The sequence below is a fragment of the Pezoporus flaviventris genome, unplaced genomic scaffold, assembly GCF_033815535.1.
Source record: "Pezoporus flaviventris isolate CSIRO_AGI_PZ_B2104156 unplaced genomic scaffold, CSIRO_AGI_Pfla_v1 ptg000077l, whole genome shotgun sequence".
NCBI classification, from domain to species: Eukaryota; Metazoa; Chordata; class Aves; order Psittaciformes; family Psittacidae; genus Pezoporus; species Pezoporus flaviventris.
In genome coordinates this window covers 984,763-1,056,851 of record NW_026892625.1, presented here as the reverse complement: position 1 = coordinate 1,056,851, position 72,089 = coordinate 984,763, and the positions used below count along the sequence as shown (strand labels likewise).

The window sequence follows — 72,089 nt, the reverse complement described above, 5'->3', positions numbered from 1 at the left end:
TCGGCTTGATGTGATAGAGCATCTCTACGATGGCCGATTCCCTCAGAGACTGGATGCCTTTGTCTATAGTAGTCCACTTGGCCGAACGACTCGTAACATCGTCCTTGTACGGAAACCTTTCTTTCACAGCTGCCAAGAGCCTCCTACAAAGGCTGAGGGACTTTTTCTCTCTTGCAATTGCTTTGTCAATTCCCCCTTCTCTAGCAAGTGATCCCAGCTGCTTGGCTTCTGTACCTTCTAGTTCGTGACCATCGGCCCCATTGTCCCAGCATCGGAGTAACCAGGTGATGATGTGCTCCCCTGGTTGACGGGTAAAATCTTTTCGCATATTCCGCAGCTCGGTTGAGGTCCGAGGTCGAGAAGTTGCCTCTTCTTCTTCTTCTTCGTCATGTGATGATGACTCCTGATCAGATTCTGGACCGGGTGGTGAATTCATTGGTTCTTCATCTCGCTTCACCCTTTTTGCCTCCTTTTTGCTTGTTCTCTTGCGTACAGGGGCAACTGATATTGGTACGAATTGGTCCTCTGTTTTGGCTGCAGTGATTATCACTGTGGTTTGAGTAGCGACTGTACTTGTTGCTTTGGGTGGTGTAGCTACCGTGCTTGGAGCTGGGGTAACCGCGCTGTCTGTTGCAGTTGAAGTTTGAGCAGCTGCTGTACTTGCCACTGGGGTAGCTGCGCAGTTCATTGCAGCCAAAGTTTGAGTAGCGACTGTCACTTTGCCCTCAAATCCGCCGACATTCTTTTCCTTTTGAAGGTGCTGGATGGTGTTGAACAAGGCCCTGTAAGCATAGGCCAAGCCCCAGCACGTTGCCGTGATTTGTCCATCTCTGGTATGGCCAGAATGACCACACACCTCATTTAAGTGTTTTACTAATTCTTCTGGATTTTGCAGTTGTTCGGTTGTGAAATTCCAAAATACTGGAGGGGCCCACTGACCTAGATACTTGCCCATACTATCCCACACACCCTGCCACTCATGGCTGTCCAGCCTCTGGGAAAATCTCTCGGTCCTCCTACATCGTCGTTTGACCCCAGACAAGACCCAAACCTGAATCTGCTTAACTCTTGAAATCAGTAGTGGGCAAAACACACTCTGTATGCGTGTTAGCATGGTGATTCCCATCACCATCAGCAAACAAGTCTCAACAGCATTAAAAGGCCATTCAAAAAATTCAAAACTCTCAAATGTAAATGGTCTGGGGGGACGACTAGGAGGGTAAAAGGATGTCTCCTTCACAGGTTGAGCACCTGAGAAGGAGAAAAAAGATGTGTAATTGCTAAGCACCTCCATCATATACCTCCCAAAGTATAAAGGTGGTGACCACACTGGGAACATAAGCCAGATCAGTTTCATGATCAATGATTCTATTGTATTACAAGTCATTACCATAAAGTACAATGGGATAAAAACGTTAGCCCAAGCCCCACACTTGAAAAACACTAATACAGCAAATACCGGATGGACGTAAGATATGATATACTGAAACTGTGAGATCAAGAGGAAAAACCTTGAGAGCCAATAAATCAGCATTGTGACGAGTGACTATCAATCCAGTCAGATCTGTTCTTATCTCAACCCCTCGTGCCCCACGTTGGGCGCCAAAAAGAACTGTCGTGGTTTAAACCCAGTCAGGTAACTCGTTCGCTCACTTCCAGTGAGTGGTGCCGAGCTGACAACAATCGAGGTCCGTGTCCATCTCCCCCCCCCCCCCACACCGGGGCTCTCCCCTTCCCCGCTCCCGGAGGAACGGGGAGGAGGATCGAGAGAGTGCAACTCCCACGGGTTGAGACAAGAACAGTCCAGCAACAAATCACCACCGCTACTATCAGTTAAAACAATGATAAGGGAAAATAACAAGAGAAGAGAATACGATACCACCGGCCAAGAAAGCGAGTTCCACCTGGAAGCCCCTGTCCTTCCGGGTAACTCCCAGTTACCCCCCACCCCGGGCATGACGTGCTGTGGTATGGAATACCTCCCCGGCTAGCCCGGGTCAGGCGCCCCGTCTCTGCTTCCTCACAGCTTCCCCTCCTCCCTGGCAGAGCATGAGCCTCACAGAGTCCTTGGTCAGGGTAAACATCACTTAGCAACAACCGAAAACATCGGCTTCACCAACACTGTTCTCAAACTAGAAGTCAAAACACAGCACTGCACCAGTTAACACAAAGGAAAAAACATGACTGCTACTGCTGAACCCAGGACAATTCTCCAGATCCCCACTGCACTCAAGAAAGCTTGTGTTTCTTTCCTATTAGTTGGTGGAGACATTGCTGTTTTCTTGTTGATCACATCTGTGGGGATCTGGCGACATCCATCTGGGTACCATTATGGGTATTTTATTCCCATAATTGAATTTCCTGTGCAGGTCCATTGACCTTACTCTGTTTTATGGCAAAATTGGCTTTCAGCTGGATTTGGATTATTTTCCTCCCTTTCTTAAAAGCTTCTTCTTATACTGTATTGCTCCACACAATAATGTCATCAATCTATTGCAGGTGTTCTGGAGCTTGCCCCTGTTCCAGTGTAGTCTGGATCAGTCCATGGCAGATGGTAGGGCTGTGTTTCCACCCGTGGATCAATCAGTTCCAAGTGAACTGGACACCCCTCCAAGTAAAAGCAAACTGTGGCCTGCACTCCGCTGCTGAAGGAATTATAAAAAATGCATTGGCAGTATCATTTGTTGCATTCCAGTTGGCTGCCTTTGACTCTAATTCATACTGAAGTTCTAGCATGTCCGGTACAGCATCATTCAATGGTGGTGTGACTTCATCAAGCCACAACAGTCTACTCTTAGTCTCCACTCTCCATTAGACTTTCGTAATGGCCATATGGGACTATTAACGGGTGAGCAGAGCATAAGACTCACAAAGTCCTTGGTCAGAGTAAACATTACTTAGCAACAGCTAACAACATCAGTGTTATCAGTGTTGTTCTCAGGCTGAAAGTCAAAAACAGAGCACTGTACCAGTTATTAAGATGGAGAAAAATGACTGCTACTGCTGATCCCAGGACACTCTCAAATTTTAATGATTTTTGCATGTCATGAGAACACTGACTTCCACCTAGGATATTATTCCAATTGAAGAGTCTAGAAATCAATCAACATTTAAATAATGAGATTACACAAAAGCATTAAATTATAGTTTCATATTTTATCATCGTTATTATTGGGCCTTTGAATACCCTTGAAACCTGCCTGCTGCTTTTGCTGGGGATCAGCATGCTGCCACACATACAACATGTTTACACCACAGCCATACTACGCTGAGAACGCCCTCTTTTGTCTGATCTCGAAAGTTAAGCAGGGTTGGGCTCAGGTCTTGTCTAAGTTTGAACTATGATGTAAGAGGACCACCAGGAGGTCTTCCCTGAGGATGGACAGTCATGAGTTCGGGGTGTGCAGGATAGTATGGGCAAGTATCTAGACCCATGTGCTCCTCCAGTGCTTTGGAACTTCACCGCTGAAAAAGTACAAAATCCAGAAAAACAATTAAAACACTTGAATGAGGTGTACTGTTGTTCTAGCAATACCAAGGATGGACAACTTGCTACAACATTCTGGGGCTTGACCTACGCCTACAGAGCATTTCTGGAAAAAGATGTCACTGGATCTGATGGCAAAGCAACAGACAACACAGCTGCTCAACCCCCAAGCACAGCAGTTCCTCCAACCCCAACAACAGACACTGCAGACACTCCAACCCTGGTGACAGAGACTGCAGCTAAACCAGACCAATCTGTGCCAATATCAGTTGCCCCTGTAAGTAAGGGGAGAAGCTAACAAGAGCCAAAAGGAGCAAACCATACAGTGAAGATGGTCAAATGCACATACCAGAGGGGACACCATCTGAATGAGAACTATTAATACATGAATCAGAGGAAGAGGAAGAAGAGGTGACTTGTCAATCCTGGACCTCGACCGACCTGCGGAATATACAAAAAGATTTCAGCCATGTTCCAGGGGAGCACATTGGCACCTGGTTGCTCCCATGCTGGGAGAATGGGGCCGATGGCCATGAACTAGGAGGCCGGGAAGCCAAGCAGCTAGGATCACTTGCTAGGAAAGGAGGAACTGACAAAGTGATTGCGAAAGAGAAATGAGCCTTCAGCATTTGGAGGTGGCTCTTGGCAGCTGTGAAGGAAAGGTGTCCCTACAAGAACGATTTTAAGTGTCACTCAGCAAGTGGACCACAATAGAGAGAGGCATCCAGTCCCTGAGGGAATCAGCCATTCTAGAAATTATCTATTGTAGGCGGCATGACAGGAATGCACCTGTAGATCCAGATGAAGTTGAAAGGACACGCCCCACATGGCAGAAACTTAAAGGGAATGCTCCCTCATCATATGCCCACTCATTGGCATCAACGACCGGGAGTGAGGCAGCACCATCAACAGTGGATGAACTGACTCTTCAACTCCGAGAGTTTGAAAACAATCTCACTCCTTCCATCATTTCAGCTATGGAAAAACTTTCCCAGGCATTCAAACAATTGAGAAATGATTTATCCAATCTATAAAGCTCCCCATGTGTACCAACCCTATAGTAATATGGTTTTACCTGTGGGATCACTGAGAAGACATCATAAAGTGGGATGGAAAACCTACCTCAGTTCTGGAGGAACGGGTGTGTGAACTGAAGAGGATAACAAGGGTCAAGGATGATCCTCCCAAAAAAGTTGCTGCTCCAGTCCTTGGTGAGTAGCTTCCAGATGGAGTGGAAGAGATGATTTTACTCCAACTCCTGTGATAAGGAATAATAATTTTATGATTTGTATTTCTGGAGTCACAGAAGGATCCCAAGAGTTGACTGTACTGAAGGCTGAAATCAACCTGACTGGGAGGAAATGGCAAAAGCACCCCACTGTAACTGGTCCAGAGGCTCCATGCATCCTTGGCATAGACTACCTCAGGAGAGGGCATTTCAAAGACCCAAAAGGGTACCAATGGGATTTTGATATAGCTGCCTTGGAGACAAAGGAAATTAAGCAGCTGTTAACCTTACCTGGTCTCTCAGAGGATCCTTCTGTTGTGGGGTTGCTGTAGGTCGAAGAACAACAAGTGCCAATCGTGACCACAACAGCGCACCGGCTGCAATATCTCACCAACCGAGAATCACAGATTCCCATCCATCAACTGATCCATAGATGGAGAGCCAAGGAGTGATCAGTAGGACCCGCTCACCCTTTAATAGCCCCATGCGGCCATTGAGAAAGTCTAATGGAGAGTGGAGACTAAGAGTAGACTATTGTGGCCTGATGAAGTCACACCACCATTGAATGATGCTGTACCGGACATGCTAGAACTTCAGTATGAATTAGAGTCAAAGACAGCCACCTGGAATGCCACAAATGATATTGCCAATGCATTTTTTATAATTCCTTCGGCAGCGGAATGCAGGCCACAGTTTGCTTTTACTTGGAGGGGCATCCAGTACACTTGGAACTGATTGATCCAGGGGTGGAAACACAGCCCTACCATCTGCCATGGACTGATCCAGACTACACTGGAACAGGGGCAAGGTCCAGAACACCTGCAATAGATTGATGACATTATTGTGTGGAGCAATACAGCATAAGAAGCTTTTGAGAAAGGGAGGGAAATAATCCAAATCCTTCTGAAGGCTGGTTTTGCCATAAAACGGAGTAAGGTCTAGGGAGGAAAGCTCCAGGCCACTGAGGATCACCAGAGTCGGGCCACAGAGGATCACCAGAACAACCAACAAGAGGATAAAGCTGCTAAGATTGAAGTGGCTCAGATGGACTTAGATTGGCAACATAAGGGTGAATTATTTTTGGCCCAGTGGTCCCATGATGCCTCAGGACATCAAGGCAGATATGTAAGATATAGATGGGCTCGTGATCGAGGGGTGGACTTAAGAGTGGACACTATTGCCCAGGTTATTCACACTGTGAAACATGTGCTGCAATTAAGCAAGCCAGGCATTTAAAGCCTCTGGCTTTCTTCTGGCGGACAATGGCTGAAGAACAAATACGGGGAGGCCTGGCAGACTGACTATATCAGTTTTGCTAACCTGGATACTAGAACTGCAGACATACAACTCTAGTAAATCTGCATCCAACTGTATGAGTTTTCCAAATGCAGATTGGTCAGTTTTGGAATATATATTTGAGTGCTGCTACAGAGAGCGACTATATCTTTTGGAGAAATAGCTACTTTCTAAACAGTTATTCTAACTACTTTATATTTAAAAAATTAAGACTTACCTCAATGTTTTATCAAGGTGATGTGAAAAAGAATAAGAAAAAAAGAAGCAACAACAGTAAGTTACTCAAATCTTGTGCCTCTTGCTATTAATAGCAAGATATTTTGAAAAGTGGAGTGAAATCTAGTAGAAATCAGCATTATTTCTCCTCTCAAAGTCACTTAAAAGTCATATTAAAGCATTAGAAGAGAAGATGAAACACTATTTAAACTAATCTATATATTTGAATCTTTTCCCAGATCTTTTAGACTATGTAATTGAAAGCAGTATATCATGTGCATGTGCTTCAATTAAAGCACATGACAACATATTTGGCACATGCACTTTTTACATTCGATTTAGGATTTTTTAGCACATATCTTTCTGTATACCTGAATGTCTTGCAGTTGCCTCTTCTTAAGATACTAACATACTTTCATTTTTTCCTCTATCCATATTCTTCAGAAATAATGCATTTAATAAATTTTGTAAAATTTAGATAAAAATATCCTTTAAAAAATAGAAAAATATTTTCTTTGTTTTTCAGCCTCTATCAGTTTCTTCAGTAAAATTTGGAATCTCTGCTCTATAGACACAGATGAGTGAGTTCTAACTTTGTAAAAATTACTATAACAAGTTATTTCAACATTTGCTCATTTTAATAAAAGCCAGTACTATGAAGAAAGGTAAACAGTGCCGTGCTAATACACAGGAAAGAGAGGAACTCAGTTGCCCAAGAAGTGCAGACTTAGTACAACCCCCAAACCTCTCTACTTAATGGAAAAAAAGAAAGAAAATAAAAAGTCACATTCAAAGTATTTGAGTTCCCCACCACCTCCCACCCTAGAGATACATAAAATTATGTTTTCCCTAACTTCTTCTAACACTAACTAGTCCACTGTTATATAATGAACTTTTAGCTTTTAGACTTAACAGGTCACACAGTGTTTGAGCATGTTATTAATGAACAGAGTTCCAACTCCAAGGGCATTTTGCTGTTAATATACACACTACTAAATTCCATGTAGAATAGCTCATGAACAGATATACTAATATGATAAGGCTGTCCTATATTACTGTCTGACTGAAAATCTTTCTGAGACACAGTGAGAGGTTTGTCTTTTCCTTGCTGGTTCTTTCTTTTGTCTTTCCTATTCACAGACTTTGACTGAGGTGAAGTATTTTCCATGTGTTCATATTCCTGGAAGAATAAAGTCCCACTGGTATCATTTTCTTCAATATCCAAATATCCCAAAGCTATATAAAGGAAAAAAAAAATACTACAGCAGATTTTAGCCTGTACAGTAATTTGCAGGCATCCAATAGGAGCCTTATACTCTTTAAGCGAATCAGCAATTGAACATCAATGCTGTTCTTTAAAATAGTGTATTGCTCTTCATTAAGTAGAGAATTAATTATCAGCCAAACACCCTGTATAACCTAGATAAAGATTTATCCAAAATCTGATAATCTGAAAGCATAATGTAGTGTCATGGTTTAAACCCTAGCCAGACAGCTTGTTCAGTCACTCCCAGTGAGTGGTGCTGGGCTGACAACAATCGAGGCCCCCCCCCCCCCCCCCCCCGCCCCCCAGGCCTCTCCCCTTCCCCACTCCCAGAGGAACGGGAAGGAGGATCGAAAGAGTGCAACTCCCACAGGTTGAGACAAGAACAGGCCAGCAACCAATGTACAACACAAATCACCACCGCTACTACCAACAACAATGACAAGAGAAAATAACAAGGGAAGAGAATACGATAACACCAGCCAAGAAACGAGTCCCACCCGGAAGCCTGTGTCCTTCCAGGTAACTCCCAGTTACCCCCCACCCCAGGCATGACATGCTGTGGTATGGAATACCTCTTTGGCTAGCCTGGGTCAGGCACCCCGTCTCTGCTTCCTCACGGCTTCCCCTCCTCCCTGGCAGAGCATGAGCCTCACAAAGTCCTTGGGGAGGGTAAAAATCACTTAGCAACAACCGAAAACATTGGTATCACTGTCGTGCTTTAAACCCAGTCAGGTAACTTGTTCACTCACTCCCAGTGAGTGGTGCCGAGCTGACAACAATCGAGGTCCGTGTCCCGTCCCCCCCCCACCGGGGTTCTCCCCCACTCCCGGAGGAATGGGGAGGAGGATCGAAAGAGTGCAACTCCCACGGGTTGAGACAAGAACAGTCCAGCAACCAATGTACACAAATCACCACCGCAACCACCAACTACAACAATGATAAGGGAAATTAACAAGGGAAGAGAATACGATACCACCGGCCAAGAAGACGAGTTCCACCCAGAAGCCCCGTGTCCTTCCGGGTAACTCCCAGTCACCCCCCACCCCGGCCATGACGTGCTGTGGTATGGAATACCTCCCTGGCTAGCCCGAGTCAGGCGCCCCATCTCTGCTTCCTCCCGGCTTCCCCTCCTCCCTGGCAGAGCATGAGCCTCACAAAGTCCTTGGTCAGGGTAAACATCACTTAGCAACAACTGAAAACATCGACTTCACCAACACTGTTCTCAGGATGGAAGTCAAAACACAGCACAGCACCAGCTAGCACAAAGGAAAAAAAAAAAACAAACATGACTGCTACTGCTGAACCCAGGACATTATCCACCCCTTATTCCATACCATTCACGTCGTGCTCAGATCCCACATTTTCAGTACACCATCGCTCTCCCATATATATACATCCATATACATACAGACCAAGAGGAAAAGATCATTTTCTTAGTGCATGGACCAATCCCTATAATGCTGCCGAGTCCATTCGGTCCATGATGTTCAAAGTTCATTCTCTGTTGGGATGATGGCTGGAGGGAAGTCAGGGCCAGTCGCTGGTGACCTGGAGACATCTAGTTGATGGGCTATAAAAGCATTACACAGCAGGCAACGGCATACAATTGAGTTCACTGGCTGTTTTCCCCTAAAATCAAATCCCCTTGAGGTATACATCGGACTTCCCCATCTTCCTGCATTACCCACCAAGTATATCCAGGTCCCTGAGCAAAAGCAATCCCACGAGTGGGTCTGCCTTTACCTGAAGCAGGAACAACCCAGACTGACTTCCCCAGCAAATTCTTAATATGCACCACAGGAACTTTGTCCCCCTCTACAATATGTAAAAGTTCTGACTGGGCTGGGCCAGCCCTGTTGGCAGATCCTCTGGTGTTGACCAACCAGGTGGCCTTTGGTAAGTGTGTATCCCAATTCTTGAAAGTTCCCCCACCCATTGCTCTCAGTGTAGTTTTTAACAGCCCATTGTACTGTTCGATTTTCCCAGAGGCTGGTGCATGGTAGGGGATGTGATATACCCACTCAATGCCATGCTCTTTGGCCCAAATATCTATAAGGTTATTCCGGAAATGAGTCCCATTGTCTGACTCAATTCTCTCTGGGGTGCCGTGTCACCACAAAATCTGTTTCTCAAGGCCCAGGATGGTGTTCCGGGCAGTGGCATGGGGCACAGCGTATGTTTCCAGCCACCCGGTGGTTGCTTCCACCATGGTAAGCACCTGGCGCTTGCCTTGGCGGGTTGGTGGCAGTGTGATATAGTCAATCTGCCAGGCCTCCCCATATTTATACTTCAACCATCGTCCTCCATACCAAAGAGGCTTTAACCGCTTGGCTTGTTTAATTGCAGCACATGTTTCACACTCATGAATAACCTGGGCAATAGTGTCCTTTCTTTAAGTCCACCCCTCGGTCACGGGCCCATCTATATGTTGCATCTCTGCCCTGATGGCCTGAAGTGTCATGGGCCCACCAGGCCAAAAATAATTCACCTTTATGTTGCCAATCTAAGTCCATCTGAGCCACTTCAATCTTAGCCGCTTTATCCACTTGTTGGTTGTTCTGGTGTTCCTCAGTGGCCCGACTCTTGGGTACATAGGCATCTACATGATGTACCTTCACCACCAGGTTCTGCACCCTGGCAGCAATATCTTTCCACAGTGCAGCAGCCCAGATGGGTTTACCTCTGCGTTGCCAGTTGCTCTGCTTCCATTGCTTCAACCACCCCCACAGGGCATTTGCCACCATCCATGAGTCAGTATAGAGGTAAAGTACTGGCCACTTTTCTCGTTCAGCAATGTCCAGGGCCAGCTGGATGTCTTTCACCTTGGCAAATTGACTCGATTCACCCTCTCCTTCAGCAGTTTCTGCAACTTGTCGTCCAGGACTCCATACAGCTGCCTTCCATCTCCGATGCTTTCCCACAATACGGCAAGAGCCATCAGCAAACAAGGCATACTGCTTTTCACTTTCTGACAGTTTATTATATGGTGGGGCCTCTTCAGCACGCACCACCTCCTCCTCTGGTGACATTCCGAAATCTTTGCCCTCTGGCCAGTCCATGATGACTTCTAGAATGCCTGGACGACTGGGATTTCCTATTCGAGTTCATTGTGTAATTAGTGGAGCCCATTTGCTCCATGTAGCATCAGTTGCATGATGTGTAGAGGAGACCCTGCCTTTGAACATCCAGCCCAGCACGGGCAGCCGGGGTGCCAGGAGGAGCTGTGCTTCAGTGCCAATCACTTCCGAAGCAGCTCGAACCCCTTCATTTGCTGCTAGTATCTCTTTCTCAGTTGGGGTATAGCTGGCCTCAGATCCTTTTTATCCCCGACTCCAAAAGCCGAGGGGTCGACCTCGAGTCTCCCCTGGAGCTTTCTGCCAGAGGCTCCAGGTAGGACCGTTCTCCCCAGCTGCAGTGTACAGCACATTTTTTACATCTGGCCCGGTCCGGACTGGTCCAAGGGCTACTGCATGAACTATCTCACGTTTAATTTGCTCAAAGGCTTGTTGCTGCTCAGGGCCCCATTTAAAATCATTCTTCTTCCGGGTCACATGATAGAGAGGGCTTACAATCGAACTGTAATTTGGGATGTGCATTCTCCAGAACCCCACTGCACCCAAGAAAGCTTGCGTTTCTTTCTTATTAGTTGGTGGAGACATTGCTGTTATCTTGTTGATCACATCTGTGGGGATCTGTCTACGTCCATCTTGCCATTTTATTCCCAAAAATTGAATCTCCTGTGCAGGTCCCTTGACCTTACTCTGTTTTATGGCAAAACCAGCTTTCAGCAGGATTTGGATTATTTTCCTCCCTTTCTCAAAGACTTCTTCCGCTGTATCGCCCCACACAATAATGTCATCAATGTATTGCAGGTGTTCTGGAGCTTGCCCCTGTTCCAGTGCAGTCTGGATCAGTCCATGGCAAATGGTAGGGCTGTGTTTCCACCCCTGGGGCAGTCGGTTCCAAGTGAACTGGACACCCCTCCAAGTAAAAGCAAACTGTGGCCTGCACTCTGCTGCCAAAGGAATTGAGAAAAATGCATTGGCAATATCAATCGTGGCATACCACTTGGCTGCCTTTGACTCTAGTTCATACTGAAGTTCAAGCATGTCCGGTACGGCAGCACTCAATGGTGGTGTGACTTCATTCAGGCCACGATAGTTTACTGTTAGTCTCCATTCTCCATTAGACTTTCGCACTGGCCATATGGGGCTATTGAAGGGTGAGCGGGTCCTGCTGATCACCCCCTGACTCTCCAGTCTACGGATCAGCTGATGGATGGGAATCAGGGAGTCTCGGTTGGTGCTATCTTGCCGTCGGTGCACTGTTGTGGTCGCAATTGGCACTTGTTTTTCTTCAACTTTCAACAACCCCACAGCAGAGGGATCTTCTGAGAGACCAGGCAAGGTGGACAGCTGCTCAATTTCCTCAGTCTCCAAAGCAGCAATACCAAAAGCCCACCGGTACCCTTTTGGGTCTTTGAAGTACTCTCTCTTGAGGTAGTCTATGCCGAGGATGCATGGAGCCTCTGGACCAGTCACAATAGGGTGCTTTTGCCACTCCCTCCCAGTCAGGCTGATTTCAGCCTCCAGCACAGTCAACTCTTGGGATCCTCCTGTTACTCCAGAAATATAGATGGGTTCCACCCCTTGACAGCTTGATGGCATCAGGGTACACTGTGCACCGGTATCTACTAGAGCCTTATACTTCTGTGGGACTGATGTGCCAGGCCATCTGATCCACACAGTCCAGTAAATCCGATTGTCCCCTACCTCCACCTGGCTGGAGGCAGGGCCCCTCTAATCGTCGTCACAGCTTTGGACACTTAAGTCGTGGTGAAAGGGATTATTCTTTGTTATCACAGGAGCTGGAGTAAAATCAGCTCTTCCATTCCATCTGGGAAACTGCTCACCAGAGACTGAAGCCGCAGCTCTCATGGGACGATCAGTCTTGGCCCTTGCTCCCCTCTTCAGTTCACTCACCCGTTCCTCCAAAGCTGAAGTAGGTTTTCCATCCCACTTTGTCATGTCTTCTCCGTGATCCAGCAGGTAAAACCATAGGGTACCCCGTGGCGTATACCTCCTGTATCTCCTCTCTCGAACAACAGGACGCCTTTTGTTAATAGCTGAGACGTGTGTTGGTACACGTGAGGAGCTGGATAAATCAGATACATCGTCCCTCAATTGTTTGAGGTCCTGGGACAGTTTTTCCACAGCTGAGATGATGGAAGGGGTGAGGTTGTCTTCGAACTCTCGGAGTTTATGAACCATTTTGTCCACTGTTAGTGGTACTATGTCATTCCAGGTTACTGTTGCCAATGAATGGGCATATGATGACGGTGCATTCCGTGTAAGTTTTCGCCACATGGGTCGTGTACATTCAACTTCATCTGGATCTATAGGTGTATCCCCGTTATTCGGCTTGATGTGATAGAGCATCTCTACGATGGCCGATTCCCTCAGAGACTGGATGCCTTTGTCTATAGTAGTCCACTTGGCCGAACGACTCGTAACATCGTCCTTGTACGGAAACCTTTCTTTCACAGCTGCCAAGAGCCGCCTCCAAAGGCTGAGGGACTTTTTCTCTCTTGCAATTGCTTTGTCAATTACCCCTTCTCTAGCAATTGATCCCAGCTGCTTGGCTTCTGTACCTTCTAGTTCGTGACCATCAGCCCCATTGTCCCAGCATCGGAGTAACCAGGTGATGATGTGCTCCCCTGGTTGACGGGTAAAATCTTTTCGCATTTTACGCAGCTCAGTTGAGGTCCGAGGTCGAGAAGTTACCTCTTCTTCTTCTTCTTCGTCATGTGATGATGACTCCTGATCAGATTCTGGACCGGGTGGTGAATTCATTGGTTCTTCATCTCGCTTCACCCTTTTTGCCTCCTTTTTGCCTGTTCTCTTGCGTACAGGGGCAACCAATATTGGTACGAATTGGTTCTCTGGTTTGGCTGCAGTGATTATCACTGTGGTTTGAGTAGCAACTGTACTTGTTGCTGGGGGTGGTGTAGCTGCTGTACTTGGAGCTGGGGTAACCGCGCTGTCTGTTGCAGTTGAAGTTTGAGCAGCTGCTGTACTTGCCACTGGGGTAGCTGCTCTGTTCATTGAGGCCAAAATTTGAGTAGCGACTGTACTTGTTGCTGGGGGTGGTGCAGCTGCCGTGCTTGGAGCTGGGGTAACCGCGCTGCCTGTTGCAGTTGAAGTTTGAGCAGCTGCTGTACTTGCCACTGGGGTAGCTGCGCAGTTCATTGCAGCCAAAGTTTGAGTAGCGACTGTCTCTTTGCCCTCAAATCCGCCGACATTCTTTTCCTTTTGAAGGTGCTGGATAGTGTTGAACAAGGCCCTGTAAGCATAGGCCAAGCCCCAGCACGTTGCCGTGATTTGTCCATCTCTGGTATGGCCAGAATGACCACACACCTCATTTAAGTGTTTTACTAATTCTTCTGGATTTTGCAGTTGTTCGGTTGTGAAATTCAAAAGTACTGGAGGGGCCCACTGACCTAGATACTTGCCCATACTATCCCACACACCCTGCCACTCATGGCTGTCCAGCCTCTGGGAAAATCTCTCGGTCCTCCTACATCGTCGTTTGACCCCAGACAAGACCCAAACCTGAATCTGCTTAACTCTTGAAATCAGTAGTGGGCAAAACACACTCTGTATGCGTGTTAGCATGGTGATTCCCATCACCATCAGCAAACAAGTCTCAACAGCATTAAAAGGCCATTCAAAAAATTCAAAACTCTCAAATGTAAATGGTCTGGGGGGACGACTAGGAGGGTAAAAGGATGTCTCCTTCACAGGTTGAGCACCTGAGAAGGAGAAAAAAGATGTGTAATTGCTAAGCACCTCCATCATATACCTCCCAAAGTATAAAGGTGGTGACCACACTGGGAACATAAGCCAGATCAGTTTCATGATCAATGATTCTATTGTATTACAAGTCATTACCATAAAGTACAATGGGATAAAAACGTTAGCCCAAGCCCCACACTTGAAAAACACTAATACAGCAAATACCGGATGGACGTAAGATATGATATACTGAAACTGTGAGACCAAGAGGAAAAACCTTGAGAGCCAATAAATCAGCATTGTGACGAGTGACTATCAATCCAGTCAGATCTGTTCTTATCTCAACCCCTCGTGCCCCACGTTGGGCGCCAAAAAGAACTGTCGTGGTTTAAACCCAGTCAGGTAACTCGTTCGCTCACTTCCAGTGAGTGGTGCCGAGCTGACAACAATCGAGGTCCGTGTCCGTCTCCCCCCCCCCCCCCCCACACCGGGGCTCTCCCCTTCCCCGCTCCCGGAGGAACGGGGAGGAGGATCGAGAGAGTGCAACTCCTACGGGTTGAGACAAGAACAGTCCAGCAACAAATCACCACCGCTACTATCAGTTAAAACAATGATAAGGGAAAATAACAAGAGAAGAGAATATGATACCACCGGCCAAGAAACGAGTTCCACCCGGAAGCCCCTGTCCTTCCTTGTAACTCCCAGTTACCCCTTACCCCGGGCATGACGTGCTGTGTTATGGAATACCTCCCCGGCTAGCCCGGGTCAGGCGCCCCGTCTCTGCTTCCTCACAGCTTCCCCTCCTCCCTGGCAGAGCATGAGCCTCACAGAGTCCTTGGTCAGGGTAAACATCACTTAGCAACAACCGAAAACATCGGCTTCACCAACACTGTTCTCAAACTAGAAGTCAAAACACAGCACTGCACCAGTTAACACAAAGGAAAAAACATGACTGCTACTGCTGAACCCAGGACAGTAAGATATGATATACTGAAACTGTGAGATCAAGAGGAACAACCTTGAGAGCCAATAAATCAGCATTGTGACGAGTGACTATCAATCCAGTCAGATCTGTTCTTATCTCAACCCCTCGTGCCCCACGTTGGCCGCCAAAAAGAACTGTCGTGGTTTAAACCCAGTCAGGTAACTTGTTCACTCACTCCCAGTGAGTGGTGCCGAGCTGACAACAATCGAGGTCCGTCCGTCCCCCCCCCCCCCCACCGGGGTTCTCCCCCACTCCCGGAGGAACGGGGAGGAGGATCGAAAGAGTGCAACTCCCACGGGTTGAGACAAGAACAGTCCAGCAACCAATGTACACAAATCACCACCGCAACCACCAACTACAACAATGATAAGGGAAATTAACAAGGGAAGAGAATACGATACCACCGGCCAAGAAGACGAGTTCCACCCAGAAGCCCCGTGTCCTTCCGGGTAACTCCCAGTCACCCCCCACCCCGGCCATGACGTGCTGTGGTATGGAATACCTCCCTGGCTAGCCCGAGTCAGGCGCCCCATCTCTGCTTCCTCCCGGCTTCCCCTCCTCCCTGGCAGAGCATGAGCCTCACAAAGTCCTTGGTCAGGGTAAACATCACTTAGCAACAACTGAAAACATCGACTTCACCAACACTGTTCTCAGGCTGGAAGTCAAAACACAGCACTGCACCAGCTACCACGAAGGAGAAACATGACTGCTACTGCTGAACCCAGGACATGTAGTTAAACACAGGAAGGCAAAGTGATATACCAGCATAGTAGTTTAGAACAGCGATGGGAGACATTATTGTGGGGATCTGTTACAGACCACCTGACCAATAGGAATCTGTGGATGAAGTGCTCTATAGACAGATAGGAACAGCCTCACACTCTCAGGCCCTTGTTCTCATGGGGGACTTCAACCACCCTGATATCTGTTGGAGCGACGGTACAGCCCGGCACAAGCAATCCAGAAGGTTCCTTGATTGGGTGGAAGAAAACTTTCTTCTGCAAGTAATGAGAGATGTGTGCAGGTCTACGGGGTATGATATAATAGGCATCACAGAAACATGGTGGGATGGCTCCTATGACCGGAGTGTTGGAATGGAAGGTTACAGGCTCTTTAGGAAAGACAGGCCTGGCAGGCGGGGAGGGGGAGTTGCCCTTTATGTTAGGGATAGGCTGGAGAGTATGGAACTCTGTCTGGGGACAGGTGAGCAATCCACAGAGAGTTTGTGGGTCCGGGTTAAAGGGAACATAGCTATGGGAGACATTACTGTGGGGAACTGTTACAGACCGCCTGATCAAGGAGGACCTGCGGATGAAGCACTCCATAGACAGATCGGAAAAGCCTCACGCTCACAGGACCTTATTCTCATGGGTGACTTCAATCGTCCTGATATCTGTTGGAGCGACAGTACAGCCCGGCACAAGCAATCCAGGAGGTTCCTTGATTGTGTGGAAGAAAACTTCCTTCTGCAAGTAATAGAGGAGCTGACAAGGAGAGGTGCCATGCTAGACCTCATGCTCACCAACAGGGAAGGGCTCGTTGGAAATGTGACGCTCCAGGGCAGCCCTGGTTGTAGCGATCATGAGATGGTCGAATTTGAGATCCTCAGGACAGTGAGAAGAGCGTGCAGCAAACTCACTGCCCTGAACTTCAAGAGAGCAGACTTTGGCCTCTTCAGGAACCTTCTTATTAAGGTTCCATGGGATATAGCCCTAGAGGGCAGGAGGGCCCAAGACTGTTGGTTGATATTCAAGAATCACCTGCTACAAGCTCAGGAGTGTTGCATCCCAACTAGAAGGAAGTGGAGCAAGAGGGCCAGGAGACCTCCTTGGATGGATAAAGAGCTGCTGAGGAAAATTCGAAGGAAAAAAGAGGCTTATAAAAGGTGGAAGCAAGAATAGGCGGCCTGGGAAGAATACAGGGATGTTGGCTGGGAAGCTACGGTCCAGGTTAGGAAAGCTAAGGCCCAGTTATAATTAAACTTGGCTAGGGATGTTAAAGATAACAGGAAGGGATTCTATAGGTCCATTGCAAATAAAAGACAGATTAGGGACAAGCTAGGCCCCCTCCGGAAGCTATCAGGAGAACTGGCTACACAGGATTTCAAGAAGGCTGAGGTTCTGAATGAATTCTTTGCCTCAGTCTTCACTGGCAAAAGCTCTGACCACACCACCCAAGTCCTGGAAAGCAGACACAAGGACTGTGAGAATGAAGACCCTAGGCCCACTGTAGGAGATGATCTAGTTTGAGACCATCTTAAGAACCTGAATGTACACAAGTCCATGGGACCTGATGGAATCCATCCATGGGTCCTGAAGGAGCTGGCAAATGAAGTTGCTAAGCCACTGTCCATCATATTTGAAAAATCATGGAACTCAGGTGAAGTTCCCAGTGACTGGAAAAAATGAAATATAACCCCCATTTTCAAGAAGGGGAAAATGGATGATCCCGGGGAATTACAGACCAGACAGTCTCACCTCTGTGCCTGGCAAAATCTTCTCCTGGAAGGCATGCTAAGGCACATGAAAAACAACAAGGTGGTTGGTGACAGTCAGCATAGCTTCACTAAGGGGAAATCCTGCCTGGCCAATTTGGTGGCCTTCTATGATGGGGCTACGGAACTGATGGATGGGGTAGAGCAGTTGATGTCATCTACCTGGACTTGTGCAAAGCGTTTGACACTGTCCCACATGACATCCTTGTCTCTAAATTGGAGAGACATCAATTTGATAGGTGGACCACTGGCTAGATGGCTGCAAGCAAAGAGCTGTCAATGGCTCAATGTCCAGTTTGAGAACAGTAACAAGTGGTGTTCCTCTGGGGTTAGTGCTGGGACCGGTCTTGTCCAACACCTTTGTAGGTGACATGGACAGGGGGATTGAGTGTGCCCTCAGCAAGTTTGCCGATGACACCAAGCTGTGTGGTTCGGTTGATACCCTGGAGGGAAGTAATGCCATCCAGAGGGACCTTGACACGCTTGTGAGGTGGGCTGATGCCAACCTCATGAAGTTTAACCATGCCAAGTGTAAGGTCCTACACCTGGGTCATAGCAATCCCAGGCACATCTACAGGTTGGGCAGACGAGATTCATAGCAGCCCTGCAGAGAAGGACTTGGGGATGTTGGTCGATGAGAAAATGAACATGAGCCAGCAGTGTGCGCTTGCAGCACAGAAAGCCAACCGTATCCTGGGCTGTATTAAACAGAGCTTGACCAGCAGTTTGAAGGAGGTGATCCTGCCCCTTTACTTTGCTCCTGTGAGACCTCACTTGGAGTGTTGTGTACAGTTCTGGTATCCTCAACATAAAAAGGACATGGAACTGATGGAACAAGTCCAGAGGAGGGCCACGAGGATGATCAGGGGACTGAAACCTCTCCCTTACGAAGAGAGGCTGAGAAAGTTGGGGCTGTGCCTCCTGGAGAAGAGAAGGCTGTGTGGGGACCTCATAGCAGCCTTCCGGTATCTGAAGGGAGACTACAAGGATGATGGGGAGGGACTCTTCATTAGGGACTGTAGTGAGGGGAGAAGGTGTAAGGGTTTAAAACTTAAACAGGGGAAGTTTAGATTGGATATAAGGAAGAAATTCTTTCCTGTTAGGGTGGTGAGGCACTGGAACAGGTTGCCCAGGGCAGTTGTGAATGCTCCATCCCTGGCAGTGTTCAAGGCCAGGTTGGACAGAGCCTTGGGTGGCATGGTTTAGTGTGAGGTGTCCCTGCCCATGGCAGGGGGGTTGGAACTAGATGATCTTAAGGACCTTCCAAGCCTAAGTATTCTATGATTCTATGATAATAATGTTTCAAGTTATCAACAAGAGGATGAGAAATTACCTAGTCTATTTGGAGCCAAGAAGAATTATGAAGGGTGGTGGGTTACACCAAAGAGGCAAGTATTAGTTCCCCAGCCTCTTATGAGAAGAAAACCACCGGGCAACTCATGGTGGAACAGAATTAATGACTGAGGCTTTAAAGCTCCAAACTCTGAGTATGCAAATGTCTGGAATTATAAAAGCGTTATAAAGAAGCATGAACCTTGTTTACAAAATAATTCGTACTATGTTAAGAGACCCCCACCTGGAACAACAAAGGCAATTGTTCAGGATATTATTGGCTAGTGGACTTTACAGAATTATTACAGCATAATTTGCTCAGGTACATTTATATATTGGTACTAATAGATATGTTTTTTGGTTAGGAAGGTGGAAGAGTGTTTGGGAAACAAGCGGGATCTGTATACCCTATATAGACCTCAGGCTAGAGGGAAAATGGAACGTATGAATCAGACGCTCAGGTTACAATTAAGTAAAATATGTCAGGATACTTCTTTAACTTGGTTAGAAGCCCTACCAATTGCTTTGTTAAGGATACAAATACAGCCAGGAAGGAATCATGTGAGTCCATATGAACTGATGTATGGGTGGCCTTACCAACTGTGATTTGTTCCTGGTGATACGTATTTGCAGGGAAAACAGATTTATACAGTAACAGTGGTCCTGAGTCAATGGGGCTCAGGACATGACCATATTTGACCACAGATCAGATTCAACTAGGGTATAAACGGAGCCCTGACAGTCATTTTGAGTTGGTCCTCCTTAGAGCAGCAGGCTTGCAGTTGGGGACTCTCTCCTTAGGTTGGGATGCCATCCAAGGAAACTCTTTTAGGTTTAGAGCCCTCCTTCTATTAGGCGAGTGATTGTGTATTTTGGATCATTGGCCACAGACTTTAAGAATCATCACTGTAGTGACAAATCCATGTGACATCCTAGGTCTGTAGTTGATACTGGTGGAGCTTCAATTGAGTTTGAACAATAAATTTCATTTAGTGTCAATTTAATGGTTCTGTGACACACACCTCACCTACAAGGCATGCAATCAGCAGCAGGTACTGTCTCTAAGCTACAGACCGAGCAGCCGTTCGCTAGAATTGGCAGAAGAGGTAGTCTGAACTTCTACTGAATGCCTTTCTTTCTTTCTCCACAGCCAACTCTATCCATGAGATTTAACTTCATAGAGTAACATATTTCAGGGAGGTTGTGAATGCTCCATCCCTGGCAGTGTTCAAGACCAGATTGGACAAGGCCTTGGGTGATATGATTTAGCGTAAGGTGTCCCTGCCCACGGCAGGGGGGTTGGAACTAGATGATCTTAAGGTCCTTTCCAACCCTAATTATTCTGTGATTCTATGATTCTATGAAACCAAAGGTAACTCAATACAGTTAGCTGTACTGGCTCATTTCTTTGTCTCCACACTTGCCAATTTTCTTCCTGAGAATCCATCTGCCCTGTGGTGTGCAGTATTTGTTAGACAGACTCCATGGAAGGATTTATGAGGAATCTCTTTAAAAGCAAGATTTCTGAACTGAAAAGTTATTTTTAATCAGAATGTTAACAAATATATAGAAAGTGTCTTGATTAAAACATTTAGACACCCAATGCCAATAGACATGGATATATTTTACCTTGTTCTGCAGCTTGAACTACATTTTTGTTTAATCAGACTGGGAACCATAGAAAACCACTATGTTCCATCTCGGCCTCTTTGCAAGATCACTTCAAGTGAGTGCCCCCCGCCCCAGGTGCTCCCACTTCACGTTCACCGGTCGCCGGTGGGTGCCGCTGCCGCCATGCTGCCACCGTCGTATCTGCAATGGTCAGAGCGGCGAAAGAGCCGGGACGGAACATAATGATTTTCTATGGTTCCCAGATGGGTACAGCAGAGGAGTTTGCCAATCGTCTCTCTTGGGAAGAAGTAGAGACAGGACACCTGACTCAAACTAGCCAAAGAGGTATTCCATACCACAGCACATCATACACCATCATTAAAATAAAGCAGTAAATGTCTGAAGTGAAGCACATCCAGATATCTGAGGCACTACTATTAGTGCACCTGAGCTAATACTTACCTGAAGCAGGAGTAATGCAGGCTGTCTTCCCCATCAAATTCTTTATGTGCACCACAGGAACTTTATCCCCTTCTGCTTGTGTGTGTGTGTGTCCCAGTTTATATATTGGGCATGACGTGCTGTGGTTTGGAATATCTCTTTGGCTAGTTTGGGTCAGGTGTCCTGTCTCTACTTCTTCCCGTATACACCAGAAGGTAAAATTTCTTTTGGATCTTAAAACTGGATCAGAAACACTGCAGCCACATAAGAAAGGAATCAAATAGTAAATATACTTTGCCAGCTGAAAATCCCTTTATCTCATTATCCTGACTGCTGATGTTCTTTCTTCTTTCTCCTTTTCTCTAGTTTCTTCTTATTTGTACATCTTCCTCTTTGTCCTGGGTTCAGTTGTAACAGTTCTTTTTCTCCTTCTTAGTAGCTAATGTAGTGCTGTGTTTTTCACTTTAGTCTGAGAACAGTGCTGATACCACACCGATGTTTTAGTTGATCAGTGTAAGTGCTCAGTAGCATTTACCCTGATCAAGGACTTTTCAGTCCCTCATGCTCTGCCAGTGAGGAGGGGCACAAGAGGCTGGGAAGAAGCAGAGACAGGACACCTGACCCAAACTAGCAAAGGGGTATTCCATACCACAGCACATCATGCCCAGTATATAAACTGTGAGGAGCTACATGGAAGGTACCAATCACTGCTTGGGACGGGCTGGGTATTGTTCGCAGCAATCGTATTGTGCATCACTTATGTTTAGTGTGGGGTTTGGGTTTTTTTCTTTTCTCTTTTAATTTTTTATATATTTCCTTGTTATTTCACCTACTATTAGTAGTATTAGTATTATTTTGTACTTTAATTATTAAAAAGTTCTCATCTCAACACGTGGGGTTGACATTCTTTTGATTCTCTTCCCCATCCCTACCACGCGGGGCAAGGGGGGTGAGTGAGCAGCAGTCTTCCTAGTAGCTGCTGCAGTGCTGTGTTTTCAACTTCAGCCTGAGAGCAACACTGATAACACACTGATGTTTTTAGTTCTTGCTAAGTAATATTTACTTCGATCAAGGACTTTTCAGTCTCATGCTCTGCCAGTGAGGAGGGGCACAAGAAGCTGGGAAGAAGCAGAGACAGGACACCTGACCCAAACTAGCCAAAGAGGTATTTCATACCACAGCATGTCATGCTCAGTATATAAACTGGGGGAGTTAGCCACAAGGCCCAGATCGCTATTTGGGTCCGGCTGGGCATTGCTTGGTGGGTGGTGAGCAATTGTATTGTGAATCACTTGTGTTTATTGGGGTTTTTTTCCTTTCCCCTTTTGGGAAAATATTTTCTCCCCTTGTAATTTCCCTTATCATTATTATTCTTAGTAGTTTTGTATTATACTTTAGTTATTGTACTGTTACCTCAACCTGTGGGGTTTACATTCTTTCGATTCTCCTCCCCATCCTACCCAGGGTGGGGGGTGAACAAATGGCTGTGTGGTACTTAGTTATTGGTTGTGTTTAAACCACAACAGTTTGCTAATACTTTAACAGTAAGTTCTTTTCTTAAACAAAAAATTGAAATTAATGTTACTCTTTATTGTGATAGATACAAAGAGCATTAAAAAATTAGTATTGGCATTCTTGAGCTGAAAATATTTTAACTGTGCTTGAAGAGGCTTTGGGATGGGGGGGTGTAAGGGGGGAAAATGGGTCCAAATTCCAGAAGGAAATTTTGTAATTCCACAGCTTAAACTATAATCTGAAAAATCTTTTCAACCTTTATAGTGCTTTCAGCGAAGAGTTTGGCAGTCTGGGAAATTTTGAGTTCATAAGTCGGTTGACCCAGACCTATCTACATAAACACAAGCCAACTCCTCTCCTTACTATATAGAGAACAACGAAAGTCTGTGAGAGGAATAAAAGGAATCAAAAAGCACTTGTGACACTTAAGCATCTCATTAACATTTCAAGTTGGTTTTTTTTTTAAAAAAAAGGGGAATCTATAGTCATTTCCATTTTTGTTGTACATTAGCACTACTCATTCTTCAAGAAAGACTTAAATATATTAAGAAAGCAACTATCCCTTCATTTCTATGGTAGGGAAAAGATAACTGAAGAATGGATTTCAAAGTTGCAATATCACTAAGGCATTGATACACAGGTGGCAGCAATTCATAAACCAGTTTCAAAACTTTCTGCATTGCAGAATCAGTAGCAGACTATTAGTTAAACTATTTTTGCAGTCCATTTAAACTATAAGACTCTGTGAACAGATTTCCTTAAGACAAATGTATGTATTATTCAGATTCAATTATCACTAGCATAAGATGATAAGCATTATACATATGCATTGCTTTCACAGCATCAAGGCTGTCGCTCCAATGTTCTCCCACCTCACACAATAGCGTAAGGTGTCCCTGCCCATGGCAGGGGGGTTGGAACTAGATGATCTTAAGGTCCTTTCCAACCCTAACTCTTCTATGATTCTATGATTCTATAGTATACTGGGGGTGGGCAAGAGACTGGGAGGGGACAGAGCTGATCCAAGCTGATTAAAGGGATATTCCATGCCATATGACATCTGCTCAGGGATAAAAGCTAAAAAATAGGAGGCAGGAGCATTCATTATTACGACATTTTTTTTTTGAGAGCAACCACTATGCATACTGAAGCACTACTTGCTGGGAAGTGGCCAGACATTGCCTGCTGATGGGAAGTAGAGAATAAACCTTTTGTTTTCCTTTGCTTTTATTAAACTGCCTTTATCTTGACCCACAAGGGTATTTTCCACCTTATACACCCCACCCCCCCACCCCCATGGTTTTAAATACATTCTTGAAATTCAGGATTAAAACATAAAAGTGACCAGACAAGTCTGACATTAAAGTGTCAGTGAGCATCCCCACAAACAATTTAATTAACCTTTCATGCATTCCTTACACACACACACACACCAAAAAAAGAAGAGAGATTAATAAAGTTTAAAGTTAGGAGCTTTTATCCAACACACAGCAAATGTTCACACTCAATTTATCATGCACCATTAATGAAACAAAAGAATACTAGCATTCTCAAGATACCAATATGTATTAGTAAATTTAAGCAACTGACCACAGTAGTGGTCAGTTGTCATGGTTTAAGCCCAGCTGGAAAGTCAGAACCACGCAGCTGCTCGCTCACTCCCCCCCTTCTCCCCCCCCCCCCCCCCCCCGGCTCCCAGAGGGATGGGGAGCAGACTCGAAAGAATGTAACTCCCATGGGTTAAGATAAGAACAGTTCAGTAACTAAGGTATAACACTAAACCACTACTCCTCCTCCCGCCAATAATAATAATGATAAGGAAAATAACAAGGGGAGAGAATGCAATTGCTCACCACCCACCGAGCAATGCCCAGCCTGACCTGAGCAGTGATCTGGACCTTTCAGGTAACTCCCCCAGTTTATATCCTGGGCATGATGTTCTGTGGTATGAAATACCCCTTTGGCTAGTTTGGGTCAGGTGTCCTGTCTCTGCTTCCTCCCAGCTTCTTGTGCCCCTCCTCACTGGCAGAGCATGAGACTGAAAAGTCCTTGATCAGAGTAAATATTACTTAGCAAGAACTAAAAACATCAGTGTGTTATCAGTGTTGCTCTCAGGCTGAAGTTGAAAACACAGCACTGCAGTGGCTACTAAGGAGAAAAATGACTGCCACAGCTGAACCCAGGACATCAGCAAACACTAGGTTGCAATGAAATTTGAAGTTCTAATTAGGATCAGTATTTTTGCTGTAGCCAAGTTTTTTAATGAATGCCTCTATCTCCAATACACACAAACAGAAGCAGCAAGTCCTTTTTACATCATAGAAGAGGATAAACAGTCAGAAAAAATCACTTTTAGAAGGAGGCTCCTGTATTCTGTTGTGGTTTAAGCCCAGCTGGTAAGAGAACCACGCAGACATTTTCTCACACACACCACTTCTTCCCCCCCCTCCAGGCAGGATGGGGAGGAGAACTGAAAGAATGTAAACCCCACGGGTTGAGATAAGAACAGTCCAATGACTAAAGTATAATATTAAGCTATTACTACTACTAATAATAATGATAAGGAAAATAACAAAGGGAGAGAATATAAATCTAAAAAGGGCAAGGGAAAGAAATTAAACACAAGTGATGCCCAATACAATTGCTCACCACCCACTGACCGATACCCAGCCCGACCTGAGCAACAATTGGTCCCTTCCGGGTAGCTCCTTCCAGTTTATATACTTGGCATGATGTGATGTGGTATGGAATACCCCTTTGGCTAGTTTGGGTCAGGTGTCCTGTCTCTGCTTCCTCCAGGCTTCTTTTACCCCTCCTCACTGGTAGAGCATGAGACTGAAATGATCAGAGTAAACATTACTTAGCAAGAACTAAAAACATTGGTGTGTTATCAGTGCTGTTCTCAGACTAAAGACAAAACACAGCACTGCACCAGCTACTAGGAAGGGGAAAAATAAACTTTACAGCTGAACCCAGGACAGCCACCACCCCCATCCCCCTGAATTTCAAGCATAATGTAAGTTTGTCTTATTCTGTACATGCTGACACATAATCCAAGACATATATTGCATATATGGATTAAGAGAATGGTAATTCCTTATAGACATGTATAAACAAAGACAGTGTAAGAGAAGCAGAAAGGAAGTTAAATTAGGAAAGGGAAAATTAAGACAGAGCGCCAGAGAGATTTTATGGCACTCAAGCTGTGCAACAGTGATCAAGCAGAAAAAGCCAGCTGCATGTGGATTTAAATCTGGTCCAAGCACTGCCTGCTGCACTGACTGTAGTCTCATCCTAGAAGCCTGCTGGCTAGCCACTCAGCGGTGTCAGCCTACCCAACTGCTGCCAGGGCCTCTACTAGCCAGCCCTTCCACTTCCCGGCCACAGTAAAGCAACTTCTGCAGCCCCGAGGCACAGAGGGCTGAGGGTTCTGCTCTTCCTACAGGGGCCAAGTGAGGCCCACAGAAAGGAGCCACTACGAGAGCTTCTGGCCTCAGAGGAAAACCCTCCACCATCACGACAGGTTCACGGCTGTTTGATTCTCACCACAGACAGGATGTAGCAGAACCCCATCCCCCATGCCTCAGCTGGCAACAGCCTGTAACCGCTTCGGAAGGAGCAGCCCGGAGTGCAACAGCAAGGAGTCAAGCAGGAGAGGAGACAAATAGGCGCGGCCTACAGGACACTCGTTCTAGCTGCCTCAGCAGTGAGAGAAGGATAATAGACCAGCCACCACCCCTTGGCAAGCGTTTATAACAGTCCACAGGGCAACTGGAGACAGTGGAGACAGAAAAAACACTGTAGTACTTCTACAGTTTATTTATTTACCTCAGCTACTGGTTATCTAGGTCCTGGGCATCAGGGCGTATGCACTGTTGCAGCTGCATCACAAGGATGTTGTGACTAAAGCTGAGTCACAGTCAGTCAATATAAACTCCTGCCTAGATCATAATAACTAAAGGAGTAAACTGGATGGAGGTGAGCCATCTTTACCCTCAGGTGTCCATTTCCCAGCATGCACCAAGAGAGTTGCTGCCCTGATCCTGGTGAGCAGTTTCAGAAGTTGAGGCAGAACCACTGCATCTGCCACTCACTGAACTAGGAAGCACCTTACAACTCATGGATTAAAGTGAGCAGTATATAATGTGAACTATTTCTTGCAGAGTTATAATACTATCTGCGGCTTCATTAATGGCTTTTTCTAATTCTTTTGACATATTTGCAATAGTTCTTTTTAGTTTTTCAATGCCTAATAAAGGGAGAAAAGATTTTACAAATATGTAGAACTTATTGCCATGCTCTATCAGAGGGTTGTAACACTTTTTCTCATATATACCAGTAGTTATGAGCTACAGAGGCAGAAAAGATACAGATTCTAAGTTATGTGGATGGTATTAATGCATTTAGAATGCATTTTTCAGCTCAGGTTGAGAGTAAATACTCAAATGTCCTTTTTGCAAATATCCAATATTGCCCTGGGAGTTGTCTCAATAGAGTAGTATAATCTTCAAATAAATCTGAATTATGTAAATTATTTCCTGCAAAATGGTTAACCTGCCGAATTTTTTGTTTAGGTAAGCCAGTAAGGTTCAGACCCAGATTAGATGACTCAGAGGGATCATAGTGGGAACCAAAATTTTTTAATTAACTTTAGTTTAATTATGGTTTCCACCAGAATACCAGTTTAATCTACCTTCATCTATCTGCATTGTGTCAGAATCTGCAGAGCCTGATAAACTTCCAGGAACAAAGCTACAGCGTGATGGCTTATTATAACAGGTTTTATGCAAAGGCTTTTGGAGAATCTCCCTTTCACACTCAGTGGATGTAGTATCCAGGGCTGATGCCAACCTCATGAGGTTTAACCATGACAAGTGCAAGGTCCTACACCTGGGTTGGAGCAATCCCAGGCACAGCTACAGGTTGGGCAGAGAAGAGATTCAGAGCAGCCCTGCGGAGAAGGACTTGGGGGTGCTGGTTGATGAGAAAATGAACATGAGCCAGCAGTGTGTGCTCGCAGCCCAGAAAGCCATCCGTATCCTAGGCTGCATTAAAAGGAGCGTGACCAGCAGGTCGAAGGAGGTGATCCTGCCCCTCTACTCTGCTCTTGTGAGACCTCACGTGGAGTATTGTGTGCAGTTCTGGTGTCCTCAACATAAAAAGGACATGGAACTGATGGAACAAGTCCAGAGGAGGGCCACGAGGATGATCAGGGGACTGAAACCTCTCCCTTACGAAGAGAGGCTGAGAAAGTTGGAGCTGTTCAGCCTGCAGAAGAGAAGGCTGTGTGGAGACCTCATAGCAGCCTTCCAGTATCTGAAGGGGGCCTATAGGGATGCTGGAGAGGGACTCTTCATTAGAGACTGTAGTGACAGGACAAGGGGTAATGGGTTAAAACTTAAACAGGGGTAGTTTAGGTAGGATATCAGAAGGAAATTCTTTCCTGTTAGGGTGGTGAAGCACTGGCATGGGTTGCCCAGGGCAGTTGTGAATGCTCCATCCCTGGCAGTGTTCAAGGCCAGGTTGGACGAGGCCTTGGGTGATATGATTTAGCGTTAGGTGTCCCTGCCCATGGCAGGGGGGTTGGAACTAGATGATCTTAAGGTCCTTTCCAACCCTAACGATTCTATGATTCTATGATTCTATTTAGTAAGATTTTGGAAGACTCTGTAGAGGAATACTGATTGCCTTTAGGCATAGAAATAGATCTATGGAACATTCCAGGCATAAGAATCCCCTTTTCATCTATATGGTGCCAAGATCCAAATTGTCCATTTCCATTAATTCTATTAATTTTAAAAATATATTGGTGTTTACAATTCCCAGCCCCTATATAAGGAGTATACTTGTCAATAGGTTTACTCTCTAAGCATACTCAGCGGTCTCCTTTCAAACTAATGAGAAACACTTCATGGTGGCATCCTTCCTTTATTTAGTGAAAATCCATAACATATATGCCCATCCTTGTATCACTTAGAATTCAATGGGTCAGACACCCAGGAGAGTAGATTTCTAGTAGAGAATAGGCTTTTAGAACATATCCAACAGTTGGGCCTATTTGCCACTGCTGCTATAGTCTGGACTGTTGCTATGGCCAAAGTATGAAATGAATACATATAATCAATATTCTACCACAGGCTTATAAAAAAGACTATCGTATTAAAATCTATGCTTCCAAAACAGTATTAACAAAAGAAAAAAAAAAAGACACAAATAGCAAAAAAATTATACCTTGGTTGTATTCTAAGTAAGGGTATGGTTCAGTCCATGTGCAGCTCATAAGTATCAGATTACTTTCCACTTTCCTGTTGTTGAATTCTTATGCAAGATCATTGGTTTCACAGACAATCCACTGCCTTTGTGTAAGTTCCCATCTGCGGGTGAATCAGTCTCTGCAGTGGTCTATGTTCTCTTAGTGGCAGGATAATTTCCTGCTTCCACTTCCACACGAGCTGCAGATTTTAGGTGGGAGTGATGGATTCAAGCTATTTTTCTTCCACCTTTCCTGCTGAGAAAGGTTAGCAATACCAAAAATGGTCCCTCCCCCCGAGGAGATACGTTATCCTTTCTTTTGTCTACTTTTACCCAAATGTAATTCCCTAGATTGAAGGGGTGCAGAGCCCCTTTTAGAGGTACTGGTTTAACTGTGTCTTGGCCTGATTGTATTTTAATAATTTATGAAACTGTAAAATATACAGGGTCACATTTTCATTTCTTGCTAACAAAATTACATGAACAGGTGCATCAGTTCTGGGGAGCTGTATCATAGGGAGACAGTTTCGTTGTTTTTTGAGGTCTTTGTTAAATATTCATTAAGGCTAAAGATAGTGCATGCAAGATGCAGTTATTTATTTGGCTGCAATTAATTCGGCTGCTTGTGCACTCAGACTGAGTGGTGAAGTCTCCACTACTTCATTCACAGTAGTTACTGAATAACCTATAACCAGGCTGCCATTCAGATAATATGAGGACCCATCAACAAATAGTTCCAGATAGGGATTTAGAAACAGCACACCTGTTAAACCTTCTTGAGTCTTTTCAGCTTCACAGGTTTTTATTACTCCAGGGAATTATCTTGAAAGGACTGCACAGACTATTTGTATAGGCTGTATTATTCTTAGAATAAAGTCTTTTGAACACAATGATATAACAGCTGATGATAAAACTACCATAGAGGAAACCAAGCACAGGAGTAGCTACATATGTCACTGATGCTTAATAGTTTGTCTGCATAGGCAAAAAATGTGACACACAAAATAACAGAAAGACTCTATTTACTCCCCAGAAGCTTTTATATTTCAAACAAACTATTTCAAAAAGCTCCAGTATACTGCCAACCCTGACAAAAATATGACATTTGAGGTTAATTCTGGTCATTCATGTAGTCATTCATACAAAATCTATTGGATCAACATTAATTATAGTGTGTATTCACAGTTGCACATTGTCACAATCCTATCAGTCTCATTTACTTCATTAGCTACAGAAATCATAAAGGAAAAAAAAGAAACAGATGGGCAGAGAAGTGATTCAGAGCAGCCCTGCGGAGAAGGCCTTGGGGGTGCTGGTCGATGAGAAAATGAACATGAGCCATCAGTGTGCGCTTGCAGCACAGAAAGCCAACCGTATCCTGGGCTGTATTAAACAGAGCTTGACTGGCAGTTCGAAGGAGGTGATCTTGCCCCTCTACTCTGTTCTTGTGAGACCTCACTTGGAGTACTGCGTGCCCTTCTGGTGTCCTCAACATAAAAAGGACATGGAACTGTTGGAGCAAGTCCAGAGGAGGGCCACGAAGATGATCAGGGGACTGTAGCAACTCCCGTATGAAGATAGGCTGAGAAAGTTGGGGCTGTTCAGCTTGGAGAACAGAAGGCTGCGTGGAGACCTGTCCTGGGTTCAGCAGCAGCAGTCATTTTTCTCCTTCTTGGAAGCTGGTGCAGTGCAGTGTTTTGACTTTCGGCTCGGGAACAAAGCTGATAGCGATGTTTTGGCTTGGCCAAGGACTTTGTGAGGCTCATGCTCTGCCAGGGAGGAGGGGAAGCCAGGAGGAAGCAGAGACGGGGCGCCTGACCCAGACTAGCCAGGGAGGTATTCCATACCACAGCATGTCATGCCCGGGGTGGGGGGTAACTGGGAGTTACCCGGAAGGACACAGGCTTCCGGGTGGGACTCATTTCTTGGCCGGTGGTATCGTATTCTCTTCCCTTGTTATTTTCCCTTATCATTGTTGTAGTTGGTAGTAGTGGTGGTGATTTGTGTTGTACATTGGTTGCTGGACTGTTCTTGTCTCAGCCCGTGGGAGTTGCACCCTTTCAATCCTCCTCCTCGTTCCGCTGGGAGCGGGGAAGGGGAGAGCCCCGGTGGGGGGCTGGGGGGGCCCTTGATTGTTGCCAGCCTGGCACCACTCACTGGGAGTGAGTGAACAAGTTGCCTGACTGGGTCTAGATGATCTTAAGGTCCATTCCAACCCTAACTACACTATTATTCTATGATTCTATGATTCTAAAAGTGAACCTCAGACCTTTGAAACTGGGTTTCAGGGTTACAAGTCAGGGATTATCCATAGGGTACAAATACAGTGGGTTTTCCCACTCCCATTTAGGATTTCCCAGGCATATAAGCTGCTGGGTTTTACCAGGATCATGGGCACAGTGACAACAGAGAGCAGTTTCACCATGATGTGTTGTCCCAAATGGGTTCCTAATGGGAATTGACCCCTCTGATCGCCAGGTATGGGCATGTCACCCATCAATGGCCTGGTAGAACAAAACTCTTGAATCTTTGGGTTCCCATCATTATAATAGAATCATAGAATAGTTAGGGTTGGAAAGGACCTTAAGATCATCAAATTCCAACCCCCCTGCCATGGGCAGGGACACCTCACACTAAACAATATCACCCAAGACCTCGTCCAACCCGGCCTTGAACACTGCCAGGGATGGAGCATTCACAACTGCCCTGGGCAACTTATTCCAGTGCCTCACCACCCTAACAGGAAAGAATTTCCTTCTTATATCCAACCTAAACTACCCCTGTTTAAGTTTTAATCCATTACCCCTTGTCCTATCACTACAGTCCCTAATGAAGAGTCCCTCCCAGCATCCTTGTAGGCCCCCTTCAGATACTGGAAGGCTGCTATGCGGTCTCCACACAGCCTTCTCTTCTCAAGGACGAACATCCCCAATTTTCTCAGCCTCTCTTTGTAAGGGAGAGGTTCCAGTCCCCTGATCATCCTCGTGGCCCTTCTCTGGACTTGCTCCAACAGTTCCATGTCCTTTTTATGTTGAGGATACCAGAACTGCACACAATACTCCAAGTGAGATCTCACAAGATCAAAGATCGCCTCCTTCAAACTGCTGGTCATGCTTCTCTTGATGCAGCCCAGGATACAGTTGGCTTTCTGTGCTGCAAGCGCACACTGCTGGCTCAAGTTCATTTTCTCATCGACCAGCAACCCCAAGTCCTTCTGCACAGGGCTGCTCTGAATCTCTACTTTGCCCAACCTGTAGCTGTTTACTCTGACCAAGGATTTTCTGAGTCTCATGCTCTGCCAGGGAGGAGGGGAGGTCTGGAGGAAGCAGAGACAGGACACCTGACCCAAACTAACCAAAGAGGTATTCCATACCACAGCACATCATACCCAGTATATAAACTGGGGGCAGTTACCCGGAAGGGCTAGATCACTGCTGGGGTCGGGCTGTGTGTCGGTCAGAGGGTCGTGAGCAGTTGTATTCTCTTCCCTTGCTATTTTCCTTAGTATTATTAGTGGTGGTAGCCGTAGTAGTTTTGTATGGTACCTTAGTTACCGGACTGCTCTTATCTCAACCCGTGGGAGTTACATTCTTTCGATTCTCCTCCCCATCCCTCCGGGAGTGTGGGGAGGAATGGGGGGGAAGGAGCAAGTGGCTGCATGGTTCTGGGTTGCTGGCTTGCCTTAAACGATGCCAACAATCTATCCAGCTCCCCACGTGTACCAACATGTCTCAGTTGTTAACAAAATGTGCTCCACTGCTTGAGAGAGGAGATATAGGAGATACAGGCCACAGGCCACTGTCCTGGGTTTAGCAGTAGCAGTCAATTTTTCTCCTTCTTAGTAGCTGGGGCAGCGCTGTGTTTTTGATTTTTGGCCTGGGAACAGAGCTGATAACACTGATGTTTAGTCTGATCAAGGACTTTGTGAGGCTCATGCTCTGCCAGGGAAGAGGGGAGGCCCGGAGGAAGCAGAGACAGGACACCTGACCCAAACTAGCCAAAGGGGTATTCCATACCACAGCACGTCATGAGCGGGGATGTAACTGGGAGTTACCCGGAATGGCACGCTCTCTTCTCGGTTGGGCTCGTTTCGGCAGGTGGCATCGTATTCTCTTCCCTTGTTATTTCCTTTACCATCATTATTATTGGTGGCAGCAGTAGTGACTTGTGTTATACCTCAGTTACTGGACTGTTCTTATCTCAACCTGTGGGAGTTGCATTCTTTCAATTCTCCTCCCCATCCCTCCGGGAGTGGGGAGGGGGAAGGAAAGAAAGAGGGGAGGGTGGGAATAGAAACTGTGTGGCTGGGTTTAAACCATGACAGTTCATTTGGCGCCCAACGTGGGGGCACGAAGGGTTTGAGATAACGACAGATCTGATCAGAATGCGTCTAATCGTATTTGTGATAAGCAGTCATTGTTTTAGATTAATAGTCACTCATCACAATGCTGATTTATTGGCTCTCAAAGTTGTTTCTCTTGATCTCACAGAATCAGTATATTGCACCTTACTTAGAGCCTGTATTTGCTGTGTTAGTGTTTTTCAAGTGTGGGGCTTGGGCTAAGGTTTTTGTCTCATTGTACTTTATGGTAATGACTTGTAATACAATAGAATCATTGATCATGAAACTGATATGGCTTATATTCCCAGTGTGGTCACTGCCTTTATACTTTGGGAGGTATACAACAGAAGTGCTTAGCAATTACACATCCTTTTGTCTCCTTCTTGGGTGGTCAATCTGTGAAGGAGACATTCTCTTACCCTCCAGGTGTACCACCCCCCCTCCCCCCCCCGACCGTTTACACCATCATTTGAGAGTTTTGAAGTTTTTGAATGGCCTTTTAATACTGTTGAGAGTTGTTTGCTGATTGTGATGGGGATCACCATGTTGGCACGCATACAGACTGTGTTTTGCCCACGACCATTTCGCCTGTTTTCAAGAGTTAAGCAGAGTCAAGTTTGGGTCTTGTCTGGGGTTAAACAAAGATATAGGAGGACCAAGAGATTTTCCCCGAGGCTGGACAGCCATAAGTGCAGGGTGTGTGGGATAGTATGGGCAAGTATCTAGGTCAGTGGGCCCCTCCAGTGCTTTGGAACTTCACCTCCGAACAAATACAAAATCCGGAAAAATTAGTAAAACACTTAAATGAGGTGTGTGGTCATTCTTGCCATACCAGACGGACAAATCATGGCAACATTCTGGGGCTTGACCTATGCTTACAGGGCCTTGTTCAACATTCTCCAGCACCTTCAAAAGGAAAAGAATGTCAGTGGATCTGAGGACAAAGCAACAGTCAGCACAGCTACTCCAGCTCCAAGCACATCAGCTACACTAACCCCAGCAAAAAGTAGTCACTATCCAATCTTTGGCTGCAGCAGATAGCACAACTACCCCACTGACAAGTACAGCAGCTACTCAAACTTTGACCGCAACAGACAGCACGGCTACCCCAGCTCCAAGCACAGCAGCTACACCACCCCTAGTTAGGGGAGAGCGCAAATGCAGTCCCCCTCTACCACAAATTATGGTTTAACCTGCGGTATCAGAGAGAAGACATGACAAATTGGGACGGAAAAACCTTCCTCAGCTCTGGAGGAACAGGTGCATGAATTAAAGAGGGGAAAAAGGGTGTCCTGGGTTCAGCAGTAGCAGTCGTGTTTTTCCTTTGTGGGAGGTGGTGCAGTGCTGTGTTTTGACTTCCAGCCTGGGAACAGTGTTGGTGAAGCCGATGTTTTCGGTTGTTGCTAAGTGATGTTTACCCTGACCAAGGACTTTGTGAGGCTCATGCTCTGCCAGGGAGGAGGGGAAGCCAGGAGGAAGCAGAGATGGGGCGCCTGACCCAGACTAGCCAGGGAGGTATTCCATACCACAGCACGTCATGCCCGGGGTGGGGGGTAACTGGGAGTTACCCAGAAGGACACAGGCTTCCAGGTGGGACTCGTTTCTTGGCCGGTGGTATCGTATTCTCTTCCCTTGTTATTTTCCCTTATCATTGTTGTAGTTGGTAGTAGCGGTGGTGATTTGTGTTGTACATTGGTTGCTGGACTGTTCTTGTCTCAACCCATAGGAGTTGCACTCTTTCGATCCTCCTCTCCGTTCCTCTGGGAGTGGGGAAGGGGAGAGCCCCTGTGGGGGAGGGGGGGGGGGGGGCGCCTCAATTGTTGTCAGCTCAGCACCACTCACTGGGAGTGAGTGAACAAGTTGCCTGACTGGGTTTAAACCACGACAAAGAGTCAAGGATGATCATCCCATGAAAGCTGCAGCTTCAGTCTCTGGTGAGCAGGCTCCCACATCGAGTGGAAGAGCTGATTTTACTCCAGCTCCTGTGATAACAAAGAATAATCCTTGTCTATATAAGTGACCAATATTGTTATGACTATGAGAGGGGCCCTGTCTCCAGCCAGATGGAGGTAGGGATAATCAGATTTACTGGATTGTGTGGATCAGATGGCCTGCCACATCAGCCCTACACCAGTATAAGGCTCTAGTAGATACTGTTGCACAGTGTACCCTCATGCCATCAAGCTGTCAAGGGGTGGAACCCATCTATATTTCTGGAGTGACAGAAGGATCCCAAGAGTTGACTGTAATGGAGGTTGAAGTCAGCCTGACTAGAAGGAAATGGCAAAAGCACCAGCCTGTGACTGGTTCAGAGGCTCCATGCATCCTTGGCGTAGACTACCTCAGGAGAGGGTACCTCTAAGACCCAAAAGGGTACCAGTGGGCTTTTGGTATTGCTGCTTTGGAGACAAAGGAAATTAAGCAGCTGTCTGCCTTGCCTGGTCTCTCAGAGGATCCTTCTGTTGTGGGATTGCTGAAGGTCGAAGAACAAGAAGTGCCAGTCATAGAATCATAGAATCGTTACGGTTGGAAAGGATCACAACAGTGCACCGATGGCAAGATAGCACCAACCGAGACTCCCTGATTCCTGTCCATAAGCTGATCCACTGACTGGAGAGCCAAGGAGTGATCAGCAGAACACACATCCTTTAAGAACTCCATATGGCCAAGGCGAAAGTAATGTGATGCCACCAAGTTAACAGTGGGTTAAATACCCCTGGTTCTAAACAGCTGTTTACTCAGTGGCATCACAAACTTTTTATTTATATAGTCACCAATATGTATATACACAGTTCAAAGAGGACCAAAAAACTTGCAAAAACTTGTCAAAATTCATACCATGTTCGCATTGGTATTTTTGTACCTTTTCCCGAATAACAAAGCTGAGCTATTGTTTTTACACTGTTTCTTTTATTTGCCAAACCCCATATAACTCCATCTACATCAAAGAAGCAAGCTTAACAAAATCTTCATTTACACATTGTCTTGGGGGGGGTGTTGTTTGTGTGTGTGTGCATCCATTTTAGATATTACCTTATGTATATTAAAAAAAGAGACCACCAGTAACAGGTTCACTAAATTTATTTAAAAACCATAAAATATATCTTAAAAAAGAGCATTACATTCTTCACACTGCTCTAGAAGAATGCCAGGGACATGTGGACAGCCAGTCATCTCCCCTCTTAAAAAAAAAAAAACAAAACCAAAGAACAAAATAGAAAACAACCATCCACAAACCAACCCCCCTCCCAAAAGAAAACACCCATGCACAAATAACCAACACCACATCCCCACACCACCCCGCAACAAGGAAAAAAAAAAACCCAAAACAAACAAAAAAAACCCAAACAAACAACAACTCAACCCAATGTACATAAAGCAGGGCCTTCACAATAGTTACAGAAAAAGCGTTATAATTTACCACCACCACCAAACAAAAATAAAATCCACTCTGCTGCTGTTTCAAAAAAATCTCAGTGCTAGTCTTTTGTGACCTCCCTCCCTCCCTCAAATATTTGTAATGAGTTAAAATATTACATCTGGTAAACAGCAGATTCCACTACATCTCAAATGCAGAACACATATGAAGCAGAGGAATGTTGGCTTTTTAAACAGAAGAAGGTATTTGAGAGGAAAAAAAAAATAATTTTTTTTTAGGGGAAAAAAAAAAAGTGCAGGACTCCTTCAGATCTTCACTAGTCTTAGAAAAACTTTCCAGAATACTGCTTCACACTATAAAAAAGAAAAAATAATCTTGCATTAGAATCCTTCAACATCTGCATATTGCTTCACACTATAAAAGAAAAAGAAAAAAAAAGCATGTATTAGAATGATTGACCATACATCTTGCATCAGTATTCACAACGGTATTCTTAAACTACAAATTCCTATATTTAAAAGTAAAAAAAAAAAAGCTAATAATTACAGGCATATAATTTTAAGCATATTTAAATATTAGTAACCAAAAGCCAAGCATTCAAGTTAAACGTTAACAAATGCTATGATAGCCAACATGTTATTTAAGCAAAATTAAGCCAACTAAGTTCAAAATTGTTAATATTTGCCAGAAGAGAAAGCAATGCCAGCAAGGTATGAAAGCTGCATAACAGCACAAACTGATTTCAACTTGGTCTGTAGAGGCATGGTCTGTGCCATATGGCAGACTGTAATTTGTTGTCAGTTAAGTTATGTAAAAACAACAAAATCACTAGTCTTCCACACAGAACTAGACCAATGTCCATTGAAATCTTCTATATTTTCTACAGGTTCTAAGTAATTTATTACTTTTTTTTTTTTCTTCTTCTGGTGAAAAGAATTTTTCACCAGGACAGCTTGGTTAAAGTGTTTTCCATCAAGATTAGTTTTGAGGGCAACTTCATTTTACTTATAACAGAGAAAAGAGGAGACTCAAGGCAATACTACCCCTAAGAAGTTAGGTTCAATAGTTACTTAAATCCTGCCTTCTGAAAACTATATTGCAGAGGAGAACAGCCTTAGAATGTAGTAGTAGGAAAGTCAGTTTAAAATTGACGGCAAGAACAGTGTTAAGCTTCAACTTGCCTGTTCTGCAGTAAATACTGAGCATTTTGTATCTGGTCCTGTGTTCCTGTAATTGTTATTATTCGATCTTCTGAGCCTTCTAGTGGTTCATCAATTTTGATTGAAGCTCCTGACTCATGACGTATTTGTTTGATTCGCTGGCCTCCCTTTCCAATAATAGATCCTGCCAGCTAGGGGAAAAAATAAAGCATTAATTTCTTGATAGAACTTTCTCTGCAGAAACACAGTACTGTTCAAGTAGCTTCCATCAATTTAAACAGTTACAATGAAAGCTTCCTCTTACAGCCTCAAAACATCTTCTATAATGTTTATTATATAAACACAGGGGGGATAGAGCTGGAAGAACCAGAAGCTTATTTGTAAAAACAAGTTATGTAGACCATCTCTATTACTGAATAACAAGTTCAGTACATCTCTAAAGTGAAGAAGAAAACATCTTTAAGAATAATCTTTTGGTGATTTAGAAACACTTGCTGTACATTAAAAGCACCTGTCAAGCATCCCAAATACTTTTGATTTACTTACATAGCCTGAGAAAAGGCTGTGACATTTATTTATACATAAGTAGAAAGCAAGTCAGCTGCACTTACATCTTTGGGAATCGTTACTTGTGTTGTGATAATGGGTCCACCAAGATCTCCATATGAACCACGGCCCCCTGTGTAAGAATAGTCTGATTTAAACGTATGCATCAAGCCTCTTACTAGCTAAATGAAACGTATGTCAAAATTCTCTATAAAAACTTACCATATCCAGAGCCACCCTCAAACTATAAGAAAAAGAGAAAGAAAACCCTTAAATAGCAGATAGCCATGATCATTAACATATTTTCATTTCAAGTATCATACTATTAACTTTGAGCTTATTTTATGCAAAAATCCTAACCCAGAACCTTATTAAAGGCAAACTGTGAACTGTGGAATAAAGCAGATCAAGAACAAGGGGGGAGGGGGAAGGAAGTAAGGAATCTCCAATGACAACCTCTTAGCCTGTTCTGTTAAAACCTCTAAGTCATCAAGATCCAGACATACCAGCTTACCAAGCAACCTTACCAATTCCGCTGGTAAACAGCTATTAATGCAGAAAGTCCTGACTCTTGGACTAAACTGACATTCAAATCAAAAGATCAGAGTTCAGCCTTATTACTACTACCTATACAGCTGAGTAGAAATTAAAGTCTTAGTTTGAGACAAGATGTTTACCTGGTAAACATCAGCCCTCCTACTCTATCTTGAAGAAAAACAGAGTAAACCCTAACTTCATAATTGGTCTCTTCATTCAGACTATGCTACAATGTTTTGTATCTTAGAAATGACAATCATGACAGGTTATTTTCTCCCCTCTACAGCTGTGGACCACAACATTAGAAGAAATAGACAGACCCAGTCCATTAGTACATGGCTCCATCAGTGGTGTCACTGCCACAATTTTGTTTTGGTTTTTTTTTTTTGTTGTTGTTTTTTTTTTTTTTTTTATAATAGGATGGCCTATGCAGCACCAGGATTGCTGATGTCAGATAGGATTCACCTTTTTCAAAGGAGGAAGAGGGTCTTTGCTCATGAGCTAGTGGGGCTCATTAACAGAGCTTTAAACTAGACATGATGGAGGAAGGGGGGCAATATCAAGCTCACCCATGACAAGGCGTGGGATGAGATACCAAGGTTAGAGGGGCAGGGTGCTACTGAGGACCATCAGGCCAATGGCTCCAAGACATGTTGGTAACACTGGAGCACACTTGAAATCTTACAGAGATAAGGAAGGGGCACCTGAGGAAATAGGAGCCAACAGGGAAACACCAGTGAAACACTTCAGAGGAATCAAGAGGTGCTCCTCTAAGGAGACAAGGCCAGCAGCCCAGCTGAAGTGCTTCTACACCAATGCATGCAGCATGGGAAACAAACAGGGAGTTGGAAGCCGCCATCAAGCTAGAAAGCAACGACCTGCTGGCCATTACTGAAACTTAGTGAGACAAATCCCATGACTGGAGTGTGGCTTTCAATGGCTACAGGCTATTGTCCTGGGTTCAGCAGTAGCAGCCATTTTTCTCCTTCTTGGTAGCCGGTGCAGTGCTGTGTTTTGACTTTCGGCCTGATGTTTTGGTCTAGCCAAGGACTTTGTGAGCCCCATGCTCTGCCAGGGAGGAGGGGAAGCCAGGAGGAAGCAGAGACAGGACACCTGACCCAAACTGACCGAAGAGGTATCATATACCACAGCATGTCATGCCCAGGATGTAACGGGGAGTTACCCAGAAGGGCTAGGACTGCAGGGTTGGAGGAGGTATCGGTCAGTGCTTGGTCGGGCTGGGGGGCGAGTTATCGGTCGGCTGGTGGCAAGATGTTGTATCCTCTTCCCTTGTTATTTCCTTTAGCATTGTTATTATTGGTGGTAGCAGTAGTGATTTGTGTTATACCTTAGTTACTAAACTGTTCTTATCTCAACCTGTGGGAGTTGCATTCTTTTCGATTCTCCTCTCCATCCCTCTGGGAGTAGGGGGAGGGAAAGAAGGGGGGGAGTGAGTGAACGAGTTGCCTGACTGGGTTTAAACCACGACAGCTATTTAGAAGGGATAGGCGAGGAAGGAAGGGTGGTGGGGTTGCCCTCTACATCAAGAGATGGGCAGAGCATTAAGAGTTGTCTCTGAAGAATAGCTACAGCCAGGTTGAGAGCTGATGGGTAAAAATGAGAGATCAAGGCAAAGGGAACCTTGTGGTTGGTGTCTATTACAGGCTGCCCAATCAGAGGGAGACTACTGATGAAGCCTTCTTACTCCAGCTATAAGAGGTATCGCACTCTCAGGCTCTTTTCCAGCAGGGGTCAGGGTGGTTGAAGTCCCCTAGCAGGACAAGTAGCACAGCGAGCTGTAGTCAATCCAAGAGACTCCTGGAGTGCACTGAGGATACCTTCTTAAACCAGGTAACAGACAGCCCTACCAGGGGGGATGAGATAATGCACCTGATGGTCACCAATGCAAGTGAACTAATTAGTGACATCAAAACAGGAAGCATCCTGGGCTGCAGTAATCATGCACTTGTGGAGTTCACAGTCCTAAGGGAGGCGAGACAGGCAAAAAGTAGTCAGGACCTTGAATTTCAGAAAAGACAACTTCCAGCTCTTCAAGAAGTTAGTCAATAGGACCCCCTGAGAAACAGCCCTCAGGAAGAAGGGAGCAGAACAGACATGGCAGATCTTCAAGGACACTTTCCACAGAGCACAAGAGCTCACCATCCCACAGTGGAAGAAATTGAGTAAAGAAGGCAAGAAGCTGGCATGGCTGAGTCAAGAACTGCTGATCAAACAAAAGGGCAAGGCAGTGGGAAATGCACAAGCAGTGGGAGCAGGGACAGGTATCCTGGGAAGAGTATAGGAACACTGCCCAGTTGTGCAGAGATGGGGTCAGGAAGGCCAAGGCACAGCTGGAGCTGAACTTGGCAAGGGATGCAAAGAACAACAAAAAGGTTCTACGGGTATGTCAACCAGAAGAGGGAGGTCAAAGAAAGTGTGCCCCTCCCCCCGGCCCCCCAATGAGCAAGACTGGTAAACTGGTAACAGTGGACAAGAAGGCTGAGGTACTCAACATTTCTGCCTCAATCTTCACTGGCAGGCTCTCTCCCCACACCTCTTGAGCAGATGAACTGCAGGGTGGGAACTGGGGGAGAAAAGTCCCTCCCACTAAGTAAAGATCAGGTCTGTGACCATTTGAGGACCCTGAACATACACAAATCTATGGGATCTGATGAGATCCATCCCAGAGTGCTGAGGGAATTGGCTTATGTAGTTGCCAAGCCACTCTCCATGATATTTGAGAAGTCATGGCAGTCAGGTGAAGTCCCTGGTGACTGGAAAAAGGGCAACATCACACCCATTTTTAAAAAGGCTAGAAAGGAGGACCCCAGGAACTACTGACCTGTCAGCCTCACCTCTGTGCCTGGGAAGATCATGGAACCGATCCTCCTAGGAGCTATGCTAAGCCACATGAAGGACAGGGAGGAAATTTGAAACAGCCAGCATAGCCTCACCAAAGGCAAGTCCTGCCTAACCAACCTAGTGGCCTTCTATGATGGAGTAACTACATCAGTGGACAAAGGAAGGGCTATGGATGTTGTCTATCTGGACTTCTGAAAAGCCTTTGACACAGTCCCCCTACAACATCCTTCTCTCTAAACTGGAGAGACTTGCATTTGATGGTGTCCTGGGTTCAGCAGTAGCAGTCATGTTTCTCCTTCGTGGTAGCTGGTGCAGTGCTGTGTTTTGACTTCCAGCCTGGGAACACTGTTGGTGAAGCCGATGTTTTTGGTTGTTGCTAAGTGATGTTTACCCTGACCAAGGACTTTGTGAGGCTCATGCTCTGCCAGGGAGGAGGGGAAGCCAGGAGGAAGCAGAGACGGGGCGCCTGACCCAGGCTAGCCAAGGAGGTATTCCATACCACAGCATGTCATGCCCGGGGTGGGGGGTAATTGGGAGTTACCGGGAAGCACACGGGCTTCCGGGTGGGACTCGTTTCTTGGCCAGTGGTACTGTATTCTCTTCCCTTGTTATTTTCTCTTATCATTGTTGTTGTTGGTAGTAGCGGTGGTGATTTGTGGTGTACATTGGTTGCTGGACTGTTCTTGTCTCAACCCGTAGGAGTTGCACCTTTTCGATCCTCCTCCCCATTCCTTCGAGAGCAGGGAAGGGGAGAGCCCTGGGGGGGGGCCCTCGATTGTTGCCAGCCCGGCACCACTCACTGGGAGTGAGTGAACAAGTTGCCTGACTGGGTTTAAACCACGACAGATGGGTGGGCTGTTCAGTGGATGAGGAACTGGCTGGATGACTGCATCCAGAAGGTAGCAGTCAATAGCTCAATGTCTGGATGGACACCAGTGACAAGTGACAGCCCTTAAGGGTCTGTACTGGGACCAGTACTCTTTAAAATCTTCAATAACATAGTGGGATTGAGTACACCATCAGCAAATTTGCAGATGACACCAAGCTGAGTGATGCAGTTGAAATGTCCAAGGGACAGGATGCCATCTAGAGGGACTTGGACAAGCTCAAGAAGCGGGTCCATGGAAACCTTATGAGGTTCAAAGAGGCCAAGTGCAGGGTCCTGCACCTGTGTTGGGGCAACCTCTAGTATCAAATACAGGCTGGGGGATGAAGGGATTGACAGTACCCCTGACTTAGGGGTATTCATGGATGAAAGACTGGACATGAGCTGGCAATTTGCACTTGCAGCCCAGAAGGCCAATCATATCTTGGGCTGCATCCAAAGAAGCGTGGTCAGCAGGTCAAGGGAGGCGATTCTTCCCATCTACTTTGCTCTGGTGAGACCCCACCTGAAGTACTGCATCTAGCCCTGGAGTCCTCAGTACAGTAAAGATATGGACATGTTGGAGAAGGTCCAGAGGGCCACAAAAATCAGAGGGATGGAGCACCTCTCCTATGAGGAGCGGCTGAGAGAGTTGGGGTTGTTCAGCCTGAAGAAAACTCCAGGGAGACCTTATTGTGACCTTTTAGTACTTAAAAGGGGCCTGTAAGAAAAATGGGGTGAGACTTTTTAGCAGGGCCTGTTGTGATAAGACACGGGGTGATGGTTTTAAGCTAAAAGAGGGGAGATTCAGGCTAGATGCAGGGAAGAAATTTATAAGGAAGGTGGTAAAACACTGGCACAGGTTGCCCAGAGAGGTATAGTAGATGTGCCATTCCTGGAGACATTCGAGGCCAGGCTGGATGTGGTTCTGGACAACCTGATCTAGTTGAAGATGCCCCTGCTCTTTGCAGGGGGGTTGGACTAGATGACATTTGAAAGTCCCTTCCAACCCATACTATTCTATTACACTAATTACATCTATTCTACTAAAACTACCACATACCAAATTCAAATCACTACAGTGCAGCACCCCTGAGTGTTTTATGTTCAAGATTTGTAGACTGGCACTTGATATCAAGTACTTAATTTCATCCAATGACCTCTAAATACGCAAACACCCATTTTAATATCTTCCTGTAGAAGCAGAGACTAGATGTGCACATTTCTCTAGAATTCAATTTTTATCACTGATAGACAGGAATTTATGTGAATTACTTGTTTGCAGATGTTGCAATGCAACAACTTTGTCCAAAAAAGTATTTGCCTGCTAGCTTTTTGAAACAGCATCAAAACAGTAGCTATTCAGAAAAAAATTGTTCATCTAGTTGCAAGCAACCCGTATTGTGTAATCATATTGCTTAGCAATACGGACCATAATACAACATAATAGAGCTCATAGTGGAGTGCAAAATACAAAATAAAGGACACTGCTTAGATATTAATTCAGAGGTAGATCAGAACTATCTGCATTATTCCACACGCATACTCTTCTGCCTATTTCTGCTGATATTTTGCACAGGGAAACCCTTTTTCAGGCTAACTTGCTTCAGTGAGCAATCCTTTTCTTGACCCTTTCTGCTGATTCTCCTCCCCAGACTACAAGACAGCAAATGAGTAATTAAAACTGTAGTGGTCATGTAAGCTAGGAACTAAAATTTAGTATTTGGCAGCACTTTGCCATCTTCCAGATGGCATGAACAGTTGCTGACACCTTTTGAACTTTCCTTCCTGAACCCCCTAAGAAGCCTGATAAACACAAATCAAATGGAATACTTTCAAATATTTGGATAAGTAACACATAATAGTTTATCTACAACTATAAGAATTATTTTCAACATTCCTTATTTCAAACAGGAGAAAACATAACATGAAGTTAACATAAAACATTTGTATATAGATGCACCTACAGAGTTTTGAAAAGCAAGAGTTACAGTGAACTACAACTTAGAATGCTAAAAATAGGGTACAAAAGAGGCAATACAACAAAAACTTCTCTTAGCTGTGCTGCTGCATACTTTCATTGTGGAACATTAGCTACCTGCATAGGATTCATTGTTCAGGACAAACTGCCAATAACATGAGTTAGGAGACCAGCTTCAGGGATTTTTCAATAGATGCAAACTGCCATTGACTACATTCAATCTCAAGAAATTCCAGTTATCACTTAACCAATTAAAATGATTTTTCTCAAAAATCAACTATTAAACCAGTCAAATAAAAGCATGAGCACACTCACCAACTCTGGTGGCTGCATGTCATCGCAGGCATCCACATGACACTGCATCATCTTCCAGACACAACGTAATAGGAGGAAAAGAGGAAATAAATCTAAATTAAGTCCATGTCATCGAAGCTTACAGCTAACTTGGCAAGGAAACACATACCAATATAGAGATACATTTTCCTGCACTATTTAAAATACTACAAAGTCTCAAAAGTACATGATATTGACCAGTTACAAGATTAACTCCTTTTTACTTTCACTGCAAGAGAACTGTAACTGGTCATATCTTCCTTGTTTCTGTGCTGTAAACAATTTTCCTCTTACAAAGAGCATCAGACAGCTAAGGGGAAAACAAATGGTGAACAGTTTTTTTTTTTTAAACACCTCTGAGTACTAAAACTACTATATACTAGAAGATGCTACTACTCTCAGATACCAAAGCCTTCTATTTCTCTCATGCATTTAAAAACAATCAAAAACACCTCCCCACCCCCCCCAAAACCCAAAAAAACCCACAAAACAAAACACACACCAGAAAAGGAATTTAATAAAAAAGTAATTGTCACTGATATATTTATGTCAACAGCAAGTCAAGCAGGAAGGACATGGCTTCTCATCTTATTATTTCCAAATACCTCATATAAGCCACTAGGCTAAACTAATAATCTACTACTGCCTAATTATATTTGAAAACAAACTAGTTTCTAATTTACTTTAAATTACTATTAAGGCAAAAGCCTTTGCTGGGTTAAAACACGCAACACAACATGAATAACACATTATATATAAATGCTCATTTAAAACAGTTCCCAAATTATCCTGCACCTAGTATTTTAAGATACATAACAGAATTTTCTTATCTACAGACTCATTTGTGCTAGCTAGTACTGGTAACCAAAGGAAATGAAATAGAAACCAAACGAAACGCTGATTGGATAAGACAAAGGGCATAGTACTGATAAGAATTTATTGACTTTTGTATCTAGAAAGAATACACATGCAATATTAACTGACAGCAAAATCCTTACTGTAACTTTCCCCTGTTTTAAAGGGACTGGCCTAGAAGATTGAAATTTTTTTTTTTAGTATTTATATAGATAAATGTGACAAACATCTTCATTGATTTTTTTACATGCTCCCTAATGCCTTAAACATGAAGCACTTTTAATATTTTTAGCGCATGTACCTTTATTGAAGTGCTTATACAGATGTGTATAACACATGGAATCATATATGATGTTAAGAAATATCTAGAAATAGGAATCATTTGAATAAGCAAAAAACACTATTCTTAAACAGACATTCTGATTTAGTTCTCAATTAACTCAAATTTAAAGATACTTTGAAAGCAAAGGAACTGACTATTAAAAGAGGAGGGGGATTAAATGGCTTTATATGCCCTTCTCCACCCTGGTATGCTTTTGTGTATTTGTATATCTAAAGCACCCATGGGGATGGGAGTGTTAAAGAAATAGTGGAAACATACTCATGCTTCCTCAGCTATCAAAATAGCCATTAGATTTGGAGTAGTTACAGGCTAAAATATATACCTCTGTAATAAGAGAAACAATGCATGTATGTCCATCAGTAAAATGCCTCAGAATAGAGATTTTTACATATCTATAAAAATATTTTTTCCCACTCCCATCTTAGAATTAAGGCTGTCAATATCGTCACATCTCAGAAAATTCAAGTTTCACCATCCAATCTTGGTTCACTACCCCACAGGTCTTGAACTACTGAACTTTTCTACCTTTAGCAGAGAAGAGAACCAGCATAAAATTAGGATTTCCGTAGATTCAACATCTCCAAGATTTTGGCCTGAAAAGAGAATCTATTCTTGCCTTTTAATAGATTTATGTAAAAGGTCATTCTGCTCTCTCAAAGTAGCATTTCCCATGCCGTACTTTATAAACTACATCAATGTCAGTTTACTCCAAGTTTAAACATTTTGCTAGAGAATGGTTTCTATAGGAAATGCATAGTAGCAAGACCACCTTATATTTCTGGCATGATAATACTTCCATCTTAAGCCTCTCAACCCATGGAAAGACTTCTCATCTGTTTATACAGTTAAGGATACTGTGATTATGGCTAGTTAAAACTAGAAATTAAATACAATTTGTCTTTGCCTCATTGTAGACAGGCTATGAAACTTGTGCATAAAGCAGCCAAAGCTGTATGGAAAATGAACAGAGATGACTCCCACTTATTTGTAGAAACTAATGTCAAGAAAGCCAAGTTCAACCTGTCCAAAGTCAGACTAAACAGAATTCAAATCGATTTTCTATTTTAAATTAAAATGGAACAGAACTAAAACACACTATTTCCCAAGCTAAAGATTCCATTCAACCGAAAAAATCAAAGGGCAGGCTGTTCTGTTTTATATGCCAACACTGGTTTTACTAGCTGCAAATGCGAAAATACAAAAACTGAGCTCTGAAAACACAAAGGATCTTAGAGGTATAGTACATAAGTCTTCTAGTTTCTTAAGATCCAGAGTAGCATAGGCAACAGTGGTTTTGGTGTTGTTTTGTGGTTTGTGTTTTTTTTCTGGGGGAGGGGGAAATAGGGCTTTTTTGCTCATTTTTAGCAATTTTAAGTGTCTTTCCTTTCAATATATTTTGACATTCTTGTAACATGTACATCCAGTGTGCATTACTGGAAGCAACTGCCTCTTCCTCCCAGAAGGAGGCAGTGTGTAAACCTCATTTAGGTAGCCCATTCCACAGCTCCTCAACTTTTTCCTATTCCATTCATTTAAACAAATGAAAAACAAACAAAACAAAACAAAAAACCACCACCAAACAAGCAAAACAAAAGATCCCCAAACCCACCTAACCTGTCATTTTAAGGAATGTACCAAACAAAACCAGAGAAGAAATAAAGATTATTAATCAAAGATTTACCTCCAAGATGCCTATGATTTCTCTTCCCAGGAAAGTGGGTACAACAGCCCATGACTACCAGGAAGTCACATTTCAGAGTACAACATGGAAGAGTATCCTCAGGCCTTTTTTAATTCTCCCAACCCCCCAACGTGGTTGAATATACCTAATTTAATTTAAAATTCAACTTATCAGTGGCCCTGGCTCCAAAACATTTTGAATTACAGTAGATATTTTTTTTTCAGACACAGAAATTGGCATAAAGACAAGAACTGATTTGAAAAAGTCATCATCTGCCAGGCTAGCTAGAGCTCTTTATAAATATTATTCATGTTCTCTCAATCCTGCTAACATCTGTTGGAAAATATTGTTTTGACATGCTTTCTTGATCTGAAAAGCCTCCCGACTCCTATTTCTGTCATCCCAATTAAAAAGTTTAAAAGAAGGTCCATGTAATAAAACCTGCAGGGACTGTGCTCCACCAACACTTATTCCATTGCCAATAGAAGTCAGGGAGAACCAACCAAGAAAAAAACTACAACCAAAACTCAAATAACCAAGCCCCACAAACCAAACCTACACAGCAGATCACATCCCAAATACCCTTCACACCCCAAACAGTCATCATCTCAGAAGAACCATTTGTATGGCCAAAAAATTTTGGCAGTATCAAAGTTTACCAGAAGCACACATGCTCCATACTTAAATGTATGTATTCAAGAACAGTTTCCTCAGCTATTTGAAGTGCTAACTAAACAAAACAATATGAATTTTAACTCTTACCATTCCATCATAACGGTCTCCAGCTCTACCCCTTCGGTCATAAGACATAAGATCTCTAAAATGAGAAAAAGCAACAGCACATGACTCAAGTTATAAACTAGTTTATATAATCTAATTCAAGTTTTCATTATTTGCACACAGCTATAAATTTCTGAATGCTTTAGCCAAGTTCTGAATAACATAAAATAAAGTTACAAAACTACTGACTGAAGTCCTGATAAGACTGTTACACTGCAGAAATAACTGAATTCAAATACTCTTTGAAATTCTCTGGTGCAATATACACTCAATCCTGCATAATCACTACCAACATGGAATGTGAAACAAGTCCTGGCAACAGAAGAACAATTCAGCAAATTTTAATCAACTTAAGTTTTGTACAATGCATTTATGCAACTTACCCGCCACGAGGAGGTGGTGGAGGAGGAAGAGGAAGATTACGAGCTCTGCTGCCACCTCTGCCACCATGACCTGGTGGAGGCGGTGGAGGTCCTCTGCGAGGGCTCATATCATCATAATCTCGTCTTGATGGAGGCATGGGTCGTCCACCACGACCAGGAGGCATTCGATCAAAACCACCTCTTCCACGCATTGGAAAGCCTACTGGACGTCCCCTTCTATCATCAAACATCATTGTGAAGCCACCATAGTCATATGTTTCATCATAGAAATTGGGATCATAAGGCTGGGCCCGTCCTTTAATTGGAGACTAAGACACACACACAAAAAAAAAAACCCAAAACCAACAACACCGGTCCCCCCAGTTAGCACTGACTGTTAAAATTACATTAAATCACTATATCAAATGAATATAAATTTATATGTTCTGAATTGATCTCTTGAGGCAAGGGTGCATAATGGGCAGGGCTACACTCAATGTGCCCTGGTGGAGGTACTACTGCAGCAGGTGGCTGAACTGCAGGAGACTATCAGTAAGCTAATACGTCAGGGAAACTGACAGGGAGCTGGACTGCTTGCCCCAGGCCCAAACTGTGGAGGAGCCACAAGTGTCCATCAAACCACATACAGGAAAGGAGGGCATTAATCCAGGAAGTTGGAAGCTAGTAACAGAAAACACAAAAAAAGGAGGAAGAGGACAATTAAAAGCAAGGGGGTTCCTCTAAAATCTGACATAACCACCCAGAACAGCTTTGCAGTTCTGCAGGGGGCTAATGAGGAAACTCACACCTTACCAAATGAGCAACCACCTGATGCCACCATTAGAAAGGATAACTACTAGTGCCTCCAGGAAAAAGTGGCAGGTCAGAGCAGTAGGTGACTGTTTTGAAAGGCATAGAGGCACACATCTGTCAGCCTGACCCAGTCTCAAGGGAGGTGTGTGGCCTACCAGGGGCTGGGACAAAGGATGTTGCAGAGAGGCTGCCTGATCTTGTAAATCCTCCTGTTTCTCACTTCTAGCGATCTATGTGGGTGCTAACAAGACAGATAGCAGTAGTCTGGAGAACATTAAGGACTACAGAGCCCTGGGAGAGGTGATTAGGGGCTTTGGGGCTCAGATAATTTCTTCATCAATCCTCCAGGTTAAAGGGGAGGACTTCAAAAAGGCCAGGCAGATTTGGCAGGTTAAGAAATGGTAAGAATGGTGGTGCCATAGTCAGGGGTTTGGTTTAGAACATGGGACTCAATTTGGGAGGCCAGGTCTACTGGAGGCTGGTGAAGCTGGTCTGACAAAGTTGCTTTGGTAGGAGACTTGCCAGGCTGGTCAAGGCAGCTTTAAACTAGATGCGTTGGTGGAGAGGGGGATATCAATCCATCCCAACACTCTCAGTCAGTTACTAGCACCTGTAATAAATGCTTAGAGCCATGCAGAGATATTTCAGCTACTCCAGCCAATGAGTCAGCTTTATTTGGAACACAGCTCAGATGCCTTTATACAAACACCCATAGTACGGGGAATAAACAAGAGAAATTAGAGATGTGTAAAGGGATATATCACTGGCAACACAGAAACATGGTGGGATGGATCCTATGACTGGAGTGTTGAAAGGGAAGGTTATAGGCTCTTTAGAAAAGACAGACCCGGCAGACAGTGAGGGAGAGTAGCTATTTTTGTCAGTGAAAAGCTGCAAAGTATGGAACTCTCTGGGGACAGGTGATTAGCCAACAAAGAGCTTGTGGGTCAGTATCAAAGGGAGAAGAGCAATGGAGACATTACTCTGGGGATCTGCTACAGACTGCCTGATCAGGAGGACTCTGTGGATGAAGCATTCTATAGACAGATAGGAGGAGCCTCACGCACACAGGCCCTTGTCCTTTTGGGGGACTTCAAACATCCTCATAGCTGTTGGAAGGAGGGCATGACCTGGTACAAGAAGTTCAGGAGGCTCCTTGATTGTGTGGAAGACAACTTCCTCTTGCAAGTAATAGAGACAAAAAGGAGAGGTGTCATACTTGACCTCATGCTCACTAACACGGAGGGGCTAGTTAGAAATGTGATGCTCCAGGGCAGCCGTGGCTGTAACAATCATGAGATGATTGAGTTTGAGATCCTCAGGGTAGTGAGAAGGGCATGCAGCAAGCTCACTGCCCTGGACTTCAAGAGAGAAGACTTTGGCCTCTTCAGGAAATTCCTTAGTAAGGTCCCATGGGATAAAGCCATAGAGGGCAGGGGGGCCCAAGACTGCTGGCTGATATTCAAGGATCACCTGCTGCAAGCTCAGGAGCGTTGCAACCTGACTAGAAGGAAATGTGTCAGGAGGGCCAGGAAAACTACATGGATGTATAAGTTGCCACTGAAGAAACTTAGAAGAGAAAAAAGAAGCTTATAAAAGGTGGAAGCGAGGACAGGCAGCCTGGGAAGAATACAAGGATATTGTCCGTGAAGCTAGGGACCAGGTCAGGAAAGGTAAAGACTAGTTAGAATTAAATATGGCAAGAGATGCGAGAGATAACAGGAAGGGCTTCTATAGATATGAAGCGAACAAAAGACAGACTAGGGACCATGTGGGCCCTCTCCAGAAGCTATCAGGAGAACTGGCTACACAGGATTTGTAGAAGGCTGAGGTTCTCAATGACTTCTTTGCCTCAGTCTTCACTGGCAAATATTCTATCCACACTGCACAAGACTTGGAAGACAGATGCAGAAACTGCGAGAACGAAAACTTTAGGCCCAATGTAGGAGAGGATTTGGTTCAAGATCTTCTTAAAAACCTCAATGTGTACAAGTCCATGGGACCTGATGAAATCCATCTGAGGGTCCCAAAAGAGATGGCAAATGAGGTTGCTAAGCTACTGTCCATCATATTTGAAAAAACCTTGGCATTCAGGTGAAGTTCCCAACAACTGGAAAAAGGGTAACAAAACCCCCATTTTCAAGAAGGGGAAAACGCAAGACTCAGGGAATTAAATACCAGTTAGTCTCACCTCTGTGCCTGGCAAAATCTTGGAGCAGATTCTCTTGGAAAGCATGCTAAGGCACATGAAAAACAACAAGGTGGTTGGTGACAGCCAAAATGATTTCACTAAGGGAAAATCCTGCCTGAACAATTTGGTGGCCTTCTATGATGGGGCTACGGAACCGATGGACAGGGGTAGAGCAGTTGACATTATCTACCTGGACTTGTGCAAAGCGTTTAACACTGTCCCACATGACATCCTTGTCTCTAAATTGGAGAGACATCAATTTGATAGGTGGACCACTCGGTGGATAAAGAACTGGCTGCACGGCTGCACACAAAGAGTTGTGGTCAATGGCTCAAAGTCCAGCTGGAGACCAGTAACGAGAGGTGTTCCTCAGGGATCGGTGTTGGGACCAGTCTTGTTCAACATGTTTGTCGGTGACATGGTCAATGGGATTGAGTGCACCCCCAGCAAGTTTGCCAAAGACACCAAGCTGTGTGGTTTGGCTGATACACTGGAGGGAAGGGATGCCATCCAGAGAGAACTTGACATGCTTGTGAGGTGGGCTGATGCCAACCTCATGAAGTTTAACCATGCCAAGTGCAAGCTGCTACACCTCAGTCGGGGCAATCCCAAGCACAGCTACAGGTTGAGTGGAGATGAGATTCAGAGCAGCCCTGCAGAGAAGGACTTGGGGGTGTTGGTTGATGAGAAAATGAACATGAGCCACCAGTGTGCACTTGCAACCCAGAAAGCCAACCGTATCCTGGGCTGTATTAAAAGGAGTGTGACCAGCAGGTCAAAGGAGGTGATCCTGCCCCTCTACTCTGCTCTCGTGAGACCTCACTTGGAGTACTGTGTGCCCTTCTGGTGTCCTCAACATAAAAAGGACATGGAACTGTTGGAGCAAGTCCAGAGGAGGGCCACAAAGATGATCAGGGGACTGTAACTCTAGCAAGTCCCGTATGAAGATAGGCTGAGAAAGTTGGGGCTGTTCAGCTTGGAGAAGAGAAGGCTGCATGGAGACCTCATAGCAGCCTTCCAGTATCTGAAGGGAGACTACAAGGATGCTGGGGAGGGACTCTTCATTAGGGACTGTGATGATAGGACAAGGAGTAATGGGTTAAAACTTAAACAGGGGAAATTTGGGTTAGATATAAGGAAGAATTTCTTCTCTGTGAGGGTGGTGAGGCACTGGAACAGGTTGTCCGAGGAAGTTGTTAATGTTCCTTCCCTGGTAGTGTTCAAGGCCAGGGTGGATGGAGTCTTGGGTAACATGGCTTAAAGCGAGGTGTCCCTGCCCATGGCAGGGGGGTTGGAACTAGAGATCTTAAGGTCCTTTCCAGCCCTAACTATTCTATGATTCTATTATTTCTCAATGCTGACAAGGCAAGCATGGATATTACTGATGCACATACATTTGTCTCACTTCCACCCCAATTTAAAATTTCTTCATTTTACTTATATATGAAGCATGACTAACAGCCCACAGGTACCTAAAATGGCTTCCATCTCTGATAAGTTACACCCCAGTTCTAGGAAAGAGGAGTAATTTCAAGGGTGATAACAGTCTAACACTTATTTTGTTACTGAAGAGGCAGCACTGAATTCAAAATATAAATGGAAAGATAAAATTTTTCTTGCAAATAATCCCAACTTTCATGAATACCAATGAAAGAATAAATTTAAGACATTACCTCAGAGATAAGATCCAAGATAATCTTTATACATTCCACAACTCTATCAGGTTTTCCACCAATAAGCACCACTCTATCAGTGGAATGAGGACAACACTCTTGGAAGAGCTTAATGGTGGTCTGAGTGTTCTGTTGGAAAAAAAAAACACAACAAAAAACAACAACAACAAAACAACAGCAAAAAAAAAGTAACAAAACAAACAAACCAATCTTCAAAAGAAGGAATTCAACACAATTTTGTAAACTTAATGAAAACAAAATGAGTAAGATACAGACTATAACATTTTAAAAGAAACAAACAAACCAAACCATTAAACTTGAAGACATTTTAAATGAATGCCTGCTTCCTAGTTCTTGCAACAAATTTAATCTTTGGATATTATATTTTTTTAAGACCTGCAATGACATCAGTTTGCATGAAAAGCTAGTGAACATGAAAAAAATTTTTATCCTTTCAGTTACGGATCATCTACATGGTCATTTAAATCAAATATTAGCAAAAGGACCAGATATCTATTATAAGCTTATGGGTTCTATAAGCCTCCATATGTCATAAAAACATGCTTTGGACGCAAGACAACAGCTTTGCCAGGATTATGTCTAGTCATCTTGCCTTATTCAGTCCACACAAATAGTAGCTTACACCTTAAATGACCTTTAATTGCCTTCGACACAATGCCAGTAAAAGAAATCAACACTCTAGATTCAGAGACCACTAGCTTTGAAGAACAAAACATGACTCCTTCATAAGGAATAGTCCTTCACAAAGGAAACAGTGGTCTTCGAGGAAGCAGAACTTAAAACCCCACCCCATGCTAACTTTTTATAGCAGCATTCAAACAGCTATTAAATTACCATTTTTAGAGTTTATGGAAATTCATCCGCACTAAACCATTTTCCATGCCCAACACCACCAATATAGTCATCATTCAGCAGTTCATTTCAGAAGAAGTGATGAATGGCCTTTTAAAAAAATATCCTTTATTTATCAAGATTACTGTTAATATGTTTAAAAGCTTTATTAAGTCCTAGGCTCTATTACCAACAGCCACTTTATTTCTGACTTTTGCAAGAAAATTGTAATAAGTAACTCTGATCTCAGAACACATAAATTGTATATGAAATATGTTCTGAAGGAATTACTGCACATATGATGCTTACACTCACCATTTATGAACACAAAACCCTAATCTGTTTATAGAATAAAAGTAGAATGTGAACAGAACAGGAAATGGTACCTCTCTGAGTTCTTTGATTTTAGCACCCTTGACACCAATAATTCCTCCTGCTAGACTTTGGTGAATTAGAAGCCTTAATTCACAGTCAAAGTCACTACCTTTGTAGTGTTGATACTGTAAGAAAGATACATACAAGGAAAGAATAAAATATTAGTCGGGGGGGGGGGGGGGAAGGTAAAATTGAAAGCATCAAAATTCTAGTTGGGGGCAAGGGTGTTGTTAAGCTTTTTTCTCCAAGCATCCTGGTTTAACTTAATTTGCTGCTGAACTGTAATGCAGTATTTGCTATGACAGAATCACACCTATTTAAGTACTTTGCCTCAACATGAGGTGATGTCAAATTAGTTTTCCTTATTTCTTTTATCATTATTATTGTATAAAATTTTAAGGTAACAAACAGCACAACACACTTGCTTAAAAATCCAAGGCAGGATGGAAATTACAATACGGCTACTTCAAACTGAAGACTAAATAAGCCAAGAGACAGGTGTTTTGAAGGAAAGACTTCCAAATACTATGTTCGAAGAAGAGATTATCTCCATTAAAACAAACAAACAAAAGCCAACACAGTTTGAGAGATATAGGCACACAACAATCATATGCAATTATCTTGTTTTAAACTCTAAATTTATACTTCTAAAGAAGAAACAAACCTAAGGCACATACCTCTTCTAAAGTAGGGATAATCTTCTTCAAGATTTCTCCAATTGTCTCTGTATCTGCACTTATACTCAAGATGCTGTTAGAGGCCATAGTGTCAGAAAAGTAGAAGTTTAGTATTCATAATCATACACAAAATTCTAACAAGATTGACTACACAGAATAATTTACAATTAATATTCTCCATTTAAAGTAAACCTGTTCACTGGATTTACAACACATGCATCTTTGTTTATGCCCAACATATACGCATGATGAATGTAAGGTTAGGTAGGTCTTGCAGAAAGAACGAGAGAACATGAGCAAGCAAGAGCTTTTGGAAGGCTCAAATTAACTGGGCAAGAAATCCAAGCAGAACTGAAAGTAGAAGTGAATATTCATGTTCTCCACCACCACTAATTTAGTATACCCTAGTATTACATTGGTAAAAATGGCACACCTTCTTGTAGAAAAAGTGGGGATATGCAAGTGGTCAACATTATATCTGGAGTAAGGTTGAAAGACTGGTTGGAAATTAGATTACTAATGGGCTCTGCAGAAAAGGACCAAAAATACAGGGAGGGAACAAAACAACCTCCAAACAAAAACATAACACAAACGAGAAGCAAAGGAAAGTGAACTATAGTATTCCATCAGAAATAATTATGAACAATATTAGGGGGAGCAAGGTGGACCACAAAGAGCAAGAGACTCCTGAAAAAAAAAACACAAACAAAACAAACCCACCACCAAAACAATACACTGTCTATAAGGAGATACTATTTAATTATATAAAAGGTAATAAGATACATTTCTCTCTTTCTAATCAGGCAGCAATGCATAAACTGTTGGGACATACCGCTCAGGGCCACTGCTGTCTGGGACTGAAACACTTGCATTGTACTGCATTGGTCATTGGCGTTCGTGGATGTTGGCATTGGGCATGGGCATTCAACCAGAAGTTGTCAAGTATGGCACCCATTTGGCAATGGGCACATTTTTGGGCATAGCCAACCAGGGTTTTCACGTTAGCGTTCAGGGACAGATGGGCCAACGTCATGGTGGGCAACGCAGGGGCAAGTCGATCCAGTACATGGGTAACGGAGATATATGGCCAAAAAAACAAGGAGAGGGAAAAGGCGGAAAAGCAATGAATTTTAATTTAATTTAAACTATACTCATTACTCTCAGCTAACGAAACAAGCTTACGTTATTCTGAAGACTAACACAATAACGGACTGCTACACTGACTGTGACTTAACAGTACGGATAATGAGTTACTTAATCTGACTAAACTACTTTTTTAACATACTGATGTTTCAGTAGCAGGCTGGCTCATGAATGTAGCCACAAAAACTGTTGAGATCCATATTACTGAAACCTTGGGCAAGTTGGGAAATCTTGTATTCCAGAACAATTAAACCATCTAGACTTAAAATAAACACACTAGCTGTCAAAGTTAGAAAGTGTATGTATGATTCCGGACCATTTCAGCTTAAACCTCAATTCCAGTTAGTACAGTTTGTGAACTTAGATGGAACCGATTCTGTAATGATATATTAGCAAATAACATGTTGAACAGTCTTGCTTGAAAAAATTTTCTGATTTGTAGCTGATGCTACAGGAGTGTAAACAAATGGAATTTAAGAAGCATTGCTAAGTTTTATAAATACATAACATTTATCCTGAACACATCTAATCACAAGAGTCAACTCCCTATAAAATATGAATAAGTAAATAAGTCATGACCATTTCAAAATGCTTCCGAGTAACAGAATAAAATGTTTCTTTACTGTTCTACACTCATAATTAAACCATGCAACCTTAACATGAATGTCTTTGTGCTTTATGTTCAAGCTGTTAAAGTAAGAACAAAAGGACCATTTTTTTTGTTGTTGGGGTTTATTGTTTTTTTTTTGGTTTTTTTTTGGTTTTGGTTTGTTTTTTTTTTTTTTAAAGGAAGTTTAAGAAGTCCTCCATCACTGGATTAAACCAGCCACCTGCAATAGTTTTCAGTAGTACTATAACCAATTTACACATATGGAAAAAGGTATGGTTAAAAATTTTAAGCTTTTACAATATTTCTAATTAGAAATGTTAACTTATTTGAAGTGCGTAATTTAGAAGAACCCTGTTTGAAAGCAAAGAGATTTAACATAAGCCTCCCTTCCCACATAATTTAAGCTGGGTTTTAATTACAACACAAATGGAAAACAAAGTTCTCTCTTCTAGCAATTATTATAAATGATTTATAGATTATTGTTATCTAGATTTGAATTTCTCATTTTCTAGAAATGTATGCAATCAATTTTTCAATGCAGTGCTCTGATAGAATTGGTGTTAAATTAATTCAAACTTGTATATACTCACATCTGTACGAAGTGCCTTAATATTTTTGCCACCTTTTCCAATCACTGCTCCAGCATTCTGGAAAATAGTTATCAGAAATTACATTATTTTAATACAGCACAGACTACATTTTTGAACTGAAGACCAAAACCAATGCATCTATTTCAGCATTACCTTGTGAGGTGCATTTAGGGGTAAAGCTTGTTTTGCTTCTGAAAGGTTCAAATTAAATCAAAACACAAACTGATATGGTTTTACCACGAGAGGCGGGGGGAGGTGGGGAAGGTGGTGTGTCAAAACAGCTCTTAGCATTTAACTTTGGAAAGAGATAAAAATACCCAATAATATTATTACCATTTAAAATTTAAGTTTCTAGGCAATTCTGCCTGTGTTAAAACTGTCTCATAGTTAGACTACGACTGGAAAAATACCGTATGGGATTCCATGCATATTATGTAGGTAAAGGATTTTCCTATTTAATATCTATAAATTTCACTTTTACACTCCACACATTTGATAATTTCAAATGCTACTTTTGATTTAAACCTAGGTAACCCAACTGACCACTCAAGTAGGCACAGTCTGAAGCATGTAAAGCCAACAGTGCAAGGTGTCCCTGCCCATAACAGGGGGATTGGAACTAGATGACCTTAAGGTCCTTTCCAAACCTAACTATTCTATGAAAATAAAGAATCCCTATTCACCAGTTGCTAAAATCAAGAGGAATAAACTCAGATATTCAAGAGGGGCAATCGTAAAACTACATGCTCTGACCACACCACCCAAGTCCTGGAAGGCAAACGCAGGGACTGGGAGAATGAAGACCCTAGGCCCACTGTAGGAGATGATCTAATTTGAGACCATCTTAAGAACCTGAACGTACACAAGTCCATGGGACCTGATGGAATCCATCTGAGGGTCCCGAAGGAGCTGGCAAATGAAGTTGCTAAGCCACTGGCCATCATATTTGAAAAATCATGGAACTCAGGTGAAGTTCCCAAAGATTGGAAAAAATGAAATATAACCCCCATTTTCAAGAAGGAGAAAATGGATGATCCCGGGGAATTACAGACCAGACAGTCTCACCTCTGTGCCTGGTAAAATCTTGGAGCAGATTCTCCTGGAAGGCATGCTAAGGCACATGAAAAACAACAAGGTGCTCGATGACAGTCAGCATAGCTTCACTACGGGGAAATCCTGCCTGACCAATTTGGTGGCCTTCTATGATGGGACTACAGAACTGATGGACGGAGTAGAGCAGTTGATGTCATCTACCTGGACTTGTGCAAAGCATTCAACAATGTCCCACATGATATCCTTGTCTCTAAATTGCAGAGACATCAATTTGATGGATGGACCACTTGGTGGATAAAGACCTGGCTGGATAGCCACACGCAAAGAGTTGTCCAGCTCAATGTCCAGCTGGAGACCAGTAACGAGCAGCGTTCCTCAGGGATCGGTGTTGGGACTGATCTCATTCAACATCTTTGTTGGTGACATGGACAGTGGGATTGAGTGCACCCCCAGCAAGTTTGCCAGACACCAAGCTGTGTGGTTCGGTTGATACGCTGGAGGGAAGGAATGCCATCCAGCAGGACCTCAACACGCTTGTGAGGTGAGCCAATGCAAACCTCATGAAGTTCAACAAAGCAAAGTGCAAGGCCCTATACCTAGGTCGGAGCAATCCCAGGCACTGCTACAGGTTGGGTGGAGAAGAAATTCAGAGCAGCCCAGCAGAGGACTTGGGGGTGTTGGTTGATGAGAAAATGAACATGAGCCACCAGTGTGCACTCACAGCCCAGCAAGCCAACCATATCCTGGGCTGCAGCAAAAGGAGCGTGACCAGCAGGTCGAAGGAGGCAATCCTGCCCCTCTACTCTGATCTCATGAAACTTCACTTGGATTATTGTGTACAGTTCTGGTGTCCTCAACATAAAAAGGACATGGAACTGTTAGATGAAGTCCAGAGGAGGGCCACAAAAATGTTCTGGAGGCTGCAGCATCTCCCACGTGAAGAGAAGCTAAGAAAGCTGGGGCTGTTCAGCCTGGAGAAGGCTGTGTGGAGACCTCATAGCAGCCTTCCAGTATCTGAAGTGGGCCTACAAGGATGCTGGGGAGGGACTATTCATTAGAGACTGTAGTGATAGGACAAGGGGTAATGGGTTAAAACTTAAACGGGGGAAGTTCTTTACTGCTAGGGTGGTGAGGCACTGGAATGGGCTGCCCAGGGAAATTATGAATGCTCCATCCCTGGGGGTGTTCAAGGCCAGGTTGGACAGAGCCTTGGGTGGCATGGTTTAGTGGGAGGTGTCCCTGCCCATTGCAGGGGGGTTGGAACTAGATGATCTTAAGGTCCTTTCCAACCCTAACTGTTCTATGATTTTAACAAGTCAAAATGCCTTGGAAATAGTTTCAGAGCACAAGGCAATAGTCCTTTAAGTTGCAAAAAGACAATTTACAGTTAATCTGTAACAATGCTGCAATGAGACAGTGAATGATTCTTTATGACTAGCTGTGAAGATATAACTAGAACAACAGTTCTAAGATTCCACGATTCTATCTTTAGCAGGCTATTTCAAGAACTACAGGCAAATTTATCACTTTCATTACGCAGTTCACACATGATGCTAACACCACCACAAACATTTTGCGGTACTACATAATTTGACAATTCATTCAGAGTTAAGGTAACATTCCCCTGCCCTGACACAAAAGATTGAGTTACTTCAGACAGTACAAACACATGTAGTGACTGGAAACACTGAAAAAGATTTGTAAATAGCAATTTTACTGTGACAATTTATACTAGTCAGTGAAGTGATTGCAATCCCTGAAACATTGCTCCCATATTTCCTCCTGTTGATGTGCATAGATTTAGCAAACCTGTGAAAATTACCAAAATCCTGAGGAAGTCCTCAACTTTTCTTTCATGTTTAATTTAAAATCATAAGCTGATCGTTCTCTAAGGAGTAATACACAGTCTTTCCCCTGGGAACAAATATGTTCCACTCAAACACAAGTGGCTTATAATTCCTATTGTTTCAATTAGTACTCCTTTAAAAAAAAAAAAAAAAAAAAATCAAAGTAGTCCCATAGATCATTAAAGACTAATCCTTAGAAAAATTAGTGAACATAATATCATCACAATACACTACTATCATTCACACAGACTTACAAATATTCCCAAATTATTTTAAATAAAGCATACACTCTTTATAAACATACACCACAACATACATTTTGTCACCACTGTCTTAAGTATGAGCAAGAACACTGCAATACTGAAAAAGCATACTTTGCTTTGAAGCAGGATGCGCAACTCGACCATCTCATCTGTATTCCGAGATCTTTTGAAGGCCTGTTCTTCCTCCATATCTTCTGCAGGGCGTTTGCCTGTAGACGGGTCCATGGAGGGAGGGGGGAAAAACAGGATGGATGGACACAAAAATATACTTAACTTTCTAAGGCACAATAAAATTGTATATCAAGCTAAGGCACTGTATTCCTAATGAAGCATTCCCTCCTATTAGCCCAATGCTAACTTCCGACATCTACCCTGAGAATCTGTAGCACAGGAAAAGGTTTTTACTTCATCAGTGTACATTTCAATTCATTATTGAAGACTCATTCTAAATCTATCAACTACAGTTGAAATGAGAATTTTGCAAACTTAGTGAAAAATTTACAACATGTTGTTTAAATCAGCACTGAATCACCTACCTAGTATTTCTTTTATGATTGGGAAAATATTAAAGCCTGAAAGACCAAAAGTAGTTTGTCCAGTACTAAAATACTGGTGGAACAACATAAAATACTGGTGGAACAACAGAAAAGCAGTATTTCAAATAGTTCTGCAAAACTTGCATGAATCAACTCAATGCTAATGCCCTAGCTCTTCTTCACTAATTACGTCCAAAAAAAAAAATAAAATTCATTTAGCTAATAAAGATATTTCACATATATATACATTCCTTCAAAGGAATGCAATGAATAAAATATATTAATAGATATGCCTGACAGTATTTTTACATGATCACAGTCCAGACGAGCAATGAGTATTTAGCTATTAAATATTTTCAAATCCTTAGTTACAGCTTTGAGTCACTTATGCCATGTCTAAAATGCCCTCACAGAAAAAAAAGTACGTCATACAAAACCCATGTAAAACCATACAGCGCACTTAAAAAATAAAAAATTAAATGCAAAAATACTGCAATTATAAACATTTGATACAGTTAAAGCATTCTGAAATAACTGGAAATGCCAAGACTTAAAAAGGTGTCCCAACCCCCATAAAAGAGCCCTTTAAATAAATTACCATTTGTCTCTGTGTTGGTAAAGGTTTCCTCCTGTTGTTCAGTCTCCATTACCTTTTATTCTTAGGTGTGCAGATAAAACCTGTTGCAGAACAAAAAAAGAGCCAGTACACCTATTTTGGGTATGCATGTGGGGTGCAAATTGTACATCATACTGAAGGGAAAACCAAAAAGATATACCCCCTTCTAGAACTTACCAGTTTTATATGTGCTTGCAGAGCAAATCTCAAGTGTTCTGGGCAGGATCAAAATCCAGCAGCCTACTGCTTCAGAAGCCTATGAAAACAGCATATACCCTCTGTTCACTTACAGAGTCTGATTCTCACTACAACTGAAAATGAGGGTTTGACCCGAGTTTTTGCTGCAAAGCTTTTCTTTATAAATGAGAAAACATAACAAGGCCAAACACATCACTAAGAGAAGAAGTAAAGTCTGTAAACTTACAGATAAACAATCAGTCTGAACAATTAGGGACTTGGTCAATATTCCAATATTTGTTAGTTTTAAGTAATCATGTTTACTGATAACGATTTTCAGGTATTTAAAGTGAACAATTATCCAATTCCCATCTTTATAATGTTATATAATAATACATACCTTGAATTTCCTTTTTAAGAGACACTATATATCAATCTGCTTATTGTTTAAACCATTTAAATTGTTATAATCACCAGCATTAATTAATAAGTTATCAACCTACTAGCAGACATTATCATGTCTTCCATTCACTATAACTAATGAACAAAAAGAAATTATACATGCCAAGCTAGAAAAATTATTTTAAAATACCACACTGCAGTTATGTATAACCTCTGCATACAATCACAAAGAACCTCAAAAGCAGCTGAACTTTTTTGCTTTTGTGAAACCGGTACCTCTTTCAATATTTATTTTTTTCAAGTTTATATGAGAATATTTGTAAAATACACTACAAATCCAAGCAAAAAAAAACCCAACGTTGCAGTTTAACCTCTTAAAAAAAAAAATCACTTGCTCAGATAACGTCCAAAGAATGCCATTTCCCCCCTTGGATTCTGGAAGTATTCAAAAAACATGTACATGAGGCCCTCAGTGACATGGTTTAGTGGTGGCCTTGGCAGTCCTGGGGTAATGGTTGGACTTTATGATCTTAAAGGTCTCTTCCAACCTCGTTAATTATATAGGACAAGAAACTCAGTTACCGTGCTGTTTTGTAAATCGAGTTTACAGAATTGACTAACGCAATGATTTTACAAACATAGAAAAGATAAAGCGGCCATAGACATAAATAGAGAGCTAGGAGGCGACGACGCGTGTCCACTCCTACTCCCTCAGGACTGCCACGGTCTGCTCGGTCTGCACGTTTTTAGGCTTCCACCGCCTACTAAGGGAGAGCACTCGGAAACCCAGCTCATACCCTGAGCGAACGGGGCAACGTTATATAACCCCCGCAGACCGAAACCAACCTCCGCGGTGGCGGGGACTAGCAGAAATGGCGGCTGTTGTAATGGCGCCTACCCACTGCTAGGCGGAGCCGGGAGCCGAAAAACGACCACCATGCGGTCACCAGATTTCTCCCGCTTTACCCATATAGACACAAAGGAGGCACTCGGTGGCCCTCACCCGAGCTCAAGTGGGACCGACAGACCGCAACGGCGCCGCCACAAGAACTCCGCCATTGCCCCTAAAAGCAAGGCCTGCTGCTAGAGCGCTCCCCAGTTGGTTTGGCACAGCTATTTCTGCACAGGCAGGAGCTGAGAGCGCCCTCCCTCCTCTTCCTCTCTGCTCACCATAATTCCAAAATCTTGCCCCATACCCATTCACCCGGATTTAGCACACATCCGACAGTGGAGCCGACATTCACCACATCTCCACTCCGGAGGCAGCACCGTTTGGGCCACCGTGCCCGCAATAAGGTCGCCGAGGTATGATGGTTGCCAGCAGAGACACAGATCACCCTTTTCGCCCTTCTCCTGAGAACAGATAGGCCCCCTTGGGCCCGCAGGTTGCGCCAAGCCACTCTACATTAGCTAAGGAGTCACTCCCGGCCCCCTCCTTCTCCACACAGCAGTCCTCAGACCCAATTCTGCACCCCCCTCCCCGCCAGCAGGAAAGAGCGCTGTCCCTGCGGGAACCCACAAAAATCCTGAGGCCTATCAACGACTCAGGCCCCCCACGTTACTACGTCGCTGCAGCATCGACAGGGGCGCGATCAGCAGTTCCGCTTCCCTCAGCCCACCTTAGCCCCCCGCCCCCCAGCACGCACACAACACACCCCATCAGCTACGCGCACAAGCCGCGCTTACCTACACCCGCCACGCAAGAAAGAGAAAACAGTGAACAATTCCTATCACCAACACATACACCTACCAGCACCTCCAAATGACTGGCCCAGCCACCTCCTCTCCTCCCCTTCGTGGGGACCTACTGAAGCCCCATTGGGCAAGACAGCTGCCTGTCAGGACAGAGATGGCCTCCAGTTCGCCCCGCCCTCCGTGTGAACCATAGAGAGACAAGGCCCGAGTGTAATGGAGGAGAGTGATTTATTTTGTATTGCCATAGTGTGCCTAAGTTGATTGTTTTACTTGCCTGATAGGGGCTACGAGAAGAGCGATAACAACAGTGGAGACAAAGGAAGGCGGTAAAAGAGAGCGAGAGGGACTGCAAGGCTTGCTTTTTTTTTGTGGTTTTATGTTCGTGGTTTTTTGTTTGTTTGTATGCGTGTGCGCGTGTGCAAATGGCGTCTGCGAGTACTGCATCTTGTGCATGTATCCTAACATTGAAGAAGGCGGAGGGGGATTCACGCTGCCTATTGGATGTTGGGTGGGGGGGTTGGGGACTGTGTAACAGAGAGTAGGTGTATTCTTCCTTCCCACCCACAACTTGAGGAGGCGGGCTGCCCTGCTAGTTCTACCAGTTCGTTTAGCATCATCCCTGCCCTAAAAGTAGGGTGCGGGGGAAGGGGCTTGGGCTCTAGTCAGCTTGTTTGAGGAGTAGGGAGGTATGTGTCCCATACCTGATATGACTATGGGGGGGCGGGACCTCGCCGTCCATCGCTGTCTCCACTGCAGCTAGTCAGTGCCCTCAGGGATGAGGGATGACATCTGGCCTCGCCACCCCTGAGAGTCTTGGAACAGGGTAGCAGCACAAAGTGGTTGACAGGCTGTGCAGCCAAGATGAGAAACTTCTAATAAACAGTGTGATGTTCTGCTCCTTGTCTTATAGGAGGCCCACAGATATAGACCTATCGACTATATTATATTGATATTATATTATATTCTTATTATATTATCCTAAAGGGTAATGTAACCCCCATTTTCAAGAAGGGTAAAATGCAAGACCAGTCAGTCTCACCTCTGTGCCTGGTAAAATCTTGGGGCAGATTCTCTTGGAAAGCATGCTAAGGCACATGAAAAACAACGAGGTGGTTGGTGACAGCCAAAATGGCTTCACTAAGGGAAAATCCTGCCTGACCAATTTGGTGACCTTCTATGATGGGGCTGCAGGGGGCTGGACAGGGGCAGAGCAGTTGACATCATCTACCTGGACTTGTGCAAAGCGTTCGACACTGTCCCACGTGGCATCCTTGTTTCTAATTTGGAGAGACATTGATTTGATAGGTGGACCACTCGGTGGATAAAGAACTGGCTGGATGGCCACACGCAAAGAGTTGTGGTCAATGGCTCAACGTCCAGTTGGAAAACAGTAATGAGTGGTGTCCCTCAGGGATAGGTGTTGGGACTGATCTCATTCAACATCTTTGTTGGTGACATGGACAGTGGGATTTAGTGCGTCCTCAGCAAGTTTGCCAAAGACACCAAGCTGTGTGGTTTGGTTGATATGCTGGAGGGAATGAATGCCATCCAGAGGGACCTTGACACACTTGTGAGGTGGGCCGATGCAAACCTCATGAAGTTCAACAAAGCCAAGTGCAAGGTCCTACACCTGGGTCAGGGCAATCCCAAGCACAGCTAAAGGTTGGGCAGACAAGAGATTCAGAGCAGCCCTGTGGAGAAGGACTCGAGGATGTTGGTTGATGAGGAACTGATCATGAGCCAGCAGTGTGCACTTGCAACCCAGAAAGCCAACCGTATCCTGGGCTGTATTAAAAGGAGTGTGATCAGCAGGTCAAAGGAGGTGATCCTGCCCCTCTACTCTGCTCTCGTGAGACCTCACTTGGAAAATTTTGTACAGTTATGGTGTCCTCAACATAAAAATGACATGGAACTGTTGGAGCAAGTCTAGAGGAAGGCCACAAGGATGATCAGGGGGCTGGAGCACCTCCCATGTGAAGACAGGCTGAGAAAGTTGGGGCTGTTTAGCCTGGAGAAGAGAAGGCTGCGTGGAGACATCATAGTAGCCTTCCAGTATCTGAAGGGAGACTACAAGGATGCTGGGGAGGGACTCTTCATTAGGGACTGTGATGATAGGACAAGGAGTAATGGGTTCAAACTTAAACAGGGGAAGTTTAGATTGGGTGTAAGGAGGAAATTCTTTCCTGTTAGGGTGGTGAGGCACTGGAACAGGTTGCCTGAGGAAGTTGTTAATGTTCCTTCCCTGGTAGTGTTCAAGGCTGGGTTGGATGGAGTCTTGGGTGACATGGCTTAAAGCGAGGTGTCCCTGCCCATGGCAGGGGGGTTAGAACTAGATGATTTTAAGGTCCTTTACAACCCTAACTATTCTATGATTCTAAGTAACCGCATGTTTTTTTTTCTAAGTGGTGGAGTTCTGGGGAGAACTTTAAGGCAGGTATTTTTTTTCTTAGCTGCAGGTTGTACCATCAGAAGAGAAGCCTTGTGTTTCTTCACTATTCTTACAGTAATTTTTCTTTGGTGTAATTCTGTAGGGAGGTTGAGCTCCATTCTCATCCCCCTTAAGGGCATAAACAGGTTCCAAATGCATTTATACAAACATGTATAGCTATTTCCAAAACTAACAAGGAGCTAGAGCTTATTAACCACTGATGTTCTTAAGAAAGTGATCATGAAAACGTGGTACTATTGCAGCCAAACCATGGACTGGATAACACTGACGTTTCAGGCTATCTTTCTGTTGTCAGTTCCAAAGCCTTAATTGTGTTAAAGTGTAAAAATTGCCCCTGCGTACAAATACTTACAGATCCCAACTTGTTTGTATTGTAAATAGGGCTTCTCACTTGTGTTCATAACACTGCTAATGATATGGGTGAATAACTTCTTTAGTCAATTTTTAAAGTTGACTGGATATGAAAAGCAGCACTGATAGGAATAAACCAAAAAATCATTGGAGGAGAGCCTTTCTTCTTCTAGTTATTATATGTTCTCTTTTCATCCACAGCTGTCAGGGTTTAAGCCAAGCTGGCAATTAATACCCTGCAGCGACTGGTTCATGTCCCCTGTAGCCAGTGGCATGGTGAGGAGAATCGGGGGGTTGCAACCTGGGTTGAGATCAGAACAGTTTTATAGTTGAAATAAAGTAACACATAATAATAAAAGGAAATAAAGAGGGAGAAAGGAATACCAACCCCCCCCAAAAAAAAAACAACAAAAAACAACCCAAAGCCAACACCCAACATAAACCAAACCAACACCCAACCAACCAAAAAAACCCACAACCAACCCCCCCCCCCCCCCCCCAAAAAAAAACCAACCAAACAAAAACAAATGACAAGCGATGCATACCGCCTGCTGACAAATGCCTCCCCTGTCCCGAAGCAGCAGTCAGCCCCTTCTGGCTAACTTCCCCCGAGTTTATATAGTGAGCATGATGTTCTATGGTATGGAATATCCCTTTTGCCAGTTTAGGTCAGCTGCTTTGGCTCCCTTGCAGCTTCTTGTGCACCTCCTCAATAGAGAGCATGAGAGACTGGAAAGTCCTTGGCTAGGCTAATTGCTGCTTAGCAACAACTAAAACATCAGTGTGTTATCAGCGTTATTCTCAGACTAAAGCCAAAACGCAGTGCTGCACCAGCTATTAGGAAAAAAATTAACTATCCCAGCTGAAACCAGAACAACAGCAAAAGGATTTCACATCTATACTTCCTATGTTGGGAGGAGAATCGAAAGAATGTAAGAATGTAAATCCCATGGATCCAGTAACTAAGGTATAACACAAATCACTACTGCTACCACCAATAATAATAATGATAAGAGAAATAACAAGGGAAGAGAATACGACACCACCCGCCAAAAAAGAGCCCGACCAAGCAGAGAGTGCCCTTTCAGGTAACTCCCAGTTACATCCCCGCTCATGACGTGCTGTGGTATGGAATACCCCTTTGGCTAGTTTGGGTCAGGTGTCCTGTCTCTGCTTCCTCCCAGCTTCCCCTCCTCTCTGGCAGAGTATGAGACTCACAAAGCCCTTTGTCAAACTAAACATCAGTGTTATCAGCTCTGTTCCCAGGCTGGAAGTCAAAAACACAGCACTGCACCAGCTACTAAGAAGGAGAAAAAATGACTGCTACTGCTAAACCCAGGGCAGTATCCACCCCTTATTCCATACCATTCATGTCATGCTCAGATCCCACATTTTCAATATACCATCGCTCTTACATATATATACATCCACATAGATACACAGACAGAGAGAAAGAGATCATTTCTTAGTGCATGGACCAATCCCTATAATGCTGCTGAGTCCATTCAGTCCATGATGTCAGGTTCCAACTCTTGTAACAGTCTTTCACGGCAGGAAAGGCTGTGTGCAGTGTTGGACTGTTGCCTGCTGATGCTGGTTGTTCCTTTACTGCAGAACTCATCTGGTTCTATCAAAGTTCATTCTCTGTTGGGATGATGGTCAGAGTGAAGTCAGGGCCAGTCGCTGGTGACCTGAAGACATCTAGTTGATGGGCTATAAAAGTATTACACAGCAGGCAACAGCATACAACAGTTCATTGGCTGTTTTCCCCTAAAATCAAATCCCCTTGAGTTATACATCGGACTTCCCCATCTTCCCGCATTACCCACCAGGTATATCCAGGTCCCTGAGCAAAAGCAGTCCCACGAGTGGGTTTGCCTTTACCTGAAGCAGGAATAACCCAGACTGTCTTCCCCAGCAAATTCTTCATATGCACCATGGGAACTTTGTCCCCCTCTACAATATGTAAAAGTTCTGACTGGGCTGGGCCAGCCTTGTTGGCAGATCCTCTGGTGTTGACCAACCAGGTGGCCTTTGGTAAGTGTGTATCCCAATGCTTGAAAGTTATACCCACACAATGCCATGCTCTTTGGCGCGAGTGTCTATAATGTTATTCCGGAAATGAGTCCCATTGTCTGACTCAATTCTCTCTGGGGTGCCGTGTCACCACAAAATCTGGTTCTCAAGGCCCAGGATAGTGTTCCAGGCATTGGCATGGAGCACCGCGTATGTTTCCAGCCACCCGGTGGTTGCTTCCACCATGGTAAGGACATGGTGCTTGCCTTGGCAGGTTGGTGGGAGTGTGATACAATCAGCCTGCCAGGCCTTCCCATATTTTTACTTCAGCCATTGTCCTCCATACCAAAGAGGCTTTAACCGCTTGGCTTGTTTAATTGCAGCACATGTTTCACACTCATGAATAACCTGGGCAATAGTGTCCATTGTTAAGTCCACCACTTGATCACGAGCCCATCTCTGCCTTGATGGCCTGAAGTGTCATGGGCCCACCAGGCCAAAAATAATTCACCTTTATGTTGCCAATCTAAGTCCATCTGAGCCACTTCAATCTTAGCCGCTTATCCACTTGTTGGTTGTTCTGATATTCCTTAGTGGCTCGACTCCTGGGTACATGAGCATTTACGTGGCATACCTTCACCACCAGGTTCTGCACCTGGGCAGCAATATATTGGCACACTGCAGCAGCCCAGATGAGTTTACCTCTGCGTTGCCAGTTGCTCTGCTTCCATTGCTGCAACCACCCCCACAGGGCATTTGCCACCATCCGTGAGTCAGTATAGAGGTAAAGTACTGGCCACTTTTCTCGTTCACCAATGTCCACAGCCAGCTGGATGGCTTTCACCTCTGCAAACTGACTTGATTCACCCTCTCCTTCAGCAGCTTCTGCAACTTATCGTTGAGGACTCCATACAGCTGCCTTCCATCTCCGATGCTTTCCCACAATACGGCAAGACCCATCAGTAAACAAGGCATACTGTTTTTCACTTTCTGACAGTTTATTATATGGTGGGGCCTCTTCAGCACGCATCACCTCCTCCTCTGGTGACATTCCAAAATCTTTGCCCTCTGGCCAGTCCATGATGACTTCTAGAATTCCTGGACGACTGGGATTTCCTATTTGAGCTCGTTGTGTAATTAGTGCAGCCCATTTACTCCATGTAGCATCAGTTGCATGATGTGTAGAGGAGACCCTGCCTTTGAACATCCAGCCCAGCACAGGCAACCGGGTTGCCAGGAGGAGCTGTGCTTCAGTGCCAATCACTTCCGAAGCAGCTCGAACCCCTTCATAGGCTGCCAGTATCTCTTTCTCTGTTGGGGTATAGCTGGCCTCAGATCCTTTCTATCCCTGACTCCAAAAGCTGAGGGGTCGACCTTGAGTCTCCCCTGGAGCTTTCTGCCAGAGGCTCCAGGTAGGACCGTTCTCCCCTTCTGCGGTGTAGAGTACATTTTTTTCATCTGGCCCGGTCCGGACTGGTCCAAGGGCTACTGCATGAACTATCTCGCGTTTAATTTGCTCAAAGGCTTGTTGCTGCTCAGGGCCCCATTTAAAAACATTCTTCTTCCGGGTCACATGATAGAGAGGGCTTACAATCGAACTGTAATTTGGGATGTGCTTTCTCCAGATCCCCACAGCACCCAAGAAAGCTTGTGATTCTTTCTTATTAGTTGGTGGAGACATTGCTGTTATCTTGTTGATCACATCTGTGGGGATCTGTCTACGTCCATCTTGCCATTTTATTCCCAAAAATTGAATCTCCTGTGCAGGTCCCTTGACCTTACTTCATTTTATGGCAAAACTGGCTTTCAGCAGGATTTGGATTATTTCCCTCCCTTTCTCAAAAGCTTCTTATGCTCTATTGCCCCACACAATAATGTCATCAATGTATTGCAGGTGTTCTGGAGCTTGCCCCTGTTCCAGTGCAGTCTGGATCAGTCCATGGCAGATGGTAGGGCTGTTTCCACCTCTGGGGCATTCGGTTCCAAGTGAACTGGACACCCCTCCAAGTAAAAGCAAACTGTGGCCTGCACTCTGCTGCCAAAGGAATTGAGAAAAATGCATTGGCAGTATCAGTTGTGGCATACCACTTGGCTGCCTTTGACTGAAGTTCTAGCATGTCCGGTACGGCAACACTCAATGGTGGTGTGACTTCATTTAGGCTATGATAGTCTGCTGTTAGTCTCCACTCTCCATTCGACTTTCGCACTGGCCATATGGGGCTATTAAAGGGTGAGCGGGTCCTGCTCATCATTCCCTTACTCTCCAGTCTACGGATCAGCTGATGGATGGGAATCAGGGAGTCTCGGTTGGTGCCATATTGCTGCCGATGCACTGTTGTGGTCGCGACTGGCACTTCTTATTCTTCAACCTTCAGAAACCCCACAACAGAAGGATCCTCTGAGAGACCAGGCAAGGTGGACAGCTGCTCAATTTCCTCAGTCTCCAAAGCAGCAATACCAAAAGCCCATCAGTGCTCTTTTGGGTCTTTGAAGTACAGTCTCCTGAGGTAGTCTATGCCGAAGATGCATGGAGCCTCTGGACCAGTCACAATGGGTTGCTTTTGCCATTCCCTCCCAGTCAGGCTGATTTTAGCCTCCAGTACAGTCATCTCTTGGTATCATCCTGTCACTCCAGAAATATAGATGGGTTCCACCCCTTGACAGCTTGATGGCATCAGGGTACACTATGCACCGGTATCTACTAGAGCCTTATACTTCTGTGGGACTGATGTGCCAGGCCATCTGATCCACACAGTCCAGTAAATCCGATTGTCCCCTACCTCCACCTGGCTGGAGGCAGGGCCCCTCTAATACTC

The 72,089-nt window shown here is 44.1% G+C and overlaps 1 protein-coding gene across 4 annotated transcripts; it reads right to left on the bottom strand.

Moving 5' to 3' along the window:
- Nucleotides 1–36,893: 36,893 nt before the first annotated feature.
- LOC133279435 (heterogeneous nuclear ribonucleoprotein K-like) lies at nt 36,894–64,585 on the bottom strand. Of its 4 annotated transcripts, none has more exons than XM_061473143.1 (15): nt 64,513–64,585; nt 62,166–62,245; nt 61,143–61,240; nt 57,869–57,925; nt 56,358–56,401; nt 55,526–55,598; nt 54,860–54,973; nt 53,622–53,750; nt 48,966–49,273; nt 48,565–48,619; nt 44,906–44,956; nt 38,568–38,589; nt 38,411–38,493; nt 37,821–37,990; nt 36,894–36,992 (listed from the first exon to the last, which is right to left on the bottom strand). In XM_061473143.1, exons 2-15 carry the CDS (start codon nt 62,212–62,214, stop codon nt 36,962–36,964), a joined length of 1,284 nt encoding a protein of 427 aa, XP_061329127.1. In that variant the 5' UTR covers nt 62,215–62,245; nt 64,513–64,585; the 3' UTR covers nt 36,894–36,961. The 4 variants fall into 4 exon arrangements, with proteins under 4 accessions (XP_061329127.1, XP_061329128.1, XP_061329126.1 ...); XM_061473144.1 differs by lacking the exon at nt 64,513–64,585 and adding an exon at nt 62,361–62,742 and having other exon boundaries at nt 38,411–38,478; XM_061473142.1 differs by lacking the exon at nt 64,513–64,585 and adding an exon at nt 62,361–62,737.
- Between the last annotated feature and the right edge of the window lie 7,504 nt (nt 64,586–72,089).

Excerpts from the sequence above, each read along its gene's own strand:
- LOC133279435 (XM_061473143.1), bottom strand. The coding sequence starts at position 62,214 with ATGGAGACTGAACAACAGGAGGAAACCTTTACCAACACAGAGACAAAT. Across the intron at positions 48,620-48,965 it reads CCACCACCTCCTCGTGGCGG|AGATCTTATGTCTTATGACC; the intron begins GTAAGTTGCATA and ends TTCTCATTTTAG. Across the intron at positions 44,957-48,564 it reads GAGACCGTTATGATGGAATG|ATGATGCAGTGTCATGTGGA; the intron begins GTAAGAGTTAAA and ends TGTGTCTGGAAG.